The sequence below is a fragment of the Diadema setosum genome, chromosome 16, assembly GCF_964275005.1.
Source record: "Diadema setosum chromosome 16, eeDiaSeto1, whole genome shotgun sequence".
Taxonomy (NCBI): Eukaryota; Metazoa; Echinodermata; class Echinoidea; order Diadematoida; family Diadematidae; genus Diadema; species Diadema setosum.
This window is the reverse complement of record NC_092700.1, coordinates 4,124,841-4,196,929: the sequence shown is the minus strand read 5'-3', so window position 1 is coordinate 4,196,929 and position 72,089 is coordinate 4,124,841. Positions and strand designations below refer to the sequence as shown.

At 38.8% G+C, this 72,089-nt stretch overlaps 3 protein-coding genes across 3 annotated transcripts; 2 read left to right on the top strand and 1 right to left on the bottom strand.

The window, feature by feature from the left end:
* The first annotated feature begins 16,025 nt into the window (after positions 1 to 16,025).
* Positions 16,026 to 27,417, top strand: LOC140239946 (glycine amidinotransferase, mitochondrial-like). The gene is made up of 7 exons (XM_072319763.1): positions 16,026 to 16,080; positions 20,327 to 20,580; positions 22,075 to 22,270; positions 23,308 to 23,498; positions 24,933 to 25,076; positions 25,731 to 25,959; positions 27,155 to 27,417. The coding sequence occupies exons 1-7, from the start codon at positions 16,026 to 16,028 to the stop codon at positions 27,379 to 27,381; spliced, it is 1,296 nt and encodes a 431-aa protein (XP_072175864.1). The 3' UTR covers positions 27,382 to 27,417.
* A 4,713-nt stretch (positions 27,418 to 32,130) lies between these two features.
* On the bottom strand, positions 32,131 to 60,797 carry LOC140239962 (pre-mRNA-processing factor 6-like). The gene is made up of 24 exons (XM_072319776.1): positions 60,594 to 60,797; positions 57,514 to 57,573; positions 56,317 to 56,416; positions 55,579 to 55,697; positions 54,119 to 54,197; positions 52,706 to 52,800; positions 52,088 to 52,298; positions 51,024 to 51,183; positions 50,305 to 50,432; positions 49,735 to 49,861; positions 48,524 to 48,642; positions 47,638 to 47,800; positions 46,999 to 47,107; positions 46,389 to 46,458; positions 45,968 to 46,089; positions 44,427 to 44,520; positions 43,448 to 43,612; positions 42,025 to 42,126; positions 41,411 to 41,485; positions 39,391 to 39,524; positions 37,884 to 37,951; positions 36,195 to 36,333; positions 34,622 to 34,748; positions 32,131 to 33,995 (listed from the first exon to the last, which is right to left on the bottom strand). The coding sequence occupies exons 1-24, from the start codon at positions 60,683 to 60,685 to the stop codon at positions 33,846 to 33,848; spliced, it is 2,808 nt and encodes a 935-aa protein (XP_072175877.1). The 5' UTR covers positions 60,686 to 60,797; the 3' UTR covers positions 32,131 to 33,845.
* Positions 60,698 to 71,629, top strand: LOC140239961 (MICOS complex subunit Mic27-like). The gene is made up of 6 exons (XM_072319775.1): positions 60,698 to 60,813; positions 61,980 to 62,234; positions 63,059 to 63,113; positions 63,626 to 63,721; positions 69,143 to 69,300; positions 70,529 to 71,629. Exons 1-6 carry the CDS (start codon positions 60,802 to 60,804, stop codon positions 70,700 to 70,702), a joined length of 750 nt encoding a protein of 249 aa, XP_072175876.1. The 5' UTR covers positions 60,698 to 60,801; the 3' UTR covers positions 70,703 to 71,629.
* The last annotated feature ends 460 nt before the right edge of the window (positions 71,630 to 72,089 follow it).

Sequence of the window (72,089 nt, the reverse complement as noted above, 5' to 3'; positions counted from 1 at the left end):
TTAGTTATGTTTTATTTTTCTTTGCTGAAAATATTCTACTTTTCAGTGTTATGATAATTATTATGATATGTTTTAGGGTTTCAATGTGTTGTTCTTTGTTATTGTTTGCACTGCTAAAAACATATTACTGTAAAATTAAGTTTAACGTCCAAGACTCTAGAAGGCCCATCGGCTCTAATCCTGCTTAACCCGGTTATCTTAAAGAAGACTGAATTTATAAATATTAGATTAAAAAAAATGAATAAACTTAGTTAGAGGCTGATAAAAAGCCTAAGTATGCGTACGCTCTTCTCAAAGCAGCCTGTCAATTATGTGATATTACCACATGATCGGTTAATAGCATGTGATTATTACAGATGGCATTACCAGACTTAGCCACAATTCATAATCATAAGTGAATGATCGAAGCCTTAAGCTTTTATGCCCCACATTGTAAACTTCATGTGTGCGACATTATTCTGAGATCCCCACGTAGGCATTTTTTCTTTCAACTGTTTTTGAAATCCATATAGCATTTTTTTTTTTTTTTTTTTTTTAGTTTGGGTTACGCTTGACACCTAAAGAGCAAAGTTGTAGGAGAAAATACCTGGCAATCTTCGTGTTGATGTTAATTTCCTGACAAAATTGTGATTATGTCTCGTCCAAACTACCAGCGGATTGTCCAGGCATAATTTTTTTTTTACACACAACATAGTAACAAAATTTTAGAAATTACCCCAAATCATATAGGTAACACCGTTTGACAGCATTCAGTCACAACATAATGCCCGCTATACATTCTGTGACCGTGCATCATAAAACCAACAAAAAGTTGCAATCCGCCTTGATTTTACGTGAGCAATGAAAAAAGGTGAACGGGTTTACCAAGACAATCTTAAGTTTTTTCAGATATTCTTTAAAGAAACTATTCTTCTTCTACATTATTTCTAAGTTTGGAATCATGGAATTAATGGAATTTTTTTTTTCAGCAATTTTTATACAAGCCTATTTTTTGTAAAGTTGTGAGATCAGGTATATCTTAGAGGCCTATTTTCATCTCATGAAAATCCTGTGCACACTTCTCACTTTCAACTCTGATAACTTTTGAACGGATTATACTGCTTGTTTGAAAGTTGGCATTAATCATGAACATCATGTGTTAATAGAGCAGGATTAATATCAGTTTAATTTGCTAATCCCGTCATTGTTGTTGATCTGGTCGCTTACATCCTGTTTTTGTCCCAATAACCGCACAGCTAGCACGGTTTCGTAAAGATTAAGCGCTTGAATAGACCCTGTACTTCATAGCCTCTTTTCTTAGTTCACTTTTTTTTTTCAAGAGTATGCGCTTTCTTTTCAATATTTAGATTGATTTATCCATCAAGCTTAGAATCGGCTCTTTTAGAGTCTACTCTTATCTAAGCATCTACATCTGGCGAATTTTGTAGGATTTGTGATGCAGGATCATAAATATAAAACAACAGAATCACCTGTGGATGATTGATCTCTTGTTTTGTTAAGCTAAACTTATGAGAGGACTGTAAGGCACATACAGTACAGTGTAGATTGACATATTGTGCTCAATTACAATTTCTTTACTGCACTGTTTTCTGAAAGAGAGAATGAGAAAGAAGGGAAATTATTATTATTATTTCTTTTTTTTACTTAGCTGTTCCACCCTTATTCTAATCTATTCATTTGAGCTCCAAACATTCCTGTCATATTGTAACTTTTCTTGTTGTAAATCACTTGCTACAGATGGCTTTTATTATTTGTTTTTAATTTTACGAATTTTCTCTTCCCTATGATTACATGTCGTACACGACTGTTGTGTACATACAGGTTGCATGTATCAGTAATGTTTGGTGCATACAGTATTAATGCCTGGAGGTTTACAAAGCATTAATATAAATTATGTTGTAACGTGATTGGTTGGTGTCTACAACATGAGTGTTTAGTGCTAGTTTATACAACATTATGGATGCTTGATTTTATGCGTCATGAATGCTTTATGTACAAGCATGCAGTGTTACCTCATTTTCCAGCAATTTTGTGAATCATTGTGTGACACTTTGTGGGAGCTGGGCGCCTTCGAATGTTTCTACATATAAATGGCGCTATACAAACGCTGTTTCATCATCATCATCATCATCATCATCATCATCATCATCATCACTATTATCATCATCATTATTTTTGGTTTTATTTATTTCAATCAGTCGTACAGCCAGCACAGTTGCAGTTCGTTTTGCTCGCAGTGCAACGCGTAGATCTCTTTTGCGTCCTATAGCTGTGTGCCAAAATGGCAGTCTCTAAACCATTCAGTTCATTCAGATCAAATCATGTATTGTTGATGATCTACAAATAATTCACAGGTTTGGGTTTTTGGGTAGAAATTGCCACGGCTGAGTGGGTTTTGGTAATTCAAATGTGCAGTGAGTACTGGTCCATTACAAGGATTTTACATGCGCTGGAGAGGGGTGTTCATACTTGGAAAAAAATCAAGATATGTTTTTGGAGGGGTACTATTATGTATAGTTGCCAGTAAAAGTCAATTATTTCGTTCTTTCAACCTTATTAGTCTGGTCTAACACATCCATCAGTCATTAAAAAGAAGTCTGTGATATTCTTCGTGATTGCCCTTTTATATACTGAGTTGTTCCAACCTATTGTAGAGTTAGTAGTCTTTCCTATGAACGGATTGGATGCATTCCACATAATGGAATGTCAGTATGCGCTGGTATGGATCCGTGCTTCTTAGGTAGACTGACAGATTATATCGCAATAAGAAGCTCGCATGTCAAAAGATGCAAAGCGCGGTTGCAGCTTTGAAATTTTGTGTTGATTATTGTAACCATCACCGATCGAAGAAGACGGTCTCTCTGTTCTCACCCACGCTCAACAAGTTATAAAAGCCATCTTTCGCAGTCTCTGCTGGCCAGCATTCACTCACGAAACATAGGGTAAAGTATCGTCCTTCGTTTCTATTGCTGTTCTGTTTGTGCGTGTGCGTGGTATATTTGCAGAGCACGGGAATGGTGAAACCATACAACCAAAGGCGTATTGAGAGGTGTGTGTGTGTGTGAAAGACTGGTATAAACCATTCCAGGGGGTTGTTCACTCCCAGCCCCCCGTCTTTGGTTTCCGTAATGTATGGGTCTTTTGTATAGTAATCGTTTTTGTTGTGAAAGCAATGTGTGTATTCTTGTTCAGTGGGATATCTAGGGGGGGGGGGCAAGGGGGGCACGTGCCCCGGGCGCCACTCCTTGGGGCGCAAAAAACGAAAAAAAAAAAGAAGAAGAAGAAAAAAACGAAAAAAAAAAAGAAGAAGAAGAAAAAAACGAAAAAAAAAAAACGAAGAAGAAGAAAAAAAAAATGAAGAAGAAGGAAGAAGAAAAAAAAAAAAAAAAAACTCGCCCGGAAGGGGGAGGGAGAATGATGGGGGGGCGGGGGGGGGGGGGTGGGGGGAGGGGGCAGAAAACCAAATCAAACAAGATAAAAACAAAACATGAGGACGCGGACAAAATGACAATGTTTATCGTGTTCACACAAAAATTCCATGTTCTGTGAACTGAAATACAAAAATTTTCGGCTCGCTCGCTGCGCTCGCTCGCCAAAATTTACATAAAAAGAAGGTAAGAACAAAACGTGATGAAGGATGACAGTGTCTATTGTGCTCACACATGTCATTTTATATTAGCAGGCAAAATGTTTCATGGAGCAGCTGCTGCAATTTCTTTCGTTCTGAAGCGATCGCCAATTGGATCAAAAGAAGGCGCCAACGGTTTCGAACAAACGGGGGGGGGGGGGGTGGGGTGCAAAAAACCCCGGATCAAACAAGATAGTAACAAAACGTAATGATGACGCGGAAATACACAAATTTCGGCTCACTCGCTCGTACTAATTTAGAGTATTTTTTCAAGTCCTCAGTTTGTTGGTATAAATCGTTATCTATAAGGTCGTCACTATAGTTGTGAGATTTAATAAGCAAAAAATGACAAGAATTCCATGTTTTGTAAGCTGAAATACAAAAATTTTCGGCTCGCTCGCTGCGCTCGCTCGCCAAAATCTATATAAAAAAAAAGATAGAGCAATACGTGATGATGACGAGGACATATACAAATTTTAGCTCACTCGCGCGTACTAATTTAGAGTATTTATTTTTTTTAAGTCCTAATTTTTTTTTTTGGTATAAATCGTTATCTATAAGGCCGTCACTCTATATCTTGATTAGAATTGTAAGATTTGGTAAGCAAAAAATGACAAGAATTCCATGTTTTGTAAGCTGAAATACAGAAATTTTCGGCTCGCTCGCTGTGCTCGCCCGCCAAAATCTATCAAAATTCATTACATCTTTTCGGTTTAACACATTTTACAACATTTCGTTTTAACAAGAACTCTACATCGAGAACCCATTTATAGGCCTATCCCCATATCCCCATCCTCCACTTCAAGGTACAGACTAGTGGCGGAACCAGAAGGGAGCGCATTATTATTTTTTTTTTCTTTTAGGGCACCTCCCCTTTACGGAATTCCTGGATCCGCCCCTTAGGTATAAAGCATCAAGGGGGCGCCCCATTCGCAGCCCTTTCAAGTGCAAGCTAAAAAGGAAGAAAAATAAATTGATTTCTATATTATTATGCATACCAATACAGGCAAAATGATATTGGTCAAGCACAAGCAATTGCTACATTTTACAATGCTATTGTGCTGAGTCGATGCTATACCTATAAAAAGAAGCTGAATATACCCTGTGGGTGAGGGGAAAAACAAAACGCACAACATCTCTATATGATTATGTATTTCAAACTGAGGGAAATAAAAAGACGGCATGTAAATGGCCGTGGAAACACTTCAGCTCGATTGTGTCGGCCAAATTCTTCGAATCCCTAGCAAAGAGTCAGCACAAGTTACCTCTCACAGAAACGCCAAGATTAATAATGATAATAATAATAATAATAATAATAATAATAATAATAATAATAATAATAATAATAATAATAATAATAATAAAGAAGAAGAAGAAGAAGAAGAATACAAATTATGATAATTGGTATTATAATCATTATTATTAACTAAAGAAGCACTCTGAGAGTGTACACCTCCACCAACCAGCGCATTTTCACCACTGATCTTCTTCTATCATAGAGATCCGTGTGCTTTCCACCCATACGTATGTTTATGGCCATGTTGGAAATCGCCCGGTTTCCCAATTTAAAGGACAAGTTCACCTTCATAAACATAAGGATTGAGAGAATGCAGCAATTAGAACACATCAGTGAAAGTTTGAGGAAAGTCGATGCAAAAGTTATGAATTTTCAAAATGTTTGTGTTGGAACCGCTGGATGAGGAGACTACTAAGGCTTGTGATGTCATATGAGTACAACAGTATAAAGAAAACGTAAAGAAAATTCAACATAATATCATTTTCACTTTTTTCGCGTAATAAAAGAGCACTTGACTTGCCTCTTTCTAAAGGCAATGGGAATAATATTACCCGTAACATATATCAGTAACAAGTCGAGGGAATGTGTACTTTTTTCAAAAGATGAAATTTTGTGAAATTCTCTGTATATTTTTTTGTACCTATGTGACATCATACACTGCAAGTAGTCTTCTCATCCAGCGGTGACTGCACAAAAACTTCAAAAATTCATAACTTTTGAACGGATTGTCCGATTTTCCTCAAACTTTCAATGATGTGTTCTACTAATATTGCTACATTCTCTCAATCCTTATGTTAATGAAGGTGAACTTGTTGCGTCATCAATTCCCAGCTGCGTGGAGTGCTTCACCCCTGGAACAGTAAAAACTAGAGCATGCACTTTAGTGCGAGTATGCAAACCTAAAATTGAAACAAAACAAACCAGAAAAAAAAAAAACACTTTACAAGCACGTTTTGAATTATTTTGGCCAAATAAACTAACATTTTTTTATATTTTTTTTTCAGTGTAATAGAAGGTGATTTGTAATATTTGTATCATAGTCATATATCAATAGTAGACACCTAAAAAGTCGAAAATGCATTGTTCATGTAATATTTTAAGGTAGGAAAAGATTAGAAAATATTGATTCATTTCCAAGCTACATGTAGATGTACGATGTAGGTCTATCTTCACTTTTTTTCTCTCTCTCTTTTTTTTTTTTTTTTTTTTTTTTTTTTTTTTTTTTACCAGTGCATACTGTATGATTACAAGTATCAGTAAAGTAGGGATCGTATACTACCGATGTTGAATTTGGATCATTGTATAGTAAATGGTGTAGGACTTATGTACGGCATCCTCAATCGAGATAACTTAAAATGAAGGTGATTAGTGGAAGAATATTAGAATTTGATCTTTCCATTTCAGATTGATTTCACGCGTGGCTTCAGACCATGGGTAATGTTATGCATAACTTGGCGAGACTTGTTAAACGCATGACTTATGGCTTTGTAAAACAGAATTTCAATTTTTTGCGTGAAGTAACGCAATCTTTTGGGATTTCCGCATAACTTTAGTGAAACTCAGTTTTTTGTGACCCCCCATGCGAACCCCAGCCAGCAGACTGCGACCTGCCTGGCGCTGCCGCGCTGATAGATTATGCACGTTCAGTATACGTGCCAATGCGCGTACAAAATGAGCCGCAGCAGAAGCGATAAAGCGAAAAAAAAAAATCGCATCAGAATAGAAAATTTTTCGTAGTTTCATAGCGCTTTTCGGCCACTCAGATTCTCAACACTGGACTAAAGCCTTGCGCGCTTTGAAAACATGACGCTGACTTTGCATTATTGACGGCGAAATTTCGGGGGGGGGGGGTTGGTTGGATATTTTGAGGCGACTGTAAGGAACTTTCCTGTTTTTGTTTGTTTGTTAGTGAATGACCTAGACAAATGCCAGTGTGTGAAGACAAGTTGCGTGTGACTAGAATTTCTTGGCCTGTGAGTAAAGTAGGTATAGACCTAGTGATGAGCTATGAGGTTCTGGCAGGCGGTCAGATTTTGGACGGCTTACTGGCAACGGCGTAGCCAGGATTTCATCTTAGGGGGGGCGGTTAGTCTGCGAGGGAGCGAAGCGACCGAGCCCGAGCGAGCGGAGCGAGCGAGGGGGGGAGGGTGTGGGAGGGGGGTGTCCCCCCGTCCCACGGTAAGAACTTTTTTGCATTTGGATGTTGTAAATGGTGCAATTTGATGCATGTTTTTGCGCGTTTTATCGACGTGAAACAGTCCCACTTGTTTATGGTAGCAGTTTATTTTGATGTAGATTATTATTGAACAATTTGCCTATAAAAGGGTATAATTTAGATACACTTCTTGTATTAATTCTTTTCACTGAATATCATGAACGCGACTGAACCCGAGCGAGCGGAGCGAGCGAGGGGGGAGGGGAGGGTGTGGGAGGGGGGTGTCCCCCCTCCCACGATAAGAACTTTTTGCATTTTGATGTTGCAAATGGTGCAATTTGATGCATGTTTTTGCGCGTTTTATCGACGTGAAACAGTTCCACTTGCTTAAGATAGCAGTATATTTTAGTGTACACTATTATTGAACAATTTGCCTTTAAAATGGTATAATTCAAATATTCTTTTCACTGAATATCATGAACGCGACTGAACCCGAGCGAGCGGAGGGAGCGAGGGGGTAGGGGAGGGTGTGGGAGGGGGGTTTCCCCCCTCCCACGGTGAGAACTTTTTACATTTTGATTTTGCAAATGGTGCAATTTGATGCATGTATTTGCGTGTTTTAACGACGTGAAACAGTCCCACTTGTTTAAGATTGCAGTATATTTTAGAGTAGATTATCATTGAACAATTTGCCTATAAAATGGTATAATTCCAATACACTTCTTGTATTAATTCTTTTCACTGAATATCATGAACGCGACTGAACCCGAGCGAGCGGAGCGAGCGAGGGGGTAGGGGAGGGTGTGGGAGGGGGTTTCCCCCCTCCCACGGTGAGAACTTTTTACATTTTGATTTTGCAAATGGTGCAATTTGATGCATGTTTTAACGACGTGAAACAGTCCCACTTGCTTAAGATTGCAGTATATTTTATATCATGAACGCGACTGAACCCGAGCGAGCGGAGCGAGCGAGGGGGAGGGGAGGGTGTGGGAGGGGGGTGTCCCCCCTCCCACGATAAGAACTTTTTGCATTTTGATGTTGCAAATGGTGCAATTTGATGCATGTTTTTGCGCGTTTTATTGACGTGAAACAGTCCCTCTTGTTTAAGGTAGCAGTATATTTTAGTGTAGATTATTATTGAACAATTTGCCTATAAAATGGTATAATTCAAATACACTTCTTGTATTAATTCTTTTCACTGAATATCATGAACGCGACTGAACCCGAGCGAGCGGAGCGAGCGGAGCAAGCGAGGGGGTAGGGGAGGGTGAGAGGGGAACCCCCCTCCCACGGTGAGAACTTTTTACATTTTGATTTTGCAAATGGTGCAATTTGATGCATTTATTTGCGTGTTTTAACGACGTGAAATAGTCCCACTTGTTTAAGATTGCAGTATATTTTAGTGTAGATTATTATTGAACAATTTGCCTATAAAATGGTATAATTCCAATACATTTCTTGTATTAATTCTTTTCACTGAATATCATGAACGCGACTGAACCCGAGCGAGCGGAGCGAGCGAGGGGGTAGGGGAGGGTGTGGGAGGGGGGTTCCCCCCCTCCCGCGGTGAGAAGTTTTTACATTTTGGTTTTGCAAATGGTGCAATTTGATGCATGTTTTTGCGCGTTTTATCGACGTGAAACAGTCCCACTTGTTTAAGGTAGCAGTATATTTTAGTGTAGATTATTATTGAACAATTTGCCTATAAAATGGTATAATTTAGATACACTTCTTGTATTAATTCTTTTCACTGTATATCACGAACTCGACTGAACCTGAGCGAGCGGAGCGAGCGAGGGGGTAGAGGAGGGTGTGGAAGGGGGGGCCCCCCTCCTACGGTGAGAACTTTTTGCATTTTGATGTTGCAAATGGTGCAATTTGATGCATGTTTTTGCGTGTTTTAACGAGTTGAAACAGTCCCACTTGTTTAAGGTTGCCGTATATTTTATTGTAGATTATTATTGAACAATTTGCCTATAAAACAGTATAATTCAAACACACTAGTCTCCTTGTATTAATTCTTACACTGAATATCATGAACGCTGTCTGTTCAGCAATCAAACAGAAAAAGCATGCACACGAGGGTGTAGATAGGGGCATATCCCCTCCCACACGAAGGTGATTTTGCGTTTTCAGACCTGAAATTCAGCGATCTGGTGCAAATTTTTGGTGCAACACTTTTTCATCGAAGTGTTAAAATCACGGAATTTAGCTCTTATTCCGAATGTGCACCATCTGTGCGTATGTATAAAGTCTAGTGAGGTAGAACTTAGGGGAAGGGGGATTCCCCCTCCCGCTCGCGGAGCTTTTGCGTTTTTAGAATTGAAATAAAGCGATCTTGGTATAGCCACAGTCTACTTCTTTGCATGGCGGGGGGGGGGGGGGACAGGAAGAAGGCGTTGGCGAGTGTTATCTCCACTCTTCCCTTCCGATGGAGCTTGTATCTTTTTAAGGCTGAAATTGAGATATCTCGTATACGCATAATAAGCATTATTATGGAATCAACATTTGGGTAATAAAAAAAAAAATGATTGGGGGGGGGCTGAGGGAGGAAAGGGTCGATTAAAAGGGGAAATTCCCCTTATACATGAGGGAACCTTCAGTTTTCGGAATATTAGTGAAAAGTCTTGTGCACTCAGAATTATTCAGAATTTTTTTAATGTAAAAAGTGTACTTAGCTAGGGAAAGCGGCAAAGAGGGGGAGGGTTTGGGAGGGGGTATCCCCCTCCCAAGCACGAGAGATTTTGCATATTTTGAATTGAAATTCAACGATCTGGTGCACACTTTGAGTGAAATATTCAAAAAAATATATCTTATTTGATGAAAGGTTGCAAAGGAGACCCGCTTCATGTGCATGCATACAGTATACACGCATTTTTTTTTTCCGCCTCCCAACTCCTCGGTCCAAATCTTAGGGGGGGCGACCGCCCCCATCGCCCCCCCTGGCTACGCCAGTGCTTACTGGTCCGGGATCCTATGAACGGTATGTTGAATGCGATCTGCGTAGGCATGCAGGTCTAGACCATGAATACTAGTCTAGGCGTAGGGCCCTACTGCTATAGTGGCTAAAATTGTTTTGATCCGGTGTCCGTGTGTGTGCTCGCCCGCGCGTGTATTGCGTGTGTCTCATTCCCGCGGCGTTTCCATTCCATTGCATTTATTTCATTTTCAAAAAAAAAAAAAAAAATGCAATTGCAATATCAAGACATGTTTTAATACACCAAATCAATACAGCATTGCAATGCATGAAAATACTGAACTGAAGTACCTTTGTACGTATGTGTGTTGAAGAGTCGAGTCCGCACAAAATTCGTACTCCCTCACTATTAATATAGCCGGAGTAGTGGTACCTAGGCCTTGATTTCTTTGGAATATTTGAGCTGAAAGTGAAAACAAAATGAGATTTATCAAAGAGATGCCTATCCAATTCTTACTTATTTTTGAGCAAAGCATTGTAAAAATGCATGGAGGTGTGGATTCCAGATCAATAGTCTCTTTGTGCGCATATTCAAGCAGTCATTCCATGAAAAACTGGATTTTTCTCTCTTTTTTTGTGTGTGTTCAGTTCATGCATTCATTTGTGGCCAAGTGCCGTGTAAAGTTCTGCATGATTTCTCAAAGGTTATTTTGCACGAAACAACTTCCGTGTACATGTACATGTTCTGCAATTTAAGGGTTTTAGTTCCAGTTTATTTCAATTTGTCTAGTTACACAAATAATAAAATAAGACATGAAGGGGATGAATGACAATTTAAAAGCGAGCAAGAGATTTTGTAATGCAGAGAGGTGAGAGGGAACAATATGTCAAGACGGATTTTGTTATGTGTTTTTTTCGTGTATTACGCATAAAGAAAGATTTCAACTGCTAATCTATATACGTTAAAAAAATATCATGCCCGAAGAAGTAACCAGTGAGATTCGAACCTGTCATCTACTACTTTCCGTGCAGCGACACTATACCACCAGGCTATTCAAGGTTGCCGTTAATGCCGCGAACCTTGAGCAGATACGCAAGCGATGAAATTCCGACATTGTTATTCATTCATTAATATCTATTTTGCTTCTCAAATTATATTAAAAAAAAATCACATCAATGTGACAAGTTTAAACAAAACATAACCGAATGACAAAAGAGCAACACAAAAGCGCAGTTCATAATGCAAGTATATAGCAAAAAAAAAATAAATAAATAAATCTTTGTAAAACATTTAGTTACAAATAAAACAGATATATAGGGCAGTACATTTGATTCAACAAGGAAGCAAGAGACTGTTAGCATAAGCATGGCATGACTGGGCGGATGTCCTCATTGGGAAATAGAACTCGGGTTTGACTCTCACGAAAGATACAGTTTTATGTTTTGTTCTACTAATATTGCAATAGTATTCTTTAGAGGGGAAGAATCGAAATAGTCCAAGGCGAAAAAAGGCTGTATTGACTGAGAGCAAAAACAACTGGTTATAATTAGGCACCAAAACTGCATAACTTTTCAAGGATTCGTTCAGTCCTATGTGAACAGTATGCCTTTAGATATTAAAGGCAAGGAATAAGGATCGAAAGCGGACGCTAATCATGCATTTATAACGAATTAACCTATTTTGGATTGGTATAGGTTTGCACCATATTCTTAAATGATCTTAAGAGAGTGCAGACATTGACTCGAAGAAAAAGATGAATGAAAATTTACTAGAATGGATCACTTGAATAATTATTTAATGGATTGTTTCTTTAATAGGATTAAAAACTAAACCCGTCATGCCTGTGACACTATTAAAGGCTTCACGAGGAGATGCAAATCTGCAGCAGTATAAAGCTTTGAGCAATCGATGTTAATCAGTTTCATTCATCCACTCCATGTACAAAATCAATGATAAGTTGCATCAAGAAACTGAATCAAACTTACTTGTTGCGACGTTTCGACCCTCACTGGTTACTTTTTTCGGACATGATATTTGTTAGCGTAGATTAGCAGTTGCAATCTTACAATATGGATAATGCACGATTAAAAAAAAAAAAAAAAATCTGTCTTGGCATATCTTCACCCCTCTGCATTAGAAACCTCTTGCTCTTTGTCAAATTGTCATTGATTCCCAGATACACGTTTGTTTGTTTGTTTGTTTGTTTGTTTCTTTGTTTGTTTGTGTTTTAATTTGTATAACTGGACAAGTTGAAATAAACTGAAACCAAAACCTCTAAATTTTAGAACTTTTACATGGAGGTTAATTTTTGCAAAAATAACCTTTGACAAATCAGGCAGAACTTTTATAATAATAATAATGATAATAATAACAATAATAATAATAATAATAATAATAATAATAATAATAATAATAATAATAATAACAATAATAATAATAATAGTTGATATTTTTAGAGCACCTTTTCCAATGGATGCAAAGCGCTATGAGATGTCGTCATCCCTGGTCGCCATAGGAGATAAAACCCCTACGAGGCAGTGACAGTACAAGTCCAGTGCATGTACAGGGATATCAAAATAGGTAGGTCTTCAAATTTTGTTTGAAGTGATCGAGTGTTGGTGATGATTTCAGAAGAGCAGGGAGTTTTTTTCCACTGACAGCCTGGGAGCAGTAGAGGAGAAAGCTGCACGGTGCATGGCCACTGATAAATACATGACTGCAAAAGATAAAACGAAAAATTCCTGTAGTTGTGCATGATATATCTGCGTGAATATGCGCACAAAGAGAGAATTGATCTGGAATCCACAATTCCACACAGTTTTACAATGGCTCTCTGAACTGCAGGTCAACCAATAATTACCAGGCATTTTCATCTAGGAGGCTATAAAAAAGTTTCTGCCCAATACTTCTCTTTTGAGTCTATTGTGGCATCCGACTGCCTCCATATGTTATCAAGTCTTTTATCAATTGTGACCCTGCATAACAAAACCAACAAAAAAGTCGCCAGACATGAATTTATAGTGAAGGGCAGATTCTGAATGAGCAGACTCTAGGAGGCCATATCTGCTCAATACTTCTCTTTTCTGTGTCTATTGTGGCATCCGACTGTCTCCACATTTTATCAAGTCTTTAATTGTGACCCTGCATCACAAAACCAAAAAGAAAGTCACCAGATATGGATTTTTAGTTAACTCTTTATGTGCCACGTTCGCACGTCCGACTCAGTCGACGGCGTGCCAACTTCGTCTATTCTGCTCAACAAACAAAGCCGCCAAAACCGATCGATAAATCGCTAATCACTGCTAATCCCACGGCATAATGAAAGCGTTTCTCGTGCTTTTGTTCCTCGCATATACTGCTTGCATTCTATGTGGTGATTGACTATCAAGCGGTGTTCCCAACTAGATTTACTCGTACATGCTAAGTTTCTGTCAAGGTTTTATGTGCAAAAGTCATGCCTTTACAGTAATATAGCAACTGGTCATTCAAAAGAACAATTGAAAATAGATTCGTCATACAATTTATATCGAAACAAAGCTTGGCATTCCTCTTTAACTTTGCCTACTATAATGCCCATCTTAACAGAAATTTGTAGAAGTTATACAAGTTGGAAAAACAGAATTCTTTCTCAAAGCATGGCTACCTTCGTGTCTGAGAATAACGTGGCACACAGAGTTTTTCCACCATGGCACATAAAGAGTTGAAGGTAAATTCTAGAGCAGACTGTTAGCTTTAAAATGATGTACAACTTAATTCAAATGGACTCCCCTAACCTACCTAAATACTGGAGAGAAACCACACACTCGGGAAAAGTGTGAATTGAGAAAAGAGGCTCTGAAGTACAGGGTCTATTCAAGCGCTTAATCTTATTCAACCAAGCAGCGATAGCTGTGAGATAAATGGGATAAAAACAGGATGTAAACCACTGTGGTAACAACAATGAAGGAATTAAGCTGAAATCGGGCATATTTCATCAACGTACTCTGTCCATGATTAATGCTAACTTTCAAAGGATTAGCACCATCCTTTCTAAACTTATTAGGGTTGAAAGTGAAAAGTGTGTACAGAGTTTTTAAGAAATGAAAAGTGGACTCTAAAGACACACCTAATTACACTATTCTAAAAAAAAGCATGCTCGAGATAAACTGCTAAAAAAAAATCAACGCACTTTCCTGTTCGTTTTATGATCTCTTAGCATAATGTAGAAGATGACCTGCTCTTTCAAAAAAATATGAAAAAGTCAAGATTGACTAGGTTGACCCATTTCACCTCACACAAGAAAGTGCGTGCGACTTTTTGTTCGTTTTGTGGTGCACTGTCACAATTGGTCCCTGTATCACTGCACGATAATGGAACAAACAGTGCCATCTTAACTTATTGTTTTAGAATTTTTATGTGGCTTTTAAACGGGAATTACAGTGGGGCTGATTATAGTTTGATAGCAAAAACAATAAAAAAAAACTTGATCAAAATTGAAGAAGATAAAGAATGTATGACATTTTGAACTTTCTGCAAACAGTTCGTGAACAGGCAATAGGAATATGCAAATTGTGAAAATTGTGATTCCATGTTGTCACAGCGTGCCACATAGGTGGTACATAGATTTTCACATATCCACTGTATAATTCAAGCGCAATTTCTCCTGATGGATCATAGATCGTGGTATGTCTAACTAATCATTATTCGAGTTATTCAATTAGGAATAACATTATTATTAGTTTACAGTTTGTGAACAGAAACATTGAATGATTATCATTACTTTTTTTTTACACTACCAATAAAAGAAATGAGAGGTAATGACATCAACAACTCATTTGTATGTAAATATCATCTGTACAAGAACTGTTCTACAGAAGTTAGTGAAACCTTACAATGTTATAAGTTCTTCTTTTTTTTTCTGTCAGATTTTCACTGTTGTAGGTACCTACTTAAGACTAACGTAAACTGGACCTGAATTTGTCTTTAACATTGTTAAATCTCAACTTTCCCAAGAATTCTCTGAGTTTTCTACCCTTTTGAAAGGACGAACAGGTAAGCCTGACTGCTTGCCCGGCTTGCGATTTAGCCGGATCTGGTCTCGCTCACCTCATTTGCGAGATGGCGCGACCTAACCGCAGCTCGCATAAACATTTTTTTGAACACGTCAAAAACATTCAACACCTCAAGCGACCTCACCTTTGCGGCGAGCTGCGGCAATCTTGTTATGAGCAACGGTTCATTGGTTTTTCACGCTCCTATACACTGGACTCAGACCTACTCATTTTTGTAACAGATCTGCAAAGAGACCCATGTTGCACAGGTCTACGAATACTGAATCCACGTGTATAACAATCTTGGGGTGACTTTTGTGGAGGTACGTCAGGTTGCGGCAGCCGCGGGAGGTATCATTTCGTTTATATTAAGTTAAGTAATTTTGACTGTAGATTATATACATATATATCATGGGTAATGAGGAGGATTAATATGATATGTATTTGAATGTACATATATATATATATATATATATATATATATATATATATATATATATTTGTGAAAGAAGTCACCACTACAACAGCTTTTTGGCTTCTCCTGGATAATTTTGCATATGTGAGATATGAGAAAGGACCAATTTTTCAACTCTTGCGCTTTTCCGAAAAGGAGGAACAGTAAGAGGAATAATAATGTCAAAGCTACGCACCGATTTCTCCTTCCTTTCTCATATCTCATCTATATATATATATATATATATATATATATATATATTATAGTATAATATACATACATATATGATAAGCTTGCATGTCATTGATCCCATTATTCAGTAAAGGCATTTCCAACATTAAAATTGAAAAAAAAAATGTATGAAAAAAAATGTTTTGTTATTAAAGGCCAACAGTCATCCTCATTGCTGTATTTAATAGTACTTACCATGATTGAGAATTTAATAAAGGGGAAATTTCACTCTCAGTCGAATGCTATATACATGGATTCTTTCCCATGGGTTCGCACCAACAGATACATCATTTGACATCACAAATTTTCGTCATGATCGGAGTCAGACTATTAATTCGAGGTGGATACAGGGGACGAGAAGCTGTTCGTCTTAGAGAGCACGTGAGTACACGATAAAACGTATTATCCAACCGACAATCTAATTTCTGTTCTACTTTCTCCGAAGTGAGTCATGAACATCTGGTACAACATGTCCCAAGAGGTTGAGTATAGTATAGGCTTACCTGAAAGTTGTCAGCAAACATTGCTACATATATGCAGGATTTCTTTCGTAAATTTGGATATTCTGACATCATGGTATCATTGCAAGGCACAGTTACAGGTCGTGATTACCTTTGGGAGCAGTGATTTAAAAAAAAAAATGTTCAAGATATCACATTTGATGCATATGTAGGTCAGTTGTATCAAAAAACATCCTACCATATATGTATACCATATATATATATATGTATATATATATATATATATATATATATATATATATATATATATATATATATATATATATATATATACAGGGTGGCCCAAAAGAACGGAACACCTAAGATCTCTAATTACAGCAATGTTGTTGCAAATATGTCATTATTTTGCATACTATTGGAAAGGCCATTCTTTGTCCAATAGAATGACACCAAGTTCTTTAATATTGGTTAATGCGTTATGAGTTTAGGACCATTTTTGTGAACCCTTGCAATTTTCAAAATGTGATCATTTTGCACTCTCAGAGATACCGAAATCAGCGATAATTCGGCTTGCCATAGAACCAGCAGCATTCACAATGCGTGGAATGTGGACAACTCTTTTACTGTGAATGGAAGAGAGAGTGAACGGGGCGGACGGTGTGATTGTCATTGTCCGTTGGCATTGTGAATGAGACGACATGTTGGACTCAATTGGAATGCTAAATTTAGCTGGAAAATAGCTAGACTAATTCAAAGACATGATCGGCAATGACGTGAGTTCATGATTGGTTTAGGAATAAAGCACATACTTTTAAGTAAGTGACTAAGTGTGCATTGATGAATACAGTGAGAATATCCCTGTATCTATGAGTGGATTAGGTAAACTTGAATCATATCAGGCAAGTTCTAAAAAATACGCACTAGGTGGTTCTGTGAACAGGGACGCAAGTACACGAAGGGCAAGTTTTTTTAAACGCCATTCTTTTTTTTTTTTTTTTTTTACCAGCAACCCCCCACCCCCACCCCCACCCCCACCCCACCTCCACCCCCGGTTTTCGTCACTGGCATGGAAAATAGAATATTCGGGTAAGAAGCCGAGTGCTTATGGATTCGGTCGTATTCGGGTCCCCCCCCCCCCCCTTTTTTTTTTTTTTTTTCAAAATCCTGGATCCGCGTCCGCACCAGTTAAGCAAACTCATAGATATATTAATGATTAATCCATGATCTTCGTTATGCTTGTTTCTCTTTATAGTTTTCATCCATCTGAGCGTAATTATAAAGGTCAGACAGCTCAGATTGAGAAATTTTAACATCGTTCGGCCACATTGTTAAATCGTGTCTTTTTCTTGCGACTGCTTGGAGACACCGTAATATCACATAAGACGTCTCTAGTCGTTGGCTATAGCGGAGACATCTCTGCAACTGCTCTGCAGTCGCGAACTACATGTACTTTCAAAGTTTCAAGCTGGGTGAGATACCTCTTAATTCGTTCATAAACCGACACAGCAAAATTTCTCAGTTCTCACTGTATTTATCAATGTATACTTGATTAAAAGTATGTGCTTTATTCCTAAACCACTCATGAACTCACGTCAGCACTGCCAGTCATGCCTCTAATTTCACCTTGCTAGTTTCCAGCTAAATTTAGCATTCCATTGAGCCAAACATGTCGTCTTATTCACAATGCCAACGGACAATGACTATCACAACCCCCCCCCCACACACACACACACTCTCTCTTCCATTCACAGTAAAGAGATGTTGTCCACATTTCACGCATTGTGAACGCTGCTGGTTCTATGGCAAGCCGAATTATCGCTGATTTCGGTATCTCTGAGATGCAAAATGATCACATTTTGAAAATTGCAAGGGTTCACAAAAATGGTCCTAAAATCATAACGCATGAACCAAAATCATAGAACTAAGTTGGCGCCATTCTATTGGAAAAAGAATGGTCTATCCAATAGTTTACAAAATGGGGGAATGACATATTTGCAAGAATATTGCTGTAATTAAAGATCTTAGGCGTTCCGTTCCTTTTGGGCCACCTTGTATATACGATTTATATATATATATATATATATATATATATATATATATATGTATATATATATATATATATATATATATATATATATATATATATATTTATATATAATTATACTGCAATAGTACCTAAAATATAAGGACTTATATATCACTGTTTTTCTCAATAAATCGTAACTGTAGACGGTTTAGTCTGGAAACTATAACTACTGTTCACATTTTTTTATATTTAACAATACTTGTTGTTTCTATCCCTAACTCACTGTTTAGATCTATTTTGAAGCACTAATACTGGCTTTTTGTTTCATCTGCAAAATAATGGTAAATTATGACTTTAAAATTTTCGTAGGTCACATACGCATACTGTTGTACAGGGAGGGGGGGGGGGAGAGAAAACAGACACACGACGGAAAGAAAGAAAAACATTCAAATACTGATAGGTTGGTCTTATAAGGGCTTCCATCGTTTTCTTGTCTTTGTGTATCGTTTTCCTTGTATTTTCCCCAGATAGATTAAATAATATGTAGTCTTCACTTTGGTCATGGTATTACAGTCTTATTTACCACTCATATGCTTATTGATTTCGTTTTATTTTTTTTTTTGTCTTTATCTATTCATTTTTAATTCTTTTTGATTATTTCTCATTTCATTTTGTTCTTCTTGCAGTAACCAAAAAAAAAAAAAAAAAAAAATTATATATACACACAACTCGGTGGATTTATCCGCAGTTATAGAGATCAGAAAAAAGTGCATTGCACAACCCCATTTGCACGGTTGGTTGCAAGTTTGTATTAGTGTTGCAAATTTCGAGCATTAAAAACCAAACAGCCATTTTTTTTTTCTTCTGTATTCAACCCTTTATCCGCCATTTTGCGTCCTCATTCTCTCTCTCTCTCTCTCTCTCTCTCTCTCTCTCTATATATATATATATATATATATATATCATGTATATATACATTCGTGTTATCTATGTATGTATGCATATATTGGTTTCCCAGTTGTGAACTGTTAAGGCCATGACATGTAGAACTGGTAGAGGATTAGACATGTTGAGCAAGCATTTCCGTTTGTGATATTTTGTGTTTCCTTTTTGCAGTGTCCTTAAAAAAATAAATAAAGCAACCCCGGTCTGAACAGTTTGTGTACTATTAGGAGCAGTGATTTCTAAAAACTTCAAATTATCACAAATCGATTTGATTACCTTTTGGGGCACTGATTTAAAAACAATGTCCAAGATATCACATTTAATGCATATGTGTAGGTCAATTGTATCACAAAACATCCTACCATAGAATTTTGTAATAAAACCTAGAATATAGGGAGATATCACTATTTTTCTCACTCAACCATAACTGTATAGATGGTTTGTTATATAAAAAAAAATCACAACTATGTTCACATGCTGTATATTAATACTTTGTGAACAATGATTAAAGCAGTAGTATTATTGATTAAAATTTTACATTGGTTGTTTCTATCCCTAACTCACACTTTAGAACTATTTTGAAGCACCAAAGGTGGGTTTTTATTTCAGGGCGGTGAGATGGCTCAGTCGGTAGCGCGTCTGCCTCACGATCACGCGGCCCGGGTTCGAACCCGAGTCTGGACTGAGCAATGTTGTGTGTAAGCATACCGTCCCCTCTAGCAAGAGGTTAAAATGGAGGTCCCGTGTGTGAGAGAGTCACAACTCATGCACGTAAAAGATCCCGCTTCATTCATTAATCGCAAAGAGCAGGGTGTTTAACCCGGTGAAGTGGTGCCACCTCACATCAAACTGGCACTGTGACTGGACCCCATGGAAGACGAGCTTAGCGTAGCTGAATATGCGCTATCCAGCCATCTTCTCAGATGGAAATGAACAAACAAACAAAAACACACAATTTTATCTTCAAATTTCGAAAAATGCCTTTAAAGCAAATTAATGGCAATTACCGCAGGAAATAACCTAGCATGTTTTTATTCGTACGTCGTATCTGTCCACATTGGCCGCGATTGCATTCTGTGTATGATGACATTAACGCGAGACTAACTTTTTCGTGCAATTTCCCACGGTGGTGTATCTGTCTATACCATGATTTATCTTGTCCCCACAGATGCGCTGTGCAGGTTTGTTCTCAAGGAGTTTTCAAACCACGTACAGTGTAATGACGTCTTCAGAGCAGCAAGTTGCTGATCGTACCGTACCCGTAATGGAATCGGCTGAGCCGGAGATGAACGATTCTATGCAGTTTGCGAAAAAAGCGGCAAAGTCAGCGACGAAGAGCCCAGTGTGGTCTCACAACGAGTGGGACCCGCTGGAAGAGGTGATCGTTGGCCGAGTCGAAGGGGCAACGGTGCCGCCATTTTCTACCGAGGTCAAAGTGAGTATACATAACATAATTATCTAATATATATATATATATATATATATATATATATATATTACAATTGAGGAATTCAAGGAACCGCACTTCACTTTTGTTATGTCAAATATTGTAGGGTGCAACATCAACTGTTGATGGTCTATATATCAGAGAACTAACTAGGCAGACGGTTTTTATTTTGTTATTTGTTGCAAAATCTCTCTTGCCCCCTCCCACACCCTCTCCCGTTAGGCTCCCTTCCATACACTTAGCAAACTTGGGGGACTGACACATTTTAGAATAGTTCATCAAAATGTGTGCATTACATTTGTCACTTCAATTCCATTATATTCAAAAGTTCCCTTATTCTCTTTAATTTGCATTTCCCCCGCTCGGTTCGACACACTTTGGGGATTGACAATGTTCCAAATATTCCTCACAAGAATGACAGGTGTGCATCAGATCGTTTTTTTTTTTTTTTCAATTCTAAAACTGCAAACGCTCCGTCGTTTGGGAGGGGGCTACCACCTCCCTGCTCCACCAATCACCCCATCAACTTGCATGTATCACTATAGGCCTACACAGTGATGTCGCTCACGCGGAACAAGAGCTGGGATACCGCGATTTCTTCATTTAGTAATTATCAGTGAATATTTTTTTTCTTACTTTTTGATAGGGGAACAAATCCAAAAATTTCACCAAAAGTGTGCTCCAGATCGCTGAATTTCAGGTCTGAAAATGCAAAATCTCCCCGGTGTTGGAGGGGGAATGTACACATCAGTATAAGTAGTGTAGGATAGAAATTTAATTTTATTTCATTTTCTTGGGTATAAAAATGAGCCTCCACGTTGAGGGTACGTCAGAGACTAAAAAGTAACTGTCATCCGATCACCTTGTTCAATCTCCCTCTGTATGGGAATTGTCGGCGATTACGTAATACCATGTTCCATGTTGTTCCAAGATAACATCCTCTTCATTGAAATCGAGTTTCCCTTACTGGCAGATCGTGACGATTTCCCAAGGGCTGCCCTAAATACCCCTAAATTAGCTAGTTGTTGTAATGTCTTGACACATTCATCAGGTGGCTGGATTTTTATCAACACCGATCGAGTATCACCAAGGGGAGAGGGGAGGGGATCACATTTTGTATATCATGGTGGAGATGTCCTAGGACAGGACCTTATATTACCTTTCAGAATGCTTGACGTCTTCATCTTCTCTTTGAAGAGGTGGATGGACGTCGATTAAACTTGGCGGGAACCATCATGGGGGAAGAAATTACAGTTTGCACAACGTTAAGAGTGTCCCTAAATGGAGGGTGGTGCGTAAGGTGGAGTCATGCGCAAGTGATCGGTAGAACCGCTGATCACATTGAAGGATGTTACTTTTTCGACGTAACATAGGGCACTTCATGTGATTTTTCTTGATCTTTTCTGTTGCGCTTTCACTCCTGTCGAGCCGAAGACATACTGCCTAATCACCATTGCTTCCTTCTTGTCCTGTAATATACAGACAAATACGAGCTACGAGCATTGGGAATTTTTCAGTAAACATGGCGGACAGTCTTTCCCGCTGGAGCACTTGAAGGTTGCCGAGAAGGAAATCGAAGAGTTCGTCAACGTTCTGGAACATGAGGGCATCACAGTTCGTCGTCCCGATATCTGCAACCACCAAGAGGAATACATCACTCCTGACTTTCGTTCTACAGGTTCGGTCTTGTGCTACTCGCAGTAACTAATTTGCGATATGATTTATTGCATGATTTATGTTTCCGCCGCCAAGCAAGGATGACGCAGACGTGTTGGGCATGGAATAGTTTCATCCCACTCTAGTTGTGTTTCGGTTAAAAATGAAATGTCAGATACAACAGGAGATGACCGGATGTTGAAAAAGTAACCAACGGCCGGCCCTTAATGGGGTTGGTATGCAGGTGGGAGAGGAGATAAAGACAGGGCAGTGTTAATGAGACAACTAGACGCCAAGAGTCTCACTCAGAATCTAGCAGAGTGAGGGGAATACAAGAAATCAGGGGTTACCATTTTCGTTTGGCACCATGTTTGGAGTGCCTTAAGTTGGGGTCAAATATGAACAGATATAGGCAGTTCTGTGACAATGAACATTATTCAGTCAGTTAGACTGAGTTGGTATAATTTATATGCAGGTTTGCATTTATACACAGGTCTCAATCAGGAGGGCAGTTGGGAGAAAAGTCAGTGGTCAGAATTAAAAGTATTACTTTTGGTAGGCAGATGCAGTCGATTTTTCTTTTAATTCATGCAAAAGCGGCAAGCAGATTGACTTTTTCTGAGGTCGTAAAATCTACAGTTGTATTTCATGGAAATACAGATGAGTATTGATGCAGGAGTTCGAGGCTCCTGTCAAGATGAAATACTTTGTTTACAGAAGAAATATCTTTTGATGATCAAATACACACACACACACGCTATGATAAAAAAAAATAATGATTGATTAGAAAGTAAGCTACATGTCAACGTTTTTCTGAAAGAGAGCAAGGGATGAATTTGTCAAAACTAGAAACCAATTTATACATCAAGGACAAGAAAGATGGATACCTCTTCTCACCTTCTCTCTCCTACCGCCCCCCCCCCCATCCACGTCCACTAGTTCTGCCATAACCTCCACCCCAAATTGCCCAGACAGCCGCACAATCTGCGTTTCGTTCTTATCTGTAACAAATCCATATAGAAACTTGAACATCATAAATGTTATGATAATACCCATCAGGAATGTACGCCGCGATGCCACGTGACATCCTAATGGTGCTCGGCGATGAGATCATCGAATGCCCCATGGCGTGGCGATCGCGCTTCTTTGAGTACCGGGCCTACAGGTCACTGGTGATGGAATACTTCAGACAGGGTGCCAAGTGGACGACCCCGCCAAAGCCGATGATGAGCGACGAGTTGTACGACCAGGTGAATATAATTAACTTTCGGCAATGATCATGCGTTCGTCAGTGTTGTGCTGGTGTATTGAGCACTGTATTCTTATGCCTCCGCCACGAAGTGTCACCAGAGGTATTATGTTTTCGGGTTGTCCGTCCGTTCGTCCGTCCATCCGTCCTTCCTGCCGTCCGTCTTTCCGTCCGTAAACAATTTGTAGATATTTTGTCTTCTGCAACCCCGTGATGAAATGATTCGAGGAGACAAGTGCTGTGAACGGACAGTCAGCGCAAAATGCAGGCGTTAATTTCAAAGTTGCAGAATGCTTTATAATAATATACAATCGTTACATCGTCAATATGAGATAAGTAGGGCACATGATTTGTGTAGGTGGTAGAGGAAATGGAATGGTCATATATGACCAGTACGTCATGACTTTTCCAGAGTACGAACGGAGATTATTAAGAGTGTGTTGAAAATCAGAAAGACACAGAGACCGCAGAAAAGAAGACCAAAAGTGTGATTTAGATTACGTGTACTGGTAATGGGAGATAATACAAGGAGCCGTTAACAACTTTTGCAGTAGACTGTAGTATAAGACACCGTAACTTGAAAACAGCAATGGCTGAAGATTGAAACTTAGTGTATGCATGTACCACCAGATAAAGTTTCTCTAGGGAAAGTTTTGGACCATGTAATGTGGCTAAAAGGTCCAGTGAAATGTTAAAATTTCATTCTTTTCATCTGTTTTTTTTTTTTTTTTTTTTTTTTTTTTAACATATGTGGCGGAAATTTGTCAAGGTATCTTCATGAAAGACGGTACACATTTCCTGACAATGATTCTCTTGGATATTTAGGAGTCGTGGGGGTCAAAGATCAAGTGTTAGAGATTGGGTTAAAATACTAAAATTCTTCTGTTATATTTAATGCTGATATTGCACTTCCTATGCCTTGGAGATTACTCAATGCATTAGTACACAATGATTCTGTAAGGAAGGATTTTGGTCATAGGCCAAACGTCAAGTGGAAATGTTAAAATGTCAATATTTTCCCCATATTTTGAAAATAGCTCCAAGCAATGCCATGAAAATGGATGTTACCAGTTAGTAATTATTTGCAAAATTTTGGGCCATGGGCTTGATGGGGGTCAAAGTTAAAATGGAAACGCTAAAATTTATAAATACTTGCTCTCTTAAACAATTTAGCCATCAATCCCAATGAAACCTTCTTCATGGAAAGTAAACACTCAAGATATTTGTGACAAACATGTAATTTCATTATTATTATTATTTATTCATTTTTTTTTTTTTGGCCTACAGGCAACATTTACATCACCATCCTAAGTAATATGTAATCTTTCCTGTTTCTATTCCAGACACACTATCCCAGCCTCATGCTTTCTGCAAATGAGTGCTTGTACACTGTCTAACTCGATACGTCAAAATACTAACTACTTTTTCTTCATAGGAGTACCCCATGGCCACGGGCATCTGTGTAGATCGCCGTCAAGTTGTGGCCGAAGGTCGATACGTTACAACCGAGTACGAGCCTTGTTTTGACGCCGCTGACTTCACGAGAGCCGGACGGGACATTTTCGTCCAAAGGAGCCAGGTAAGAACGATTCGACATTATAACTTCGGTAACCCGTTATTTTTACATTCACTTTCATATTGGTATTTTTTTCTAACAAGCAATTCAGCGTATATTTTAGATACGCTGTTGTCACCACCAGCAAATTTGTATTGGGTTCTAATTTGTTTAGGTAGAAACATGAGACATCGAATGACCATCTCTATCGTGGAGATATACATACCATAGTTCGGATGCCGGCCATGCAGACAAAGATATCACGTCTGATGATAACTGCGTTCTAGGCTAGATTTTTTCATGTTTGTTCTGGTCGTACACTGGCTGTGGCACTCTCGGATGGTTAGAAATGCCTTTTGCTTCGAGACAAATCCATCGTAAAGAACTTTTAACTGCTGCATACATATCAAAAACGCAACACAAACCTAAAACCACTTTGATACACCTTCCGGTTCGCGACGAGGAGCTAGATATACTTTTTTTGTTCGACAAAATCAAACGTAAGAGAGAAAAACCAAGAGATATACAATGTATCTGACTACATGACTTCACCATGTGTACATCAGTATCCACTTTCCGTGAAAAAAAAAAACAACAACAACAAAAACACGTTACTGCAGCTGATCTGTACTGAACTTGAGTACAATGTACTCCTACTATATTAACCCCTCGCTAAAGGTCACGAATATGTTTGGTATCGAGTGGATGAAACGGCACCTGGGCGACCGCTACCGCCTCCATGTTCTCTCCTTCGACGACCCCAACCCGATGCACATCGACGCCAGCTTCAACGTCATCGGGCCTGGTCTGGTGGTGTGCAATCCCGAAAGACCCTGCCACCAGATCGACACGTTCAAGAAGGCTGGCTGGGAGATAGTTCAGGCGCCAAAACCTGTCATGCCAGAGTGTGAGTTGATGTAGTATGCCGGATGACGATAAACAATGATACTTGCAGTCATTTTTAGATGTGAATTCTGCACTGGAAGTAGGGACTACTTTAATGGCAGCAGTAATGTGGGTTAAGTTTTAGCATAGGCCTAAGTTAGCAGTATCGATATACATTACACAGCAGTAGTACTTAGCATCCTAAAGGTACACGTAGTTTGCCCCATCTATTCAAACAGATGAAGGGTAAAAACAACCACAAAAAAAAAAAAAAAAAACAACGAAAAATGCTGGCCACATGCTTTAAATGCTTTTCTAAGCTATGAATTTAAATTCCCTAATATTAATAACATTGAAACTGGTGCAAAATTTCATGTATTTTACGTTCATACTTAATCTGAACGCGCTTTTCACAAGATTATGAGAGAACATCACAAAAAACACATGCTAGTGGAATTAAACTAGTTAGTTAGCTTCTTGAATACTGATTGTCAAATTCACTCACAACAGAATGATAACATCGTTGAATCAGATAAAAGTTGTGAAGAAATTGGGCGGGAAAATCTGTTATAACAAAAATAACTCAAACCCGAGAACTCTTGAAAGGATTTTAACCTCTATGGATGAGTGTCACTTTTTTTTTTCAATTCGATTCGCCTGATTGATCTTCTCGCAACACGCTACTCTGATTAATTCCATGCCTAAGACACATGTAAGAGTGAAAAATTCTTACCCGAGAGAATGTTAGTCAAGGTTATTGTTTACAGGGTAATAAGGGTAAGTAAATTCCTAATTTCCTGTTTCATTTATGTTCGATAGTGCATGCTGGCCCGAATTCACGAAGGTGGACAAAGACCGTAGTTTTGTATGATGTGTCAAGTGTCGCATGGCCTATTTCGCGTTACGAAATCCGTCATTTCGTCGACGAAACGTAATGATCATTTCATTAAAGAAATGGTCATTTCGTCGACGAAATAACTGATTTCGGAACGAAATAGGCCATGCGACACTGATCATTTCATTAAAGAAATGGTCATTTCGTCGACGAAATAACTGATTTCGGAACGAAATAGGCCATGCGACACTTGGCGCCCCATACAAAACTATGATTCTGTCAAAGAGGTTCTAACCTCTTTGGATTCTGTCCATTATGGTTTAAACCATTGACAAAGATTGTACCACCTTCGTGAATTCGGGCTTATGTGTTTAAACCATAGCTCACCCTCTATGGATGTCGTCCAAGTGGCTATCGATGAATATCCTGATGCTGGACCCCAAGCGCGTGGTCGTCGACCGCAACGAGGTCCCCACCATCAAAATGTTTGAGTCCCTGGGCATCGAGTGCGTCAAGGTCTCCCTCAAGTACGCCAATTCTCTCGGGGGCGGCTTCCACTGCTGGACCTGTGACATCCGTCGCAGAGGGTCACTTGAGTCCTATCTGTAGGAACTACCCACACTCCCAAATACGCTTTTAGTATGTAGGCCTTGATATCACCGCGTGTAGCGTCTTTGCGTTCAAATGTATAGTTCATTGCCTCTAAAGGATTTCCCTGTCAATTTTACGTTTTTAGCAACCAAAAATGTACAACTAAAGCGACCGAACTGCAAATTGCGCCAATCAGTCTGACTAAAATGACAAAGGATACTATACTCAATCGTAATTCCAGTTGCTGCATTCGTGATCAGATTACTATGTCTTTACGACCAACAATCAGATTCGTTTATGGGGGTGTATGTTTGATATAGCTGTAGTCGAATTTGGAATGTGTGGTTTGTATCATAGAACATCTCAATGGGGAGTCGTTTGGGGAACACAAATTATTCATGTCAATACTTTGCTATTGTGTTGTAACGCTCATTAGTTAGGAAAAGAAATATTCTTTTCATGTGAATTCTTGGTGGATATTTTTTCATCTCATTTGTGGAAATGGTGTTTGGATTTCACCTTAGATTACATTTTATTGATTACTGGTGAGGCCTATATTCAAAATGTGTATGCATACTCTTTGCCCAAAGATTTCATTTGTGGAAAAAAATGTCAAGGGAAAACTACATGAAATCAACGAAATCAAATTCAGATAATTATAAATACAAACTGAAAAAATATCACAGTGAATTTACGTCCGTTTGTGTTTGCATGCATGCAACATCCGAATTCCTATCTTGACCACACTGATACATCGTCAACAATGAACTTCAATGAATAAAGTACAAAATTGACTTCCTATAACAAATTTGGATGTTTAAAACACTTATATCGGCCGTGATTTATCGGGTTCATGGCAGAATCTTCAAATTTCAGAGCACATCCAATAAATGGTTTTCCCCATGAACAGTTTTAAAAGCTGCAAACGAAATTTCTCGTTCTGGAACGAAAATCGTTTAATTTTAAAGACCAATTTACGAATTTTATCGTCAAGAGCTTTTGAACTGACTGGAAAAACCTCAATAAAGGGCTTATCAATAGAATCGCAAACCGAAGCTGTCATCACTACCTATTTACGGCTGTATGCATTATGTAACCATTCTTAATAACTTGACAAGTACTTGGCTTTACGTCCTGTTTACTCGAAAAAGATAAGCAGATTGGCAAGTTCGGTCAGATGGGTCGATGTGTGCGGACATGCTGCTATATTTCATGTTTCTGATCTGTACTGAACTGTGGACGCCTTCAGGGAAAACCAAGGTCATTATTGAACCACCTGCAGTATCCTACATAATTACAGACCTCTGTACTTCTTCAAAATGTAACGTATGATGAGCGATGATAATGAAAATGAATGATAGTGTTCAAGTTTAGCTGTTGGTGTTGTTGTTGTTGTTGTTGTTGTTGCTTTTTTTCATACAGACTTTCTTATTTCGTAAAAAGTAGTACATACATACACTGTATGTGCCATTTATTGGGGCCATATGTGCCGGACCGACTGGCATCTAAATCTACAGTGGATGTAAACTCACTGTCCCCTCGCCCACTTCATTATTGTACTTTTTATCCTATACATGTATTCTATTTTTTTTTTCCTCACTGTTTGCTTCGACCCCCTGTAGAAATTCCAGTGCAGAAAATGCATTTCGACATATTATCTCATTCAGTATAATCTGGTTAGAAAAATACACATAGAAATGAATATAATCATTGGTCTGAAATAGAAGGGGTGTACGTTCAAGTTTATATGTCACAAAGAGATTTGGCTGAACTATAATTCTCTGAGTCATGAATTTCACTGCGTATTAGCCCACAATGGACGTTATACGGCGACATAGATAGCAATATTAGAATTGGACTATAACGACTTTTTTAGAGACTTTTCTTACCGTGTAAGCAAAGGGCAACGTACTCGTGGCCATTACAATGATTCTTATTTCACTGCGTGAAAGGCTGCTGTACCAAGTATTTGTTATGTGTTGTTTTCTTAACATCTTGGACAATTAATCTGGATTTTTTTTTATTTTATTTTTTTTAGTAGTAGTTATAGCTACATGACTATTTTCTTACATCTGAAGAAAACATAAAAACAGTGCTGCGATGTATTCTAGCAACTAAAAGAATAAAGTTGTATTTCAAATCATTCTAACTTCATGTTTGTCGTTGTGTCACTTCGTGATGATTATAATATATACATGTACAATTACCCAGGCACGATCAGGATTCATCCCCATTCCCACATAATCCATTTACTGACGAAATCACACGACACAGAAATTAACAGCAGACGAAAACGAAAACTGGTACTGTTATAATCACCATCTTTCAATTTATGCATTCGGCACAATTTCAAGAATCAGAATTCGCATTGTACAGACGGAATATTAAATGGCTGCGCCATAGGTTGGTCCCTGATCATTGCAAAGAAATTGACAAATCTCTTACATCTGTATTGACTTGTATTTTCACTTTTTTGTGCATTTTCTTTACTTTGAGGAAAAAAGAAGAAGAAGGAAATACAAGTACAGAAATAAAACCCAAACTAAACCAAGCAAAAGACGCAGCAGCTGTGTATAAGCAATGTTCACTATTTTACTATTTCCCTAAACCTTTACAGTGCCTGAACGTATTTTCTTGAAACTTGATGTATAGGCCTACGTGGTCTACCAAATAAAGATTCTCCAGAGAGAGTTTCAGGTCATGCGGTCAAGGGCCAAAGTTAAAGATCAAGTGAAAATGTCAAAATTTCTCGATATCTATTTCTCTTTTTTTTTTCTCTCTTCAACTCGCAAAGAGTGCAATGTATAATCATGGAACTTGGTGCATATGCATGAACTGACTAGCAAGTAATCATCTAGGAAATTTGGGGGTCATAGGTCAAAGGACATGGGTCAAAGGTCAAGGTCAACTCCTCAAAATTTCCCTACTTCCCTCATACACTGTATTTATACAATGCCTGCAGGATAATAAACTTAATATATACATGTATTACCAAATAGAGATTATCTCAGAAGTTTCTTGCAAAAAAAGTCAAAGGTCAAAAGGTCGTTTTTTAGGTCAGGGGAAAGTGCTAAATCTCACTTCTTCCTCCATGTCTCGGAAGTGACTCAAAGTATAAAATTAAGCATGCATGTTCTACCTGTCAGTGATTCTCTTGGTGGGTCATATGGTCAAGGGTCAAGGGTCAAAGGCCAGGATAAATGCAAAAATTTTACTATTCAAAACTGAAATTACACTTTTTCTTCATACCTTGAAAATCACTCAATGCATAAACTCATAAAAGGGTCAAAAGTCAAGTAAGAACCTTCATATCCCCAAATACCTGCCCTTAGAAAATATAGCCATTCATCCAACTAAACTAAGAGTTCAAGGAAAGTGAAGATTCCACACATTAGACAAACTTGTCATTTTGATATTTTGCCAATTATGTGAAACTGTTAGCACACATTGTACTATAGACCTCTTAAGAGTATTATGCATTATGGCGGAGGCATACCAGTCGCCGTAGCGACATTTCTAGCTTGTTTTTGTTTGTTTGTTTTGTTTTGTTTTGTTTTTTGTTTTTTTGTAAAGTAGTGAGATCAAGTTTGTCTTGGAGGCCCCTTTTCATTTCTTGAAAATCATTCGCATACACTTCACTTTCAACTTCAACCTGGGAGCACCCCCCGGCTCTATCATCTACCTAAATAGTCCGGCCTAGTCAGGGTTAACTAAAAATCCATGTCTAACGACCTTTTGTTGGTTTTGCGATGCAGGGACATATATTGTCCTTCACAATCTGTATAACATCCTCTATCCTGTCACACCACAACAGTAATTATTTTTCAATGGACCTAAAGCCATCAATCCGTGCCAGGTCCCTGGCTAGTTTATTCTGGTCACCTTACAGGCATGGTGTAGTTTGGGTTGAGGTGAGCTTCAGGTTTCTACTTCTTTTTGTGAGATAATGAGAAACGTCTTTTAAATTTAAGCAGAGAACTCTAAAGCTTCTTTGACGAAAACTGGTTTTGAAATGGTTGATATATTTGAAAATCCGGAAAGAGGTCCATATGCTAATAAAAGGTGGGACCCAACTACTATAAGGACCACTTTGTTTTACTTTGTTTTTGACATCTCAGCCATTTCAAAACCGATTTTCATCACATTATATAATTATTTTGAATTCCTCTCCTCATAGAATTGTATGATCTTTTATATTTCATTTAGTGGTTTCTTATTACAATGTACACTGGCAAAAAAGTCACATTGTGAATCCCCCATCTCAAACCAAAACATTATCATCCCTTTCACACCACTTTCCTCTAAAGCATGCACAAAGGAAATTTTGTTGTCCCGTACGCAGCTGTCCAAGTTGCCAGAGGCGATGAAGGCCTGTGGGAGGCAGCGAAAGTCACCAAGTAAAAGAGGCGCATTTCGAGAGTCCAGGATACACCCTGGGACCCATTCACAGAGAGTATCGTTGCTGCCGTCAAAATGACCATTTCATCAACGAAATGTTCATTTTGTTTATGAAATGACTGAATTTGTAATGAAATTGGCCATGCAACACTTGGCGCCCCATACAAAACTACAGTCTTTGTCCAAGGTTTAAAACCATGGTCAAAGATTGTACTACCTTCGTGAATTCAGGCCTTTCGAAGGGAGCAGGTGAATGAAATGCTTTCTTACTAGGCTGTCAGGAAAGGAATATCCATAAATGGCAGTGAATAAAAAATACGTGATTTTAGCACAATACGTAGACAATGACAATGAATGACAAGCTCTGAATTCATTAGTAGACAAAAGAGAACTTTTGTCATTTATTTACAATACACGTATCATCATTTTTCAACCACCAGTCACCCTTGCAAGGTACTGTATAGGCATCAAATTTCACAACTCCACTGCCAGCTTTTATCATTCCCCCAATAAAACAAACAAACGAATACAAACAAGCAAGGAAAAAGTTCAGGTCATTTTCCTACACAACCAAAATATCAGATATCATTTTCAGGAAAGTTGATGTTCTCAACGAACCCGTTTTCCTCTGATTGGTTATGTTATTCTAGAGGAGAAAAGTATCAAGACATTTGTTTTCTCAAACAATTATTATACACTTGTTTATAAAGGGGCAGATCCAGGAATTCCATAAAGGGGAGGTGCCTTTGCAAAATTAAAGGGGAGACGCAAGCATCCTCCCTCCCCCCCCCCCACAATTGTTTTTTCTTTTTATTTCTTCCGTTTGTACCAAAAATGAAGAGGGGTTCACGCCCCGTGCGCCCCTCTCTGGATCCGCCACTGATATAGGTTACTAAAAAAAAATAGAGAGAGAAAAAAAAAATCCTGGTGTAATTTCTATGTTATTATCAAAAAGTATAAGGGACAAAAGAGAAATATCATTAAAATTAATGCTTTCTACAGATTTATAGATACTGTGTCTCTTCTAAACCAAGTCTTGTTTGCTTGCATCTATTCCTTTGGTTATCTTTTGTACACCAAGCATGGACAGAGTAACCCGGAGGTCGAACAATAACTGCTACTAGTTTACCTTATATTTATGCAGGAGAAAAATGTTCACAGCCTTTACTGTTTGCATAAGAACATTGATAAACAGTGCTTTACCACCCCCGCAAAAAAAAAAAAAAGAAAAAAAAAAAGAAATGTGTATGTTCTTTATACTGACATCAATTCAGTGTTACAGTGTACAATGGCTTGACTTTATGTGCAGAGTACAATAAGCCCCAATTGTATCTCTTAGCAGCATTACTATTTCCACTCAAAACTGGGCAACCAAACAGAACATGGTACAGCTGTAACTTCAATCTAGAAACATCCTAACAACAGAAGTACAGTTAGATGATAGGCCACTTGCTTTGTTTAGCCACACCAAGGGAGATAAATGTATTACAAAAGCAAACTGCATACTGTACAGTATATGACTTTATAGTCTAAACACTTTGCACCAGTCCTGCATCTTTCATACTGTTTTTTGCAAATGATTTGCAACTTTAAAATTGCTCAGTGGTTTTGACTGGTCTGCCTTCAGTTTGAGCTATTCATCTGAGCTGCAAAGTTTCCTGTAACTTTTTCTAGTAGTATCACTTACTCCATATAGTATTGATAATTTCTTCTTACTTGATATGAATCCATTTTCCCCCAATTCCTACGACCCGTTCATGTTCTAGGATGCAGTCTAAATAATGCTGAAAGCTTGGCGTGTACAAGACTCCCTGGTGTCTATGTCATGATTCTCCAAGGACGTGACACAAAATGACTAGTGTGCACAACACAAATGTTCAGTGTATGCATCAGGAATGCTTCATGTACACTGCATACAATATGGACACTCAGTGTTGACATCATAAATGCTCCTTGAATCCTACACGAATGTTTGGTGGTGTATACACGTGTATAATATATCAAAGCAAAAAATACATCCGATAATCTGTCCATCTGTGTTAGTGTCACTAGTAGAGTTTGTCACTCGAGACACCGTGTCATATTCATGGAACCAGGACGGTGTCAGCCACCATGGGCAGGAGTTCGTCAGTCTTCCTCCGCCAGTTGCCGATACTCTTGGAGGTGGCACACCAGAGCTCTCCGTGGTGAGGTTCGGCCAGGATGCAGCGATCCCGTACTGTCTTCTGCTGCTCCTGAAGGGGAGAACAGTGAGAAAACAGGAGTTAGGCTGCTTAGACACACCTAGTTATCATATATCCCTATGTTGTCTGGATATATGTTCTTCTGTATTGGTATGAGTACTGACGTGCATAAAGGCCTCGGTACACCGAGCACAGTAACGGAAATGGTCTGTGTTTTTGCTATGGTGTGACAAAAGCAACCACGTCTGATTCTGTTTAAAACAACAAACAAACAAAACACACACACAAAAAAAAAAATCAATAATTTGGTACAAAATTCCCCAAGTATCATATTATGTAAAAATTAAGAGCAACAAAATCCCCAGTTGAAGATTTAATTTTGTAACAAAATAATGAGCGGGAAAGTGATATTGTAACAGAACCAGGCATAGTTCCCTTTAGCACACCACAGCAAAAACCTGTACCGTTGTCATTACCGTGCTCGATGTGCCGAGGCCTTAAATGTCATTTGGATATACAGGAGCATTCAGACACAACGTGGTGAGAAACTTTCATCGCAAGGCAGCACCAGACCTGTCATGTCTTGTTTCATGGGAAGCTCATGGATAAAGAAATTGAAGAGGGTATTCTACATGGAGGGGAAATCCACGGGACAGGGCAACCAAAATGAAACTCACTTCTGTTCCATGCAGGAGCTCAAAGTGGTAGAAGTTGGCCCAGGCATCCCCGAGGTCCGGCTCAATCTTCACTGTCCGGGTGAACCACTCCCGCGCCTTGGTGATCTTGCGCTCACTCCAAAACAACCTGTCACACATCGTAATGAGAGAACGCTGATATCAATGTGGAAATCATTTTCAAATATATACTGTCACAATGAAAAATAATACTGGTAATTGCAATAATGACAAAAATGATGATGATGGTGATGATGATAATTACAATAATAACATTTGTTTATATACCATTTCCTGAGGCTGACAAAATGCATAAACATTACAATTACTATTGACCTAGGCAAACAATCTTGGTGCAGGCTCATAAACTTTTCTAAATACCATTTAACCTGTTGAGGATGGTATGATTTTGCTACAACATGCATTTCCCATAGACGCTTGCCCAAGTATAGTCGGGACTCGTCCTCATTGGGTTAAAGTTACCTGTTCATATATTACTTAGTATCCACTAGTTTCCATGTGTACATAAACAGAGCAAGTGTACATAAATGAATTAATCTGCCTTACCATACGAGAAAAGTAATAATTTTCTTACTGAATGGTGAATAGCAATGCACTAATCCTACCAGCTGTGTACAATTTTTTGTCATTGGCATGTTAAAGATTGCATGATAAAAACAACTTTTATAGCAAAGGGAAAAAAGTAAAAAAAAAAAAAAAAAAAATATATATATACATACACATAAATATACATACATCTTTTAGTGATCATGAATTCTGTAATCTCATTGGTCAATCAACCACTGAATATATCCCGTATTCCGTGATAAGGTCATATTGTGCGCATGCGCTAAATCCACCACTGAATATATTCCGTATTCCGTGATGTGATCACATAGCTAGCTGCGTGTGTACCAAAGACGCTTAACTGCAAAGATAGGAAACTGCGCGCTAATCCTGTACAAAACAAAAGGACAGCGCGCGGTCCTCAAGCATATTACGCACATCACCTGAGACCACTCACGCAAAGACGCTTGATAAACGACAGCAGCAACAACAAGGCGTCTCAGGTGATACAGATGTGCGTCTTTGCCTGAGCTGAGACGCGCTGTCTTTGAAGATGGCGTGTACAGTATCATGGCGTGTACGTATTTGTACGGGTGCATAATCAGCTCGCGAGATGTAAGTCAACGTGGCTGACAGCCGGCGATTTCAACATCATTCACGAGAGGAAATCAGCAAGAAGGTTAGCACTTACACTAAAAGATGAAATCGTTACCCCCTGCTTGTTCTTATGAAATACGGGAAATATTTACCGTCAGGTGCCATATTCCATTCGGCCTCCGGCCTCATGGAATATGGCACCAGACCGTAGATATTTGCACATACTGTATTTTGTGAACAAGCAGGGGGTAACTAATAATATTATGTGGGAATAACAGGAAGTCAGTTTCTCGTTCGCCCATACCTGAATACGTACAATACAACTGCAGGTACAGTTGCAGGTTCATTCATTTGCTTTTGGTTCATATTTCTAAAATTTGGTTTACATCACACACACAACTCTGATCCTTACCTGGAGACTGCTAGGAGTACATGAGGGTCGTGTTCACATCGCTTGAGTGCATCCACACTCTTTGTCTTTCTCTGGGGTCGAGATTCCATGAAGATTGACTCCGCCCAGAGCTTCCCTGATGTGGGGCATTCTTGCATGGCTGCAATGGGAGTTGAAATCAATAGTCTAGTTAACTTTGATAGTTGATACAGAATATAACAGCAGTTTTTAGGTAATACACACAAGGGCTTATGTCTAACATTAATATAATATGGACTGGCCTTGAGGGGGATACAACATTTATTGCCCTCGTCTTTGACTCTGGCAATACAAGTCTAGTGAGGTCAATCAATGTCGTATCCCCTGAAAGTAGACAGTCCATAACTGTATTATTATCATTGCCTATTTCAGACATTTCAGGCATCTTCGAGCAGTAACTTAAATCATTACAATGTAAACTTCCTGATTTATGGTAACAAAATCCACTCAATGCCAGGTCGAGCCCTCACCAGAGAGACTCAATCTGTCCTGCTATGACAACATTTTCTCACAATCCCCCACCCTCCTGCTTGAGTTTGAATAATAGAATTTATCTTGCTCTAGATGCGTGTCTGTCAGTTACATTTTTCCCACCTGAAATCTAGCTTCCTCCTATCCAACCTTGTCTGTCACTATGTCATCATGTTCAAAATTAAGGCTAAGAGAGCACCCTGCCGAGAAATTTAATGACACTACAAAGAATATCTAGACGAAAAAAAGAAGAAAAAAACAGCCTTTTTGAAGCTTTATCAAGGGATTAAAAGCTTAAAATCTGTTGTACAAAATGACTATGCACAAATTAGCGTCATTAACAAATTTAGAGAACACGACCATGTTTTGGCAACAATTAATGATAGATTATGGGAGATTACGTAAAGGACAACAAAAGTAAATTTTTGCAACGATCGCAAATCAACGTTCAAGATTTTAGGATTTAGGAAGGGAGGCAAAAATACGGCAAGCCCCTTATTGCAGTTCTAACATTGCCTGGGATATGTAGTGTTAAGAAATGCTTTATAAGGGATAGGACTCTCTACTTTCCCCCTCATCAGTCAGAGCATATTTTTTCTCATAGGAGTGAGAAAGGGCGGTGAGTTGGCTCAGTCGGTAGCGCGTCTGCCTCACGATCACGCGGCCCGGGTTCGAACCCGAGTCTGGACTGAGCAATGTTGTGTGTAAACATACCGTCCCCTCTAGCAAGAGGCAAAACACTCTGTCCCTCGGATAGGACATAAAATGGAGGCCCCGTGTATGAGAGAGTAACAACTCATGCACGTAAAAGATCCCGCTTCATTCATTCATCGCAAAGAGCAGGGTGTTTAACCCGGTGAAGTGGTCCCACCTCACATCCAACTGGACCCCATGGAAGACCAGCTTAACGTAGCTGAATATGGGCTATCCAGCCATCTTCTCAGATGGAAAATGAACAAACAAAATGAACAAACAAACCCTTGACCCCCATGACCTTCAGTAATGATGGTAGAAAACAGGTCTAGGGCAATTACACCCTGGCAATTACACGTACTCCAGACCCTTCCCCTAGCCCTAATCCTAATCCTAAACCTAACCCAAACTCTCAACCCTAAAACATAACCTTAACCCTCATCAATTGCCTTCGGGGGGTAATTGACGAGATATGGGGGAAAACAGGTTGATACACGCCATACATACCTCTTGCCATGGTTGCCTGGGCTATGCTTTTATTGCCAGCTCTGTTCTCTATCCTCACAGCCTCCAACCTACATGAAACAAAAGAGAATACATAGCATGCGGTCTTCCATATTCTCTACACATTTTATTCTACAAACCTAATTCTAACGCCAGTAATCCCCCCCCCCCCCTTTTATTTTTTTTATTTATTTATTTTTTTTTTTTTGGGGGGGGGAATAATGGGGAATATACTGGGTCAAACTTTGTTGACATTATAAATTATATAAACAGATGTAGGTTGCCGTTAGGAGCTGATTATTAATTGATGAAATGTCACATACAACACGTAACGCAAGTTCAAATCCAGTTTTAATATTCATGAAAATTTGGAGATCAAAACCTGTATGATATTGTACTCTACAACTCCCACTATTATGATGAAACTATGAACACAGCATTGTAGAATGTTCTTTTTTTTGTATTGGGTATGATTCCCGTGGTTTGATTTTGCTTGCAAATACCATTCTATTATTTTCTCTGTTCTTTTCTCTCGATTTCCATTTCTGCTCTGTAAAGGTCATTGTGAAATCATGTTTCTCTGCTGTAACAATTGGTTCCAGTGAAATGCTAGGTTTGCACCATGATCCCAGGAGACATGACAGCCTCGTTTGCCTAAAATGATGCACCACGCGTTACCCCGGGGTACCGTAGTACCCCGGATTACCGCGTTGTGTAGCGCCACCTCACGTCCATTCGAGAACAGTCAGAGAAAAATGCATGCACTGTGTGCGTGTACATAGTCCTTCCCATGCCACTGCATGTTATACTATGCGTGCATGAAAGCTGCGATACCACTAGCGTGTGCTTTAGTGTAGTGCAGTGCAGTGGCTAGCGCGCGCTAGCTCCAGCACCAAAATAATTTCCTCTTTTTGGCACCCAGGGTACAACCTTTTTAAAAAAATAAATAATTCAACAAAATGGCTGATTTTTATTTGGTACCCCGGGATACCATTTATGTCATCAAATGTAGTTCACTTTGGGCAGGTGGGATAATATCCTTTATTTTCCCTCCTTACAAATAGTCTAGTCTTGTTCGTTTCAGTCTTCACTCCAGTGAACATGCAGCTTTCAGATGCTGTTCTCAAGGTGTCTGGTCAGGCTAGACTACACATATTTCCCATCACGTCCCACTGCGGACTGCCTCTTAATTTTGTTATGGCCTACATTGCAATACATGTACATGTTGTCACATTTTGTTGTGTTCATTCCAATTTCATTACCACCGACATGTTCTATATTTCTCACGAGCACTTTGTCTGGCTCGGCCAATTTTTGACAGTTTAAAAATCAGACACGGCATCCGAGGCAATCACAGCCTGTCATGTTTGTCAATCTCGTTACGCCTCGTTGTCTCACATCCATCCCGTTTTGTCCACGGTGGACTAACACATGATTGCTTGTGGCTGCTGGGAACATGGTGTAAATATCTAGCATTACATACATTGTACATGTGTGTAGTCTTCCCTACCAGAGATCAGAACACTGTGTGTTTGACAGCCTGGCTTTCTCGATGATTGCCCTGGCCTTGGTGAGGTTCCCGCATCGCTCTTCAAGCCTGGATGCCAGCAGCCACAGAGGGATGGAACGTACACACTTCTTCAGCTGCATAGTGGGGGAGACAATGAGGCATTATCAGTTGAAAGTCGTTGAGGGGAGGGGATATACAGAGCTGTTTCAAATGAACTGGAACCCAACATTGCAATTCCATACCATACGTGAGTTGATTTTCATAAAAGAGTAACATTGTATGTATGCAAGAAGAATTGAAAAATAGAGGTTTTGAAATCCATTTTAAAGATGACATCTTTAAATAACACAAATACACATATAACATGACATTGAGATACAATATTTGTAACCAAACACACACACACACACACAAAACACATTTATGAAGTTTACATAACAAAACAAAAGAACACTAGTTTTTAGTATAAATCAGTGTAGATTTACAAGTTCTAAGAATTTTTCTATTCATTCCTGACTTCAGTTGACAGGATAACTTATTTGCAGACACTGAATTAACCCTAAAAGGGCCGGGGGGGGGGGGGGGGGGGGTGGAATCCACCCCCCCCCCTCGACGTTTCGCGCTATAATTCTGTAACGCGAGGAGGCCTCGTCGTGAGGCTTCTTGACCTTCTTCGTTCAAGTCTCGCACAACTTTTGAGACCAAATTTGCAACGTCCGCGCATACTTCTGCGAAGCCACGCCCATTTTTGTAATGGGATATCGCCCCAAAACGGGCACAATTTTGTGATTTTGTGTACATTTCCTATGGAAAACAGTGCTCTGTCATGAAAGTCATAAACACCTGATTATTTTTACAATTAATCACTTTCATTGATTAATTTTGTGCTAATTATGGTAGAAAAGTGGTCAGTGACAATTTCCAATGAAAAAACAAAGAAAAAAACAAAAGTTGAAAAACAGAGAAATACATAAGAAATTCTGAAAACAATAAATCCATCCCCCCGGTCTGAGCATAGCCAAAAAAGCCCGGCCCTTTTAGGGTTAAGTTGTTGAAAAAAAAAAAAACACAAACAAACAAACAAATACTTTTTTCATTTTTGAATAACATATTCTTATCTTTGGGAAGGAAAAAAAAAAATACACTGGCATCAGTGTTGTAAGTGTTGTAAGTAAGAATTCAGAGCAGTGATATGTTTCAGAAGAGATAAGATTTAGAAGACTAAACCCATCCTACAATATAAGATAAAATGGTATGGAAACCTTATAAACAGCGCTGCGGTATTTTGAAGGGTGATTTTTTTTTTTTTTTTTTTAAATCTGAATGTTCACCTTTCATGCAATAGTCATGTGTATTCATATAATTTGAGAAAACAAAGTATTTTCCATGAAACCTGTACAGCGTACTTGGTTAAAGATCTGTCAGTGTGGGGAGTTCATGGTGAGGAAAGGCTTGCCCAGTTTGGATATATTTGATAATTCCCACAGTAATTTGTGCAGTTTTATCCCTGATCTCTATGAAAGTATACACACAGCAGGTGAGAGCAACCGATACTGATGAGTACACACTTCGATGCATGCATTTGCTGTAAACCAGTGCTCTTTGTGATATTTTACTCTACTCAACTTTGCAGTAAATGAATATTGGGCCACCCATGAATCCCCATGCCAGCGAATCTTCAGAAAACAAAATGTAACCAAAAAACCCCCAAACAACAAACACAAGCAAAAACAAAAGTAACAGTTCGCATCTCTTTAATAACCCGTTGAGGTCGGGCTGATTTTGCTACAACACGCGTTTCCATACTTGCCAACTCTACCGCATTTGGCGGTAGACTACCGCTTTTGAAAGATTTCATTTGCATTCAAGCTAGCGCTGCTCGCATGGGCATCCTGGATTCTACCGCTTTCTCAAGTGAAAATGTTGGCAAGTATGCATTTCTCATAGACACTTGCCCGAGTATACTCAGGCCTTGTCCTCAACGGGTTAAATGAAATAAGAAGATGAGATGATGACTCACTCCTTGTTGGTATGTCTTCCTACTTTCCTCCTTCTTCCCAAGCTCCTCCTCAATCTGACCTTTCATCATCCACAGCTGTCACAGGAGAAAAAAAAGAAACAGTTTACGTAAGGCAAGAATACAACAAAAGATACTTGAGACTGCTGTACGTACATGTACAAGACGTGCTGTCCATATAATGATCTTCATTATTTCATCATCAAAAGTATATTTGCTTACATGAACGTGTAGCTTGCATTTTGATGTGATGATTAACTATCAAGCAGTATCCCCTACTGGGTTTGCAAGTAAATTGAAATATAATCAGTTTCTGGTGCTATTTGTGCGCAAAAGTCATTCCTCTACAATAATGCAGCTCCCGGTCATTTCAAAGAGAACTAATCATAGATTTGTCATAAGATTTAAATTAAAGCAAGGTTCGTCATTTTCTCTCTATATTTGGTCATCATGTGTCCATCATACATGTAACACAAATTTGTAACAAAGATTACATAGATTTGATAAATGGAATGCTTTTCAGCAGAATGACGATGTTGCTGTCTCAGAATAGTGTGGCAAACAGGGGGTTTACACCATGGCGCATAAAGAGTTTTACCATCCCATGGCATCTTCACCTTAGCGAAGTTTCCGTACTCTGTGACACCTCCTGCCAGAATCTCCAATGCCTTCTCCTGACAACCTAGCTGCCATTCCAGCTTGGCTGATTTCATCATCACCTACCAATGACAGGAAAATGCAAGAAATGTGTCATGTGAGGGCAGTACACTGTTCTAGTGGAGAGGGAACATTGCTGGCCCAAAAAAAAAATAATAAACATGATGCAATACCAAGGCAACAACACCGAGACAATGATATAATGCTGACCACTGTTATTCAATTCCAAGTGAATTCTGAGAAGCCAAAGGTGTGTATTCACAAGCTTACGAAATCACGAGATTAAATCATTATGCATTTCACTATCTAGTTTACATAAGACATGAGATGCCACGTCTCGCACCACATCAGTCTAAAGTATAAAATAGAGGGAGTGTATCTTTTTTTTTGGGGGGGGGGGATTTGTATTGGAAAATCAAAATGTAGTCAGAAACAGAGGACTTTATCTTTCATTTGTGAGGAACTGTTTAAATGACCCATCTTTGGCGTGAGGATGAAACACTTGTGAGAGTACTCTTGTAACTATGCAATCTTCTAACATTGCAGATGTTTGCAGAAATGATACTGTAGCAGAAGAAACAAAACAAATTCAGTAGTTGAGACACTCTATAGCATACATCAAATTTGGTATTTATGTATGTATGTACGTATCTATGTATAAATAGAGAATATATCCCTAAACTCTGTCCACTAGTGATGAAAATTAGAAATTAAGGGGGTAAGTAAAGCCACTGACATGATATGATACACCGACATAATTATACTGACATACAGTTTTATTCAATTAATGGACCAAAAACTCAACGTTTTCTGAATCTCTGCCGAATCAGTCCCTTTTTTTTATGTACTGGGACATGATCAGCTAAAAAAAAAAAAGGTGGATTTTGTAAAGGGATTCATCAACATTAAACCACAACTAATCAGTTTTTCTACCAGCCTGTATAACATACACATTGTCATTTAAGTGAGAAGACTTTGTACAGCAAATTTTGGTGAAAAAGACTTTTTTGGATTAATTGTCAGATAATCACTTAAGTGATGTCCTGTAGAAATTCTAGGTACCTTACCCCAAAATGAAGCAACCACAGCATGTCAAAGGAAAGACTAACCAATTTGATATAGTGCTTTGGCTGCCATGTTGTTGTTTTTTTTTTCCTTTTTCCTCTCCTGAATATTTGATATTTTGTAGATACAATGTCGCCCCAGCAATGATATGTATTCCCCCCCCCCCCCCCCCCCCCCCGATCTATTTCTGCTCTGCAATACAGACAGTATGTTTGGTATGAAAAAGTGATTGAGTTTGCCAGCTCGTGCTGATTCGGGGCTCAAGCTGGTCTGCATTATTCATTAGCGTAAGACCTGCAGGGGAAAGTTGTACCCTACCCTGGCTGTGGGGGCGCTGCCTCTCGCCCTGGCCAGTAGTCTCCTGGCTCGCTCGTCCTCGTTGTTCTCGCTCTCAAGCTTGACGGCAGCCAGCCAGATCTCCTCGCTGTTTGGGTTGGCCTGGAAGGCCAGGGCGAGGATGCGACGGGCTGCTGGTACGTCTCCCTGGGGGTTGGAAGGTGGAATAATGGTTGGAGTATAGAGGTGGAAAGTTACGAGGAAGGTTCAATAAAGTACAGTGCAATCTCGTTATTAAAAAGTCCTTTCGACCTGTGTTGTTTTCTCTGTTTGTTTGTGCTTGTTGTAACTGTTGTTTTTTGTCACTGCACAATTATAATATTGCCAAACAGTATAGTGGTGTACTTAAAGTTCTATTAAGAAGATAATTTTGGGACCTGAATTTTTTACTTTATTGTAATAACAATTTCATTACAACTGCATTTATTCTAACAGAGTTCACTGTTACTTTCAAAACGCTTAAGAATTTCTTTTTGTTCTTTCTATTTCTCCCTGATCCATTTTTTTGTTACAACATATTTGTGAGAGAGTATACTCTTGTACATTACAACATCATAAGTACCCTTGGCAGATTTGGCCCAACTTTGTACTTTGTGAGATTAAGTGCAAAAACATAGGCAACTACAATGAATCCATACATTTCTCATCTATTATCATCATTTGGCAGAATTTATACAAGTTTATTCTTCAAACTAAACATTAAGTGTGCATGAGATGTTATATCTGTACATAAAATATTATATCTGTACATAAAAGACAATAGAGAACCAAGTGAAAATGATTGCCCCTCTTGCTCACTTCCACATCAAGTGTACGGGTTTACTTCCAAACATGTTTGAAACCATTCAGGACTGCAATTCTAAAATTGATTCAAAATGTACAACCAAAAACAAATTCTATGAAAGAATCTCCATGACTCCATGCCATGACCCATTTTGTTGATATGGAACTGTATGCTTACTGCCATCCACTTGGACTTGGCCCCCATCAGCCATAGAACCTCAGCCTTGGGACAGTGAGCCACAGCCTTCTGTAGCAAAGTCTCCAGGGATTCCCTGTGGTGGTGGTGGAGATGGGGGGGGGGGGGGACAAATACAAGACAGGAAAAGGTCAGGATAGTACTCTTCCAAAATAAATCAGTTTTTGTTTATGGAAAGTACACATTTTTACCACTTCTTTCCGCTTTGCTGATTTCTGGAAGAGGTATTCAAGTCAAGTACTCACATTTCATTATGCTGGGAAAGTGAAAATATCTTGATTTGTCTTGATATTGTTCTTCATGCGTGATGCCATAAATTGTAGATAACTCATCCAGCAATGGCTGCAGCAAAACTTCAAAATTTCGTAACTTTTGAACCAATTGTCCGGTGAGGGTAAACAACAGATGAACACAGAAAGAGAGGTCAAAGGTCCGAATACTAGTCTTCAACAAAATCTATGTGTTCTTAGAGTGTACCCATTCTATTGACTTTGTACTGACATGGTAGGGTAGTATCATTTACCCTGATTTCTGAAGAGGAATAAAGTCAAGTGCTCTTTCTTTATGTTGGAAACGTGGAAATATATTGAATTTTCTCCATATTTTCTTGATATTGTTCTTCATTCTTTCTTTTTTTCCCATGTGAAGCCATAAATTGTAGATTTCTCATCCAGCAATGGCTGCACCAAAAGAATTTATAACTTTTTAACTGAACAGAATGCGCAATTTTCCTCAAACTTTCACTGGCATGTTCCACTAGTATCACCATATTCACTCAAACCACTTGCATATTTGGAATTCATTCTCCTTTTAAAATACAAATGTAAAACATGTCAATGCTGTGTTTGGATGATTTTGACTCATAATGATCAGAGTCATTGTGTTCGTCTGCCACATTTTCAGTCCAAACTCGTTGACGACGGGCTGATCTTGCTACAACACGCATTTCCCATAGGCTCTTACCCGAGTATACTCGGGACTCATCCTCAATGGGTAAAAGGCATTATTTACCATTTACAGATGAATCAAACACCCTGCTTTACTGCTTTAAAAATGTTGTAGAATGTGAGTTAGGGAAAGGAACAACCAATGTAAAAATAATAATCAATATAATCAGTGTTAAGTATCATTGTTAAATATACAAAAAGTGAACAATAGTTGCAATAAAATTGTTTCTATAATAAATTGTCTACAGTTATGGTTTATTGAGAAAAAAAGTGATAAAGAATATTGTATATCCTTATATTTCAGGCCTTATTGCAAAATTTTCATATGGAAGGATGTTTTGTGATACAACCGACCTACACATACATGTATGCATCACATGTGATAACTCAAAACATTTTTTTAAATCACTACTCCCAATGGTAAACGGTGCCTTTAACTCCTGTGTGCTGATGAGTCCAAATTGCTCAGATTTCACACACATATCTATGGACTGAAAATTAGTGGGGTATGCAGAGGGTTAAAGGGATAATCCAGTCTACACTACAGAGATCACATTCTGGACAGGTGATGCTAACCTTGTTCCGTGGTTCTTCTCAAAGTAGGCTGCATCCATCCAGATCTTCTTCCTACTGGGGAAGACTGTGAGGGAGTGTGCATAGATGGCTCGGGCGCACTCGTGGGCTCCGTGGGCAGCACACTGAAGTGAGAGGAGAGGGGCAGAAGGTCGAGGTCATATGTATGACTAACCTACTGAATTACTTTATCATCACACCATTCCATATTCTTCATATTTACATCTATGTACGGAAACTTGTCAGTCAGATGCAAATTTAGAGGTGCTAACTTTTATAATGATATGACGATGAATTGATTGCTGCAGAATGGGTCTTACATGGACCTACCTACTGGATTATCAAATGCAGATAGAAACCTACTGCAGTGCAGGATAGATTTGTCACTGCATTATAATACTACCGAGATAAGTCTGAGACTTACACTATCCGCATCGTCCATCCACGTGGTTTCACGATCCTCATCCTCAATGCCAACTCCAATGACGGCGCGTCTGAACAAGAACATGAAAATAAGAATGATTTATTTGAGAGGACTTGTGTACTAATATGCAAATTGTCAAATATGTAATGGTATGATTTAATTCACACACTGTGAGTCAATTGGTCAGAGAATATCAATAATTAGTACTTTGCTTCATTCATTTATTCCTTCACTCATTCATTCTACCTTCAGTCAGTCTATCATTCATCTATACATTCACTCAATCACTCTATCTGTCCTATTTTTTAATCAATTCACTCATTCATTCATACACTCCATTAGCCTGTCACTTTAACCTCCACTCATTCATTCATCTACAACGTATTCATCCATTCATTAAGAAAAAAGAAATTGCTCATTCATCCTTTGCTCATTGATTTATACATCCATCAATTTACTAATTGACGAAAAAGAATGAAAACAGATACACACACATGATAACAATGTATCTAGAATGTTCTTTGTTTAACTGCATACTTATGTCTGCATAAAAAAAAAAAAAAAAAGTTTCCACACTCAAGTTTCCCCAGTTTCTGTTTTAAAAACTCACACGATTGATTGGCAGGTGGCAACACTCCCCGCCTTCTCGCACTCCTCTGCATCCTCGATCCACTGATCTCGGTTGATTTCCACCATGTTAGCCTTCAGTGACGTGATAGCTGAGTGGGTTAGATAGGAGCAGTACAAAGTCCACTCAGAATATACTAAATTTGTACACACAGATTTGTTAACCCCTTGGAGTCCAGTGTCCAGTGTCTAGCAGTCAATAGCAAATCATCTCCCATGATCATAGGGTTGTTTGGTTGCATATTACTTTACACTACTCCATGGGGAAGTAATCCGTTAAGGACGAGTCCTGAACATACTCGGGCAAGCTTCTATGGGAAATGCGTGTTGCAGCAAAATCAAAGCGTCCTCAACAGGTTAAAAGATCAAACACATATCTCCAAGCATTGTGCAGACATCAGGTGCAAATTTGATTTGTCTATGTGAGGTAAAACGTAATAATTATGCATTATAAGCTACAAATTTTCCAGAGGTCCCTATTTGAAAAAAAAAAAAAAAGAAAAAAAAAAAGAGAAAATTGTTAGCATAAAATATGCGATATTAAACTAATTGCTTAGTGGTCAGAAAGGCTCCAAATTCAGGGTTGAATACGCCTCCCCACCACACAGGCGTAAGACGATACCTCTGTCAATGATCTTTTCCACGTTGCCCAAGTTCTTGTTCGCCTCCTCCAGCTTGGCGGCAGAAATCCAGATTTTCCTGTCCGTAGGGATGTTCTCCCTGGCCTTGTTGAGAACCCGCCGGGCGTTGTCGTAGGTCTCAAGTTTGGCGAGAGCTAGCCACAGCTGCAAAGAGGCACCATGGATGAATATGACTTATCATTATCATGATCATCATCAGTGATTAACATCAAGGCTTTTCTCACTCCTATTGATATCATTCCAGCATCATCCTTCATACCATTTGCATCTTTACCCATTACAATAGCAAATCACTGGAGTATCACCATCCTTGTCATTTTCAGGATCACCATCGTCATCATCATCACCACCGTCATCCCTACTCATTTCATCTCTATGCTCATCAACTTCATCAGCATCACTACCATTAAACATCATCATGATGGTAAACATCAACACCGTATTAAAGAATCCTTAACCTCACCACCATTAACAATCATGATCATGACACCTACCACCACCAACCACTGGTACGTCCTTTTTGCCTTCAAAATCATCACTGCAATTACCATCATGATTATCTTTATCGCTGGAATTCACTATCACCATTATCATCATCATTATCCGTTATTATCATTCAATCATAATTATTATCACCATCGTTATCATCACCAACACCATCATCTTGAGCATAATCACCATCATGGAACATTAACCCATTGAGGACACACTGATTTTGCTACAACACGGCTGCATTTCCCATAGACTCCTGCATAAGTATACTCGGGACTCGTCCTCAACAGGTTCATCACAATCACCATCATCGTTACATCCAATGCCACACCACCACCTCGCTACCACCGAAACAATACAGAATTTCTGTCTCACCTCCACACTGGTGGGGCAGCATTCCACAGCTCTGCTCAGGAGGATTTTGGCTTCCTCTGGTTCCTCCAACTCTACCGCAGCCTTCCACAATCTCACCGAGTTGGGGATGTGCTCCAGGGCTTCACATTGATGAGAAATAAAAGGGAAATACATTGTACATGTTTGACTCACGAATGAAAAAGGCAAAAAAGAACCTCAGTCTAAAATCAAAACTTGTGTGTGGATGTCTGGTCATGCATTACAAGTGTTTGCATGTTATCTGCCTGTGAATGAATTTAAAGGTGCATAGTCCCAGTAGTGAGAGGGCGCTGTTGATGATACTGTCGATCACCGCTAGCGTTGATACGAAGATTACCGAAGTTGAGCTGTCATCAAGAGTAAAGTGCGTAGGTGTTGCTAAGTAACGTTGCCTTCGTTGTCTTCTCTGCGCATCGCGCAGTCTGTAGTAATGCTAGGGTGCATGCATATGTGCTTGTTATTATGACATTACAACAGAAGTTTGCTAAAGCTGTCATCCCCCTCAGCCGAATCATGAGCCGAACTGTGATCTGACCACTGACTACAGTGAATCGGACTTCTTCGAACTCGGAGAAGTGGGTCACAGCGTATGCGCTAAAGAGGAGTCGATAGCGTAGGTCTCTATAGGAAACTTGTGCTGTGCGCCCGTGTACACATTTGACTAAAACACCGCTACCATGTACCTTTAACTCTCTCTGTACCAGGGACTGTACAGCGTATACAATCCTACATGTATGGAATTTTCTGCACCAACTGACACTTGCAGAGCACATAAAGGGTTAATACATTCTGAATCGTGAATCTCTGGAGTCAACTCTCGGATACTTTGAAATAATTCTTATATCTTGATAAATGCAAGTCTCACCTTACTTCTTTCTACCTATGTAGAACTTCTATGTAGAACTTTCTACCTATGTAGAACTTCACCTTACTTCTTTCTACCTATGTAGAACTCTTACTTCTTTCTATCTATGTGGTCAATCTTGATTGGTTTCCATTAGGATAGAGTTGATTTAAAATTGATGTACTCTTGGTATTCATACGTTGTATCTCTTGTCATCACTGTGATAACACTTGGCGGTAAAAAAACTTTGATAATTTGCCCTTTATGAATATTGAGCATAATTTTAATTGTAAGAATCATGGCTGTTGTGTATGTACTCATTGTTCCCCTTGCCTTGACCTGGACTCACCCTTCCGGTAGACCTTCCTCATTGCTCTGTGGTCTGTCTCAAGGGAGGCAGCTCGGATCCAGATGCGCACACACTCGGGGAGGTTACGGACTGCCTGGGCGATCACCGCCTTGGCTGTGTCACCGGGCTAGAAATAATGAAGACATCGGAACAATCGGTACAGAGGCAGAGTAAATGGAAGCATGTGGGTTGTTGAAGTTTAAAGGTTGGGTCCTCACAAACTTGTAAAGTTTTTCCTCTGGATGAAAAAAAAAAAGTTACTTGTATAATGTATTAACTTGTTGAGGACAAACTGATTTTGCAATAACACACATTTTCCATAGACATCTGCCCGAGTATAATCAGGACTAGTCTTCAATGGGTTAAACATGGTTGCAACTTTGCTTTGAAGCACATTTTGAGATATTCCAAGTTGAAATCACTGCTGGTCCTTCAATCTATAATAATCATCATATTGTGAATAATGGATTCATAAAGTAACTTATTTCAGGCAACAATCAATTGATTTTAGAGATAAATGTAATTGTTCATTGATTTTGTGGTCCTGGGCTACTTTAATTTGCCTCTGACCTGTAACCTTGAAGCCTCCAACCAGAGTTCTTCGCTGCGAGGGCAGATCTCTGTCCCCTTCATGATGGTGTTCCTGGCTGCCTGCAGCTTGCCGGTCACCTCCTCCAGACGGGCCGAGGCAATCCACGCTGCCAGGCAGGGGAAAGAGAAGATGTGACAAGACATGCACAACATAGCGGCATATCTGGAGCGATATAATCTCTTTATCACACTCTCTCTTCCTCTCTCTCCCCCTCTCTCCCTCTTTCTCTCTCTCTCTCTCCTTCTCTTTCCCTCTCTCTCTCCCTCTCTCTCACTCTCTGTTCCTGTCTTTCTCACAGTACAATTCTTACTCCATGAATTCCTCAGATTTGTTTGTTTAGCCGTGTAAGAAGAGATTTGTATATTTTGAATTCCACAAAATTAAGACATCAACTACTGGAACATTTGGCAAGGAAAAATATTCATGTGCCTTTATTTCAAATTCGTGCTACACCCTGTAGCTTCTGGTTGCCCGAAATGCCCCAAAATTTCAACACGGCAAAAATTTAGACTTTTACAGTAATATTTTGGAGACACCCAATTCTGTTTAAATGTACATGAATAGAAGCAAAGTTCACTGACGAAGGCCTACAATGTAGCGCTGGAAGTACATAGGCACACATGTAGTTACTGCTGTTACTACCTACTTACTACCTAAGTAGTTACTACCTACCATGTTGTATACAAGAGGCACTTACCAGGTGGATGGTTGGGGTTTGTTTCCCTCACAGCCTTCAGCCACTGTCTGGCCTTCTTGACGTCTGAGATGTCGCCAGCATACGAGGGCAGCATACTCTGAAGGTCAGTGAGGTAGCCCTTGGGGTCAACCACTGTTTGACCATCCACAGAGTCGGAAACCTGGTAGGGGACCACAAACAAATGAATTTCCTTTTATGGGTCTCTAGCTTACATCATATTTCAAACATCAAATGACTGATTATTTGCCTCATTTTTTTTTTCACGTTTCAAACACAGAATTCGGTCTTTCACTAGTCATTTCAACAGTCCTTTTGTTTCCCTGCAATGTCCTTTAAAATCACATTATTAGTAACTAGTAACATACATGTACACATGGAAACATGCAGGGTTTGCTCCATTTAGGGAAGGGTGCATTCCAATGTCCGTTGCAAGTCACAAAAAAAGTACTTTATCAATGATTGATAGATACGTTTAACGTATGGTATGGGAGGTTTTTGTGGGCGTATCCAGGTAATCTAAAGAAAATAGAAGAAATGTATAACAAACTAGAAAAACACTCAGAGAGTACAGACCTCCGTCACGCTGGAGCCAGCAACTCAAATTTCCCAAAATAGTAGCACTTTGTTTATGTCACTGCACTGCGCCCTGCCAGAGCAGAGCGTGCACTTTTGTGCATGTATGTAAACCTCCAGTATGCACAGCTTGAACACCAAGTTCATTGACCATATATGCCAAAAGATAAAAAATTCTTCAAAAATCCATGACAATTCCCGGATTACAGTAACATTTGAATGAGATGTTCACTGTGTCAATATGGACTTGTTACGTGTATGCAAGTTTCATTTTAATCCATACACAAATTTTTGAGTTGAAATGTATTTTGCAAACAGTCAAACCAATGCCGATGATCACTTTAATAACCTCCTTCCTAAATTCCTTGGCAGAGGTAAATATACATTACTTATCTAGATATTCATTTGGTCAGATGAGGGATGTTGAGGGTATCAGGAGTCAACACAAGTCAACATACAATTGCATTACACAGTTCCTTTAAGTTCTTTACCTGACTGAGCTTGACACCCATGAGGGTGTTTCGAGCCTCGCCCACCTTCCGCAGATCGTACTCCCCAGTGGGGGTCAACATCCCTGGGGTCATGGCCCCAGGGTAGGGGGTCTGCAGGCCACCGTACTTCTGCATCTGGGCATCGACAGTGTTGGATGTTCCCTGCCCCATGGCGTGCTTGGCCAGAAAGCTGTCTGGAACTGGGGTAATCCTGGAGACCGGATGGAAGAAAGCAACTAAAAGCAATGAAACCTCATGATTTTTTTTTTTCCACAATGTAAAGGAAACCAAAGCTCATATATAAACATGCATTGAGTGAAAGCAGCAATATCAGTAAAACACATAAAGTCAGAAAATCCATTCATTACATGTATGTCATTTGACATCACTTTGGACAACAATATAACAAAACTACTACAACCTACTGTGGAATCCCACAAAATTTCTCTTTTCATAAAAAGTACACATTCCATTAACTAGCTACCAATTGAGGTATGTTCAAAATAATATCATTCCCTTGGCTTTCTAAAAAGAGATAATTCAAGTGCATTTTCATTCATACTTTGGCTACAAAAGTGAAAATATATTGAATGTCCTTTAAAACACTGACATACGTACTTGTCTGCTTTTGGGTTCCTCTGATGCTTGTTGCGGGCATCTCCCACCGTAGGGATGCTGTTCCACTCATCTTCCGACACCTCTCCCAGTTTTCTCTGTTGAGTTTAAAAGGATCCACATGTAGCATCGTGATGACCAAAACCAATTCACAAAAAGAGCAATAGTGGCCTTTTCAGAGAACCACATTCTATGTGAGGACTGCAGGTTTTATTGTGCAGCTCACACCCTAACCTCCTGTCTTTTGGTATGGCAGTTTGTTAATGGATAGATAGATACATGGAGATAGATACATATAATAAATAGATAAATACATGTAGATAGATAGATAGCTAGATAGGCAGATATTGGTTTATGTATGTGTCAATGTGTCTTGCTGTGTCTAGATGAGGGTGATATCGTATTATCAAAATACCTTTTGGTGTTGATGTATTTTTTTCACTGTACTTTTATGTAGGGGCTACAATTCTGTTATTGCCCAGTTGCCCCAGGCAACTCAAACTGACTATCAGGCAAGTGATATAAATGGACACATGCCTGCTACAAGAACAAGTATGAGGCCTTGTCCAAATACCCATTCTGATAAGTGGAGGAAATAACCTTGCCTTGAACTTGTTCAAGTTTCCATTCTCCATTTCTATGAAAACATTACAAACTTCCACCTTGGGCTGAATGATTGTGGTTCAGGAGATGGCAAAAGATTCAAAATGATTCAAAGAACTACTACTCACAGATTCATCTAGTGTATACCCCATATGTACAACATAGCGGTTTTATTGTTACAGGCTGATAGTCAGCGAATAATCAAAGTGCCCAAAAATTGACACTAATTGGACAAATGAAATGTTAATCATCCTCAAGACTGGACACTGCTCTCTTCTTCTCTTAATAACAGGATAACACTTTATCTTCCAGTCTGACACTAAGGTTCTCAATGACCAATAATATCAAACAGATTGGAAATTTGTTCCAATTACAAACACAAACAAACAGACAAACAACATATGTGCCATATATAGTACTCTGAATGAGATGATGGTGACATTAGATCTAGATGAAATCATGTGTCAATAAGACAAGGACACAGTTTCCACAAGATAACTCCAAATTACTGTAAAACGAGGTGTGTTTACGTGCATTTTAATTTCATGAATTTTGCAAGAGCCAAGATTCACGAAATTAATATGCATGTGAACATTCTTGTCTACACTATATCCACTGAATGTTTAGCGGCAACTCACGAAAATTTCATGTCACGAAAAAAGCTGTCAGCTCCAATTCCCAAAAATTTCATGCTGCGAAAATATCATGTTTTACAATACGTGTACCCGATGACTTCATCCTATAATGCCTCACAAATCAAAGCCTGTTCCAGTTTGTCATGTGATGTGGAAAGCATCATAAATTCAGACTCACCTTGAGGTCAGAGAACTGTTGCTGAATCTTTGGTCTCTCCTGGCGATATCTTTCAATCTCCTCCCGGAGACGTTTCTCTCTGATACCAAGAAATTATAACAATAACAGCCTTTCAGAGCTAAGATGAATGCAGAATGTGATACAAATACATTCAAAAGGCTCCAAGTTTAAGAGAAATTATGAATTTATATACAGCTAATAGTCAAACCAGGAGTGAAAATTGTATAAGGGCATATCACAAAGGCACGGTGTCCTTTTCTTGTTTTGTGTATTTTTCTTCTGTTTTCCCATGCCCACTGGGGTATATATATTTTTTTTCTTTTTTTTATAGTCTTGTTTCACACAATCCTGTCTTTTCATTTCCTCTCAGGTGTTACATTCTATGCTGCATTGCTGTCTAGCTCTAGATTTTGAAGTATGTAGTACTGCCACTTTGCAATGCTTTCTGAGTCTTTTATTTTACATTAGATATCTTAGTGATTAATGTTTCCTCAAGAAAATGAAACCAAAACACATCAAAAGTTGCAATTTCCAGTTTACCAATGAAAGAGGCCTGATCTACAATACACTTGCAGTGCAGGCTTAACCCTAAAAAGACTGGGGGGGGGCCTAAAAGGCCCCCCCCTCGACATTTCGCGCGATTACTCAGCAACACACAATGCTCTCGCCGCGATGCTCTATGACTTTTTTCTTTCGAGTTTCCCGCACATTTTGACACCAAATTTGTGACGCCCGGGGGTACGGTTCTGAAGTTACATAACTTTATGTACATGCACGCGAGACCGAAAATGGCTCAAAAATGTGATTTTGTGTACAAAGTCAATACAAATTGAGTTTTATCACATGGTTCATATAAATATGCTTATTTTTACTCTCAATGGCTAAAATCAATTTGTTTTAGTAGTGTTATGCTTCAAATAGGGTCTGCCACAAATTTTGCTAAAAAAACAAAAAAAACAAAAGGTCGAAAAAACAAAGAAATACATAAGAAATTCATAAAACAATAAAATAAATAAGAAATTAATTTTGATACCGAATTTTTTTTCAAGTACATTTGCTAAGAATGCTACAAAGAATATCTAGACCAAAAATGAGCACTTTTGGAGCTTTATTTACTGATTTAGATAAAAAAGGTCTGATTTCTCGCATAAATTAGCATAATTAATCAAAATAAGATAAAAGAAGACTATTTTGGAAAATTTAAATATACGATCTTGTAGATTACATCTCACACTACCATTGTGCAAATTTCCGCGGCGATCGCGCGATCCATGGCCGAGATCTTAAGGGGGGGCCCTTTAGGCCCCCCCCCAGTCTTTCGAGCTACCAAAATAGCCCAGTCTTTTTAGGGTTAACTAGGAGAGAGGGAAATCATTCCTGATTGTTTTTTGTTTGTTTGTTTGTTTTTCCATGGAAAGACATCTATCTATTTTTCTTCTTCGTCGCTCCTGACAAACTACCTTCTTTCCTTGCGCTTCTCATCCATCCGTTTGTCGATTGCATCGTACACAGCATCGGCTTCCTCATCATCCTTCTCATATGGACCCGAGGAGAAGAGACTTCCGCCGTAGCCAGTGAACTTGGGTGAGAAATGTGAGAAGTCACAAAATTAGACAACACTAGGAACATTTTCATTGTAAAGATTTTGAAATGTGGGCCAACATTAGGGTCATGTCTTTTTGATTCATCGTTCTCGCCGTAAAAAAATGTCAAAACTTGTGTCGCAATTATTTGCAAAGAGCTTACCCTCACATGTGAATAGTGGTATACATGTACTTAAATGCCACAGCTGGTGAAATTAGAAAGGCATATCATGTCCAATTCAATTTCAAATAGTGAAAGGACTACCCAGGGTGCAACTACTAATGCAAAAAAGCCACAGAATTTTAGTAACACATTTTCACAGGTGCAACACATTACATTCCAACTAAGTTGTCAGTGCTAGTATATTTAAAAAAGAAAAGAAAATAACAATAATAATGAGAAAGATGTTTTTGTTCTTGATATTTTAGTTTGCTATTAAAACCTCTCCCAATTCTTTTGATTCATTTTTGAAGGGGTTGATTTGCACTTTGAGCCAGAGGGCTCATGAATAATGCACATAAAAAATACATAATACACGTCATAAATTCTACAGTAGTGCTTTTTTTTATTTTGGTGTTTTTTTATAGAAAGTAGCATGGAGAATGACAATATACCTCATCGTAGTTGGAGTCATTGAGGTCTTCATCCCCACTCCCTTCATCATCATCATCTTTGTTCTTCTTCTTCTTCTTGGGCGCTGGGTGGCGATCATCACTGCAAATGAAGATGTACAGTTATAAATACTTAATAATTTGGCTACCATGTTTGGGGAGGGGGTAGGGGTGTGGTGGGGAAGAAGTACAAATGGGATACAATAATTCATTCATTCATTCATTCATTTACTCATTCTTTCATTTTTGTTTTATTTCTAAACAATATACCTGAATATCAAAAGGTTTAATCAAAATACTAGTATATTTCATGTAACACAATACGACACAGAAAAGCATCTTGTTTTATTAAAGACTGGAGATGATTTTTTTTTTTTTTTTTTGGGGGGGGGGGGACTGCAAGCAGTATAATATTTATTTTTTCTTCCCATAAAGGATTGACAACTATTAGTGTTTGAATGTTTTATTTTCTTTTTTTTATAATTGCTCAGTTGTTCAAAATGGCTAATGGTAATACAGTGTGTTTGGTCTAGATATAATTATTCCACATGAAGGCCAGGGGTAGAAAAACTGGGAGATTAATATAAGGTACATCAAGAAACTATAAAAGGAAAGTGATAAACCACTTTTTGATTGGGAACTGAACTGTTTTGCAGCAATGTTGACAACCAAGCAACAGTTAATAAAAAAAAAAAAAGAAGAAGAGGGAGAAGAAAAAGAATATTAAAAAATTCTTTGACATCTCCCCAACATGCAGTGTAGATGAAAGACATTGTACATGTTGTACAAAAGTTGCAGGGTAATTTGTCTGCACACTCACTTGAAATGTACATTTTCTAAGTGAGATTTACACTTGTTTTGTACACCATGCAGTCCATTTTGCCAAAAATGCTCAAGGTTACGCGAGTGGCATCAATCAGAGTTGAAATCAGCATCCTCGAATTGACAAGAAACCATCAAGAAACATTGTACCGGGTATAATATAAAAAAAAAACAGGGTCATGTGACCTCTAGCCTGGACTAATGCCACCTCTCACTGACAATACAACATTTCCACTATCATCCAGCGATAGTTCCGAGGAGCTGCTGAAAGGAATTATTACTTCTATGTTGTACGTTCAACTTAGGGTATGGTGTTACCCTGCTCAAGTGGGGGCTTGACACCCTCTGTATTCAAAACTTACTGGTGGAGGGATTTACCTTATATCATTTGCCTCTCTTGCGGGACCAATGTCAGACCGAGTCGTGAATCCTGTGGCTCTGAAACAAAAGAATAATCAAACAAAACAGAACGTAAGCAAAACAAAACATTAGCAAAAAAAAAAAAAAGAAAAAAAAATGAATCACAATTATTTTTTTTTTTTGACATGTATACATCCAGAAAATTCGGTCTATAGCAATCAGTGACAGCAGTCAATGAAATAGCACAATAGCAGTACTCCTACAATGTATGTCCACTTTAAATTGACACACACAACAGCAGCCTGCGTTGTCAATTTATGAAGGTGCAGCAGATCTATGAAGTATGATTTCTTGGACTCCATTCCATAGTTCAAAGGTACCTGGTAGAGCAGTAGCACTACTGGGGTACTGTTAATAAATGGAAGTGGGTATGTGTAGCCACGCTGATCATAATGAATCGGAAATTAATATATTCATGGAAATTAATGCACTATTGCACTTATAGTAAATGGCGAATTGTCACAATATTGGGGTTTTCTCAAAATTTTCTGTAGATCGTGATTTTTTGTGCTATTTCCCCTATTTTGGAGGTGCTGAGCTGAACACAAATCCACTTGTTGCCATTTTTCTAACTGACGTCTTTACCTGTTGCTATGGCAACAAATTATTTTCTTTTTGGTAACAGAATGTGTATTCCTTATTTCACATCATAAAAACATGCAGTAAAAACAAAAATAAGCCAATATAAACATCTCTTTAATCAAATTAACAATCACAATTCTTATAATGCCATGGATACCTTATAGCAAAGAAGGTTGCCATGGTAACAACTATTCTTAATCAACCTGCAACGCAACGTCACATCACATTTATCACGCATCCAGCACATACAGACAGCGCGCAAGCTGTGAGATTTTCAGAGCGATCTTGCGCGCTGTCTGTGTGCTGGATGCGTGATGTGATGGTACGTCACATTGCGGGATTCCAGAAAAAGCGCCCTTAGGTCAACTGACGGCAGAATTGACAAAGAAAGTGAACCTGTCATACCTACAACAATGTGATTAGTTTGCTAACAAACTGGAGTACGCACTTACTCTATCAGTGTGGAATAGTACGGTAATTTGAAATACTGTATATGCACAAGATCAGGTTGTTTATATAGGGCTACTGATTTTATTTTTCTCATTACGAATTTTTTATAAAAAGATGTCAGAGTGACTCAGACTTCAGCTCCAATAGGCCAATTTGTGCGTGGAGAGGTGAGAGCCGCAGAAAAAAACAAAAAATATTTAGTCGCATCAGGCTGCTAGGTGTGCGTGCGGCAGCCTTGCATTGAACGAACCCGCTGGCGCCCGTATTTCGTTGGGTTACTGTGCATCAGTTGATGAAAACTCAAAAAAAAAAAAAAAAAAAAAAAAAAAATTGAAGTTTTTCTTCTTTTCATCATGGACAGTGGAAATGTGTGTGTATTAAACAAAAAAATCACCGTGCAAAGTTGTGACAATATGTCAGATGTGAGATGAATAAAAAGTGAACAGGGAGCTTCACGAGTCTCTCTCCCCAAGGGCGTCATGAGGCTCTCCGGAGGCCTCGTGAGGCGGAGGAGTGCATGCTTGTAGTGTATGGGGCCGGGGGAGCAGGCCTCTTACAGTAAGTAAGTCATGAGCAGGTGATGAGCGGGTTTCCCGGACTGATTTTAAGTAGGTAACCCTATCTATTGATAGAAAAAAAATAATAATAACGATTGGGGTGTCGATGTGTTGAACATCAAACTAACGTCAGACCTCTATGCATTTGCCTTTGGACTGCATTGGACCCCACATAATCATTCATGATATTGATAATGATCCGCAGCATAGCAATCGATGCCCAACAGTTAATGGTATAATTCTAACATAACAGTTAACGTTAAAGTTTATGGGTAATAGTGGGTTATATTAATTATACTGCTTAAAATTTTACTAGACAAAAATATGGGCGATGCCATGACAATCAACAACGGGGCGGCAATATGATGGAAAACCAACTAGAAAACAGAACTCTAACTACACGCAGCCGCTGTCGCAAAGCGACGCGGCTGCACCTGTATTCCTTCACAGACGTTGTCATTTTTCAGTGTGGTTGTGCGACTCCTTCAATCATTCAATAATCGGTATGCGATTTTTTGCTTAATTACGTCAAAAACTCACCGAAATCTGTGGCTGAAATCAGGTCTGTAAACGTCCTTATTGCTTCACTCCTCATCTGCGTGTTATTTGAATGGCATTCACTCTCGTATACTACAACGTACAACGTAGGTAGTCGGAGAGCTAGAGGGCGCCTCTCCGACTACCTACGTTGTACGTTGTAATTGTAGGTACTGTAGTATACGAGAGTGAATGCCATTCATAATAACACGCAGATGAGGAGTGAAGCAATAAGGACGTTTACAGACCTGATTTCAGCCACAGATTTCGGTGAGTTTTTGACGTAATTAAACAAAAAAAATTGCATACCTGGTACCGATTATTGAATGATTATCATAGATTACGATAATTCCTTGTATTTTAGTTTTCCATGATTAATAAAGATATTCATGAAGGAGTCGCACAACCACACTGAAAAATGACAACGTCTGCGAAGGAATAGAGGTGCAGCCGCTGTCTCTACAGCGGCTGCGTGTAGCTAACACTAACAGAACTCTAGCCCTAGCCCTAGCTATAGTATGATGTTAGAAAAAAAAATAAATAAATAATCCCAGCCCTAACAAACGACAGGATAATCTAACACTAGGCATTATAACTGCGTAGACGATTTGTCCCGCAGCACAGGCCACTCAATTTACCGCCATTCATTTCGTCATATACCAGTAGCCATGTCGAATCTGAACTGAATCTGATAATACATTGTCAGTGATTGTAGGCCTAGCTAGGCCTACTACTAATTTGTACATGTATAGCCGCTAGCCGGGGACTTCTTTCAACCTCCATAGACGATAGACTTCGCACATAGTGAAGACGCACAAGCAGAATGAGAAGGGCCCGATATCACGATTAGGCCATATTCTAATTAATTGACAATATACATTATAGAGGATAGGACGTGGCCGTTATATTTACCCTCTTCCTAAACCTGGAACATAGCCCAAGGGTGCGGGCATGTTCATAAATTCTCGACGCTTCTTGTTGACGAGTGCTCCGGGCGCTGCCATCTTGGAATCGGTGCTGGAACAATTTATCAAGAGCGCCACCTACGCTGATGGTTGGCCGTCAACGTTGGATGTCACCCTGTTTCACGTAGAACTTGGACTCGAGAGCCAAAACTAAAATGTCTTACAAGGTATTGTATGCCTATTTTATCACCTGCGTATGTTAGTAAGCTGTAGGCTCTATCATTGCACAACATTATCTCTTACTAGCAGTTGTTTTACTCATGCCATGAGGCCGGTACGCGTATGCTGACTGCTTGGATTGCTAGTAGTAGTAGAGACACAAATTTCAATACGTGGGACAATGACTAATTTTTCCAGACGGACCCGTTGTTCATACATAGTCTCACATACAGATCATGTTCTTGCTCTCGGGGTAGGCCCTAATTCGTTTTGTCACTGTGTGATGTGTTTGTTTCTGTTTGTCTCTGTCTGTCTGTTTGTGTGATCTACGTGTAGGAACTGCATTTCTCTACCAACTTCATTCAAATTGCCATAAATCAGTAATTTGTACATGATTTTCTTACTCCTGGTTTGATACCGGTACCTGAACTTGAAGGATTTGTCGTATGTCAGTATGATTAGATGACTGACTTCGAGCTTCAGTTTTAAATTAAGTGCAAGCTGTGATCGCTCGTGATGAGAAAGTTGTTTTGAGCAACAACACAAAAGTTAATATAGTTATCGACGCTTCCAGTGACTGATTTGATTCATATTGTGTTCACAAGTGAGTGGGGATATTAAAGCTATTACTGTCTGTAAAGTGTAAGTACAGTGCAGTGTATATTTTGTGATTTTGGTGCAGTTTGGTGAAGTGGACTGTGAGATATCTACACTAATAGTAATATGGAAGTACATCATAGCACCCATAAATTGCTATTATGACAGTATTATGACAGATTATGAAGCAAGTACAGTTAAATGTAAAGTACAATGATTATGCAATTGCAGACTACAGCATGCTTACACATACACTGAACTGCAACATTATAGCTTAGTATAGTAGTAGCAACCACACGTTACATGTTGTAGCTGGCCCAAAGTCCACTTAACCTTACTCATAAAATTTGGTTCTCCCACTTTTTATTTGACTTGAAATTTTAATAGTAATTTCCTGACTAAAAAAATGATGTGATTTTTTTTTTTTGAATTTGTGCATTTTTATTTTCTTTATTAAATTTATACAAGATCAAACTTAAGTTAAGGTTTCAATGTATGATGTGTGGACATAGTAATAGTCTACTTGTGTCTGCCTGCAAAATAAACCGTTGTGAAATTCCTGTGTGACATCTTGCAGATTCTAAGGGCTGTAAAGTACAGTCCAGTGCCTGTGGTGGCAATGGGACTGCTACAGGTGAAGGCTGATTCTGGTGCTGATCCACAACAGATGATCCAGGCTTTGCCAGTCACTGTAGTGAGGCCCAAGGAACTACCCATCTATGATGAACCCAAGCCAGCAGAATACCAGCTGCAACCAGAGGGACCAAGCTCCTTGAGGGATGGTGTTTCTGTTGTCCGCAAATACATCTGGAAATTTTCAGATACATTTCAGGTGTGATTTTGAAGTTAGTAGTAGTACTACATGTATGGTAGTCATTCCACACTTGAGATATTGCATGCGATATGGCTCAAATGAAACAGTTTCTGTATTTAATGACCCATATCTGTCTCACATTAAATATGCTTTCAAGATAAACTGATAGCTCTTTGTATTGACCGATTCTGTGACGCGCTATGTGTATTTTTGGCATGGGCGCAGCCATAGTGGGTGTATCAGCCGACCCCCCCTCCGCACTCCCCCACCCCTCTCCCTACATTAGCACTCGCGCAGAATGAAAAACTGCTTTAGCCAATGGGCGTCTCGTACTGAGTGCGCGAATGCTTGCTACTGCGCGAGCCTTTGCTACAAGTGCGTGATAAACATGTTACCCGGGGGTGGGGGAGAGCAGGGGGGGTCGGCTGATACACCCACTATGGCTGCGCCCTGTGCCGTAAAATGTCTGCTGCCCTCAACGAACCCGAATCGGTCAATACTTTCACTTTACATGTACGTGTATGTCGACCACGTTTATTTTAAACTAGGAAGGACAAGTAAGAAAAAAAGTAAGAGAGAGGTTTTAGTCAAAGTCCAAGGATGTTCCCGTCATAGTATAGGGTATAAAATGTATTGCCTTATGAACGGCAAGAATTCGCTAATAAGCTTAGTTTACTTGTGAAATCTACAAAGAAAAGAGGGTAGGGGGACGATGCCTGAAGATATTCCACTTCAGCAGCTCGTCCCTGTTGCAGTAAGCACTGTATTTTCTTTTATTATGTAATTATTGAAATACATGTTTGATATTGATCTCCGCAATGATTCCTGTCTTCTTTTTCAAGGGGGCTGTCAACATGACCAAGAGAACATACCGAACGACAGAAGAAACATTTCAGAGTGAGTATTACTTTGCTTAGTCATGTAATGTTTGGGACAAACATTCATTTAATTTATTTGTTATTTGTTGTGTTTTCTTTTTATCTTCTTATCTTTTTCTTTTACTTTTTCTTTTTTGTCCATGGCAGCTGCTTGAATTCATCTAGAGTATTATAATAATCTGGCAATTTTGTTTGTTTGTTTGTTTGTTGTTGTGTGTGTATTTATTTATTTATTTTTTTTATTTTGGGGAGGGGATTTGGGGGGTTTACGTCTTTTTTTTTTTTTTTTAGTTCATCAAAGAGTAATTAATGTGAAGTGGTAGTGACATGAATGTATGGCTTATCTTTAAAGAAAGATACAATGATATTTCTTTTTTTTTTCTTTACCAGCTTTATGATGTTAATAACCCCTCCAGATGATACAGTCTTCATCCGCAAAATGTGATATTTTGTGGTATTTCTAAACTTTGTTCTCCATCGCACATTCCATCAAAATATGTCTCAACAATGCACTTTTTCTTTCATCCAAAGGTGTTGTCAAGTACATCAAGACAGAAGAAGGATTTTATCCAAGAGCAGGTGTCATTTCCATAGCAGGAATGGCTGGACTTGTTCTTGCACGAAAAGGTAGGCTTGTAATAGTAATGATAATATAGAATATTTATATACCCGGTAGCGCTTAATACATCATTTTCCAAAGCGCTTTATAATTGTCAAAACAAACAAACAAACAAACATAAATCAGCTTCCAATACAAATAATCAGCTATACATAATCATCAGTTATGTTCTAGAAATAAATGGGTTTTGAGTTTCTTTTTAAAAATGTCAGTGGAGGGGGAGGACTGAATTTGAGTAGGGAGGCTGTTCCAAAGAAGGGGGGCACTAACGGAGAAAGCGCGGTCACCATAACGGTTGTGGGTGCGAGGGCCAAGTTTTAGCTGAGCTGTAGATGATGATCTGAGGTCTATGCGTGTAGCTGGTCTGGGTTTCGATGAGATCATGTCAGTGAGATACAAGGGTGAACGGTTATGGGTGATGTTGTAGGTGATGAGAAGGATCTTGAACTTAATTTCTTGTGTAGATTGCGGATGGCATGATGAATTCATAGCTTTAATGCTGCTGTGACGGTTTTTGAAATAAGAATAATGCTGCATACGATTATGTTGTACGTGTACCACTATTCACCTATATTCGCCATGTGTATTCACGGACCCTGTTTGACCCCTTCGATGTGATTGTTAAATGCTGACACCATGTTTCGAACTGCTATGCTGACACCATCATGTTTCGAACTGTTACAGTTTCATCTAATAATGCATCCCTGATCTGATTCTCCATCCATAGAACTACAGTTAAACTCGCATAAGTCGATCTTCTCGGGACTGAGCAAAACACATCGACTTAGGCGATTTTCGACTTGTGCGTAAGTCGAAAAAAATCGACTTACAGTTACACCACACGTACATAATATGTATAATGTACATGTATGTTGTCTATTCTGGAGCCGGGAGCTGGAGCGGTGTGCCCGATATTTGCCCTTCAGCAAGACACTTTATCCTCATTGATGCAGGCCAGGGCTCCACACTAACTTTTATTTTGGTGGCCCAATCGGGCCACCAAAATGATTGATTTTTATTTTTTGGTGGCCCGAAGAAAAACCCCCAAACAACCAAGCAAAAGTAAGTCGGTCCTACGTTCGGTCCGAAAGTTACCGTTATTTATTTCTGATTGTAAAAGCAATTGTCCACCATTTACAAGTATTTTAATACCTTCCGGAGCCGAATGTTACCGTTAATCATTTTCAAATGTAAAAACAAGCAACCGACATTCATTCTAGGATCTTATGGAGCTGAATATCATCCTTATTCATTTCCGAACGTGAAAGCAAACATCCGTTTTTTATTTTATCATCTAACTGAGCCGATTGATACCGTTAATCATTTCCAAATGTAAAAGGAACAATCTGTTACTTATTTTAGCATCGTACGGAGCAGAATATTACCGTTATTCGATCTCCAGATTCAAAAGCAAACACCCGACATTTATTTTAAGATCGTAAGGAGCCGAATGTTACTGCTGTCCACTTCCGAAAGTGAAATGAATCATCTGACAATTATTTCAGCATCGTAAGGAGCCGAATGTTATACTGTATGCATATTCGAACGTTAAGGCAGACATCCGACATTTACTTTACCATCAAACGCAGCTGAATGTTATTGTTATTCATTTCGAAATGTTAAATAGCAAATGGCTAATATTTATTTTACCATCTTAATTATGGAGAAGAATGTTACTGCTATTCACTTCCGAAAGCAATCATCTGACATTTATTTTGGCATCTTCCGGAGCCGAATGTTACATGCTATTTACCTTCGAACGTAAAAGCGAACATTCGGCATTTATTTCATAATCTTACGGAGTTGAATATTATTGTTATTCATTTCCGAAGGTCAAAGGGGTCATTCGACGTATATTTTAGCATCTTCCGGAGCTGAATGTTATTGCTATTTACTTTCGAACGTAAAGCGAACATCCGGCACTTATTTCATCATCGTACTAAGTTGAATACTATTGTTATTCATTCCGAACGCCAAAGCAAACATTCAACATTTATTTTAGCATCTTCCGGAGCTGAATGTTATAGCTATTTACTTTCGAACATAAAAGCAAACATCAGACATTAATCGGACGGAGTTGAATACTATTGTTATGTATTTCCGAACGTCAAAGCAAATATCAAACATTAACTTTACCATCAAACGCAGCTAAATGTTATTGTTATTCATTTCGAAATTTGAAAGTAAACATCCGACAGTTATTTAGCATCGTGTGGAGAAGAATATTACTGCTATTCACTTCCGAACGTAAAAGCAATCATCTGGCATTAATAATTTTAGCATCTTCTGGAGCCGAATGTTATTGCTATTTACTTTAGAAAGTAAAAGCAAACATCCGACATTTATCTCATCGTCGTACGAAGTTGATTATTATTATTATTCATTTCCGAACGTCGAAGGGATAATTCGACAATTACATGTACTTTAGCATCTTCCGGAGCAGAATGTTATTGTTATTTACTTCCGAACGTTAAAAGTAAACATCCGGCATTATATCATCGTATGAAGTTGAATATCATTATTATGCGTAGAACGTCAAAGCAAACATTCCACATTTATTTCAGCATCTTCCGGAGCCGTATTTTATCCTTATTCATTTCCGAACGCAAAATCAAATATCTGACATTAATTTCAGCACCCTACGGAACTGAATCTTACCATTACTCATTTCCAAAAGTATAAGCAAACATCCAAAATTTATTTTAGTATTATACGGAGTCGAATATTCCCGTTATTCATTTCCAAAATTAAGAGCAAACATGTGACATTTATTCTAGTATCTTATGGAGCCGATTGTTACCGCTGTTCATTTCCGAAACTGAAGGCAAACATCCGGCTTTTTTGGTGGCCCGGCGTGCGTTTTTGGTGACCCAGATCGCAAATTAACCATTCGCGAAATCGTGATTCGATTCGCGAAAAGACTCCGCTAAATATAAGGCATAGATCGCTACACTCGGCAGGGGCTACGTCGTCCTTTCACCAGGTCTCGTTACAAAACCAAAATCTCGCGTGAGTTCTTGCGTTACCTATCGTTAATGTTAACGAAACATCGTTAATTTACGTTAGGGATCGTTACTCATCGTTACTACAAACGTTAATTTTCCCGATCGTTAGTTTGCGTTACTAACGATTCAGGTAAAACCGCTTGCGTTAATGAAACGTTAATGTTTATTAACGCAAATTTCTTTTGGTATATACTGTATGTAAGCAAAAACTGGCGTCTCGTGATTTTGACAGTGATTTATCACACAATAAAATCTTATTCGACTTAGGCACAGTGAATTCAATGGTTTTTCCGTGAAAGTGTTCTTGGAATTTCATCGACTTAGGCGAGTATTCGACTTACAAAAATTCGACTTGTGAGTGAATTAATACACGTAAGTCAATGGGGGAAAATCGGGACTTTTTAAAATCATCGACTTAAGCGATTATTCGACATATGCGACGTCGACTTAGGCGAGTTTAACTGTAGTTCGGCCCGATACCAAATAGCTGGTCCAGTTGCATACTCACTAGATCGGTCCGCCTTGATTCTAAAATCGCCCTCCTTTGACCAGGGAGGTGCCTCCCTGCTTTGACCAAGCTTGAATGTAGACCAGACCGACTTGATCTCGGAAAGATATAGGTCATGACCCAGTTATACATCCACGCGTCTCTGCCTTCTTTGAGAAACTGGATGACCCAGTTACACGTCGTTCTCATGGTAACTGGATCGCCCAGCTTTATGGCACGCGACATCCCCAGATCGTATATAAACGTCTGTTTTGGTAATTACGGGAGAGAAGAGAGGAGAAAAGAATTCCCCTTACGCTCTGCTTTTACGAGACTGGACTAGGAGTTAGTAGTTCGAGACCGCTCGATGTGTTAGCCCTTTTAATGTCTCGCTGTTACATATGTGATGTTGTTTTGACGCTCGTCTTTTCAGTACGTGATGTCTTCTTTTAATAAAATACGAATAAAGTGAACTCGATACTTCTCTTGTTATTAATTCAACTCTCCTCTACGACGAATTGTATGGGATATGCGTGTGCGTGAAATGACAATTTGAACCCTCGCCATCCATGACATGCATCCACAACTCTCATCACGAACGCACCCAGAAAATTCGTCGCACTGCCCCTGAAGTTAGCTCCAGTCTGTCTCTCCCCCACTTATCATATACAATGAAGGAATACAATGTGCGTTTCCATTTTTTTTTTCTTTTGTCCAACTGTGATGCTGAAGACAATATTTAACCATGTTTATTATTTTAAAACACTGAGCTTCCTGCTGGTCCTACATGCTACTAGAGTGGCTGATACTTTGGAAATATGCAGGTGTGAAATAGATAGACGACTTAATAAAATTGGAACAATGAAAATGGGTAGATGATATAACATTAATGTAAAAAAAAAATAAAAATGTTCAAATATAATATTAAACTTATTAATACTGTAAAGACTGAACAACAAAGTTATGTCATGCAATATGCATATGCACAGCATCAACAGATGTGATTTCTCTGTGTGTGTGTGTGTGTGTGTGTGTGTGTGTGTGTGGAGTCAAGTTAATGAATATTAATGTTTTGTTTTGTTTTGTTTTTTTCTTACCATCAACACACTATCAAAGATACAGAAGTTCTTGTGTAGAAAGTAAACAATCTTTGTGCAAATCCAGTGTCAAATTGGTGTCTTGTAGTCCAAACTACCCAAAGTTTCCTCACCATGTAATACTGTGCCGATGTTCACATGAACAGCGTATCTCTATTAATGTGCAAAAGCACATTGATAGAATATTACATGTATGTGTCAATACGTCAAGGGTCATAGGTGAATGGATGAAATATGGTGGCATACTTTGAAGGTCATTATATCCTTTTTGAAAAGGTAAAGAAACTTTTTGTGGATAAAGAATAATGTCTCCTAACATTCTGTATAAAATCGTGTGGTGATTCTCCTTACAGAATCTTAAACAAATATGAAAAAATATACCCATGTCACTCGAGAATATGCTCCCCCTTTGTACCGAGAATAATGGTTAAATTTGTTGGGGGAGCTGAATAAATTCACTGGATATTTTGCTTACTCGAACACGATATCTATAGCATTAAGCTTTCCCCTCCATCATAAAGAAGTTTCCAGCCTTAGTATTGTGAGGAAAAGTCTGGATACCTACTCCTACAATATACATAAGTACATGTACATGTACAAATTTATGAAAGGAATCTGATCTTAAAGTTTGCAAACGGGACAAAGTTGCAAACAAGAAGTATTTCAAGTTGTCAAAGTATGTAATGAGGGTAAGAAAAGGTGAATGCAATTTGCTCCCCTTGTGTTGAAATAAAGAGCACATATTCAAGTTAATATGATATATGGAAACCTTAATGTAAAAATAGGGTTTTCTTCTGTAATAGCTTTGTGATGCATGAACGATTTTTACTTCCTTCACAGGGGGTTTTATCAGGAAAGTGGTATACTCGGGAGGTTTGATGACTGCCACCGCCTCCCTCTGCTACCCCTACAAAGCGGTTCGCATTGCCAAGACTGAGATGGAATGGGTTAAGACTAAAGCGTCAGAGTTCTACCAGAAGGACGTCCAAACTCCAGTGGTGAGTATCAAGATGCAGTATACCATTGTAGGCATTGAGATCAAAATAATTGGTCGCCTAGCAACCCTACACAACAGAAGTCAGTGTTGTAGCGGAACAGATTAGTCCTTCTTGTAGAATCACTCGAACAAAAAAAAACAACAACAACAACAACAACAGAAAACCCTCTCATAAAAGAGGACCTTCAAATTGGGCCTGATGCATCCTAAATTCTTCTGTCTAATATCCCAACAGTCATAGTGGGATGCCTCAAGACTTATAGTTTGTCTAGTGTACCAAACTCATTAACTCTTTATGTGCCACGTTTGCACGCCCGGCTCAGTCAACGGCGTGCCAAGTTTGTATATTTTGCTCAAACGCACAAACCCACCCAAACCAGTCGATATATCGCCAAATGCCAGATTACAGTGAAAGCTGAACTTGCCTTCCCGTTCCTCGCACATGTATCTTGCATTGTGCGGTGATTGAATATCAAGCAGTGTTCCCTTTTAGATTTGTGAGAAAAATCTACTAGGTTTCTGTCACTGTCTTTGTGTTCAAAAGTCATGCCTGGAGACAATAATGTAGCTACTGTTATTTTAAAGAAAGTAATCATAGATTTGTCATTAAATTTTACATCAAAGCAATGCTTAGAATTTTATCTAGAACTTTGCTTATTACAGGTCCAGCAAAGCAAACATCTAGGAAAAGGTTAGATAGAGATTAAAAACAGAAAGTTTTTCAAAAGCATGCCTACATTGCAGTTTCAGAATAATGCGACACACAGGGGTTTTACACCGTGACATATATAAGTATTGTAGGGATTTTACCAAAGCAAGTGAGGAATACTTGTCAGTAGACCGCAATTACACACAAGTGTATACATGGAGGATGTAGCAAATCAGAGTTGTCAAGGGAGGGCCAACCTTGATTCTTCCCTCATTTAACTCACATACAGTGCACTCCCATTATAACGAACATGACTGTATCGAAATTCCTTTTACAATGAGGTAGAAATTTGGGCTCCAACATTATCAGCTCTATGTTCTTTATTGTTTATTCGCTCGATTATAACAAAATTTCATTGTAACAAAAAAATAAAAATAAAAACTGCTTGTCCAGAGCAGTTTGTTGTAATGGTAGTGCACTGTGCCTGCAAAATGAGACCCCTTCCCCCCCCCCCCCCCCCCATCCTGAGAAGTGCAGTCATGGTGGACTGATTTCTGCACTCCCTGGTCTGATTCTGTAGGTCGAAAAGGTGGCAGCTGTGGAAGCAGTTCAAGGGGAAGAGAAAACGCCGGTGGACGAGACGCAGTCTAAGGAGGAGACTAGCAAACCGGAGGAGAAGGCAGTTGCTGAAAGTCAGGAGGACCACGGCCAGTCTAAGCCAGAGGACAAGGACATGTACACAACCAGGAGCTGATTGTTTCCAAACAGGAATGAACTCTTCACCTTTCTTATGGTGATATGTCCTGCTATGCCAGGGCAGTATAAGAAATAAATTAACGGTATCCAGGAAAAACAGAAATAAAAGAAGAACTGTTTTTCAGTGTGGATACTAACTGCTTGCTGGCACTTAAACTTCCGAAAGTATTTTGCATCTTGTGGATTATATTGTAAGCATATTGCATTGATTTCTTTCTCCCTGTGTAGCTGCCATGGCCTGAATATAAATACACATGTACATGTTGGATATTATTCAGTGTGCGTCCAGTAAATTCTGGTCATGACTCACAGTCTTGAAAGTGTACCTACGTCTACAATGTCTCACAAAATGACAGAAATGCCCAACAGCAATGAGAGAATATCAGTCATCAGATGTAGTTTACTGCTTTCATCACTCATTGTCACTATTAACTGTAAGTCCCTCTCCCCCACACATCCCCCGGTGGCGATTTACATCTTGATCGTTTCACTTGTGGCCTTCCTCAGGTGTTCTTTGATTTGAGTCCACCCAGATGAGACCAAATACAGTTGAACCATGTTAATCTATTGTACAATTGTAAAAAGTTTGATAGAACAGCCAAGGACTAGATGGATTTTGTAGATCCCAACTCTCAATTCTTTGCTTGTTTACCCTAATATGTTGAAGATCCTGGCATAATAAGGCAATTGTCATTTTTACATCCTGTATTCTATTAAAACCATTTAGGACATGTCTGGAGTATACTCAGGCTGACTCATTAGTCTCTCCTCCCTGTAGCCAGTTATTAGTCAGCTATTATAGCAGCGATGCTAATGATAATTATGACAAGCCCCCTTCTAGAATGGACAACGTGAGCTCTATTGGGAACAGCTACACTGTATTTTGCGCATGTGAAAAGCAATATTTCATTATTATTATTATTATTATTATTATTATTATTATTATTATTGTTATTATTATTATTTTGCCTAATAGGTACGGGTTGTTTTACAATCAGGGTACGCACTTCTGTCTCACGGGGGTGAAAAAAAAAGTTTTTTCGTATTCCCTGATTTTTTGTCGCTGCATTGTAGGGTATAGTTGAATTTAAATAATCTAAAAAATTGGAGCTTAAAGTCTTCAACTTTTCTTTTTATTGCATGAAACATGCCAGTGGTGATAAAAATCTAACCCTCAGACCTCTGATACCATCCTACCATACCCTGACTAGAAATTACAACTTCAGGTGAAAAATTAACACTTTTTTGATAATTGAAGGATGGTGAATATGAAAGTAAGTCATGTTTTTAAGTTTTAAACACTTTTGCCCTTGAAAATTCATGATTTTCATGGAAAAATCCCCAAGGCAGTCACCATGACATTGAAGAATTAATGATCCTAAACT

Bases quoted from the DNA above. Each gene is read 5' to 3' on its own strand.
- LOC140239946 (XM_072319763.1), top strand. From the start codon at position 16,026: ATGATCGGAGTCAGACTATTAATTCGAGGTGGATACAGGGGACGAGAA. The intron at 22,271-23,307 runs GTTCGGTCTTGT...AATACCCATCAG, and splicing joins TCCTGACTTTCGTTCTACAG to GAATGTACGCCGCGATGCCA. The intron at 23,499-24,932 runs GTGAATATAATT...TTTTCTTCATAG, and splicing joins GCGACGAGTTGTACGACCAG to GAGTACCCCATGGCCACGGG.
- LOC140239962 (XM_072319776.1), bottom strand. From the start codon at position 60,685: ATGGCAGCGCCCGGAGCACTCGTCAACAAGAAGCGTCGAGAATTTATG. The intron at 52,299-52,705 runs GTACGTATGTCA...TCCGGTCTCCAG, and splicing joins AGGAACCCAAAAGCAGACAA to GATTACCCCAGTTCCAGACA. The intron at 50,433-51,023 runs GTAAGTGCCTCT...CCTGCCTGGCAG, and splicing joins AAACCCCAACCATCCACCTG to CGTGGATTGCCTCGGCCCGT.
- LOC140239961 (XM_072319775.1), top strand. The intron at 63,114-63,625 runs GTGAGTATTACT...TTTCATCCAAAG, and splicing joins GACAGAAGAAACATTTCAGA to GTGTTGTCAAGTACATCAAG. The intron at 69,301-70,528 runs GTGAGTATCAAG...CTGATTCTGTAG, and splicing joins AGGACGTCCAAACTCCAGTG to GTCGAAAAGGTGGCAGCTGT.